Source organism: Hemitrygon akajei, chromosome 30, assembly GCF_048418815.1.
Source record: "Hemitrygon akajei chromosome 30, sHemAka1.3, whole genome shotgun sequence".
In the NCBI taxonomy this organism is placed as follows: domain Eukaryota; kingdom Metazoa; phylum Chordata; class Chondrichthyes; order Myliobatiformes; family Dasyatidae; genus Hemitrygon; species Hemitrygon akajei.
The window spans coordinates 4,295,265-4,356,212 of NC_133153.1; the positions used below are offsets into that span (position 1 = coordinate 4,295,265).

The window sequence follows — 60,948 nt, forward strand, 5'->3', positions numbered from 1 at the left end:
CCTTACACATCAAGAAACTTGCCTTGTGAACAGAAACCTCAGCTGCCTCAAATTATTGCCATAATTTCACCGATCACATTCCCATCTTCTCATCCCTCTCACCATTAATTCTTTCCATTTAAGCGGATTAGATATCATCAGCCTTCAGCCACAAGAATTCCACTCTTTTATAAGCAATACCTTTGCCAGCAGGAGATATGCATACAAACTAACTTTAGGGCTATTACTACCTATTCCTCTCCAAAGTTCTTCAACACTTTCTCACAACCGATACCTGCCCACATCATTCCAGCAATTGTATTATTATAGTGTAATGATTAAGGGGCTGTGATGTAGAAGCCATGTACACAGCCTATAAAAAGTATTCACCACCCTTGGAGGTTTTATTATTTTACAACATTGAATCGCAGTGGATTTAATTTGGCTTCCTTGACACTGATCAACAGAAAAAGACTTTTTCCTGTCAAAGTGAAAACCAATCTCTGCAAAGTGATCTAAATTAATTACAAATATAATACACAAAATAATTGATTGCAAAAGTATTCACCCCCTTCAAGTCAGTATTTAGGAGATGCATCTCTGGCTGCAATTACAGCCTTGAGTCTGTGTGGATCGGTCTCTATCAGCTTTGCACATCGGGACATTGTAATTCTTCCCCATTCTCCTTTACAAAACTGCTCAAGCTCCATCAGATTGCATGGGGATTGTAAGTGAACAGCCCTTTTCAAGTCCAGATTCCCTCATTAGTGCCTTCTTGCACAGTCACTCAGGATTCGAGGATGGCTTGTCATATTCTTTCCATTTCAAAACATGAAAACTTCTGGGGGGGGTGAATACTTTTTGTAAGCTCTGTATCTTATGCCACATATCTAACTATGCATACTGCATATTTGTACATAAAACAATGATGCAGTTTCAAAGTCCTAAACAAAACCTCTTTTCATCTGTCTACTTCAATGAGTACCTATTACTTTCCTTAATATCCTCTCTTACATCCTGTTGTTTCACACAAAAACCATAAAAGAATAATAGCCATTCTAATAATACCAATATTGATACCATAATACAGAATAGTTGCCCAGCACCCCAAATGACCACCTCCTGCAGTGTAATAATTGTGATACTGATCTCCTAGTTTCTTAATCTCTTTGGGAGCTACTCATTTGTGTTTTGCCATATTAGGTATATTTTCTGATACATCACGTATGTACCAGGGCACAAAAGCCCCCTTTTTCTGACAGAATAAAATCCAAAGTCATTCTGCTCTGTAATGCTACTGTGTGAACAGCCATCAGTTCTGCTGACAACTTGGTTAATGCTTGTTGAATTTGAATAAAGGCACATGTGGTTTCATTCGCAATTTTCTCCTAAGCCGGTGCCATTCCTGGGACAATCTCGCTGTCTCTTTCTTTATCAATCTTTTTATTAGTTAAATAAAAGAGTACATATATATAAACAAGAGGAGAATTATCTCAAATATCTATATCAATAACAATTCATATAAAAGGTAAAATAAACATTGTCAAAATCATACATAGTATTAATCTAATAGTATATAATAAAGAAAAAGATAATTGATTCTCCTCTCATCCATAAAAAGAAGAAAAAAGATAAAGAAACTTTTATAATTAAATTGTACACAAAAAACTCCAAAACAAAAAAAAACAAAAAACAAAAAAAAAAGAACTGAGCAGCTCAAACTGAGAGTGAAAGCAAGAAAAAAGGAAAAACTTTATGATCAAACCCAACACTTCGAAAAGGTAACTGGAAGGGCCATAAGTCAGAACATATGAAAATATTGAATAAAAGGTCACCAGGTTTCCTCAAATTTAAAGGATGTGTCAAATGGCCAACTTCTTATTTTCTCTAAACTTAAACAGGGCATAATGGACGTAAGCCAATAAAGAGCTGTAGGTGGATTAGAATCCTTCCATTTAAGCAAAATGGCTCTCCTAGCCAGTAAAGTTATTATCCATTGAGCAGAAACAGGAATATCTCCTGCTTCCAATGGAATAATCCCAAAGATTGCTGTAAATAAGTTCAGTTGTAGATCCAAATTCAAGACTTTTGATAAAGTTTTAAAGACTTAGGAATTAGGAATTTTCTACGTAGTTTACTTCTAGATTTTCCCTTGGCTTATTCATCCAATGTTATTGATACTCTTTTTCAGGTTAAACCATTTCAAAAAGGACTGATAACTATAATTTATAAATGGTTATCTAATGATAAAATTAAAGCCGCGTGGGAATTGGAGTTTTGAAAGTCACTTTCAGGTAATCAATGGGAAAACATTTTTCATTTGGTAAATACCTCTTCTATTTGTGTCCATCATTCCTTGATACAGTTCAAGGTAGTGCATTGGGCGCATATGTCTAAGGACAAACTAGCCCGTCTCTTTTCCAATATTAATCCTATTTGCGATAAATGTAATATCGAGGTGGCTACTTTAACACATATGTTTTGGTCTTGTATTAAGTTAGATAATTTTTGGAAAGAAGTCAATCTCGCAGTCTCATATCCTGAAAAGGCAATCATACAGAATCTCTTGGCCTCTGGTGCCACTGGACCAGATAGTGGTGAGGTGGTGACTCCAAGTGTTACATTTGGGGCACTTTGCAGCCCTTCTAGTGCCATGAATCTCTCCACTTCCCCTCCTACTCAGGGGACATGCCCGGTAGCCAGGGGTAGGCCCAGTTACCACATCCATTCAGTGGAAGGGGAGGACTGAGTTTTGTCAGTTCCATACATGACCCTTTACTGCTCCTCAGATAGGAGTCCTTGCCCTTTCAGTTGCAGGGACATGTAACCTGATCTCTGCCGGAGAGCTTCATGTAGGAAATCAGGTCCCCAAACTTGCAGCTGCAACAGTTGTGCTTACAGGGGGAAGCATTCCATCCATTGAAGCACTCGTAGTGACAATTGGTGTCTGTCGTGTAACCAATCAGGCTTTTCAGTTCGGCCCCACTTTATTCTTGAGTATATACACTGAACCCCATTTGCTGAAATTAAAGGGAACTGCCCATAGTGGAATTCCTCCTTCACTGTGGAAGTTCCAGCATTGCCAGTACGAGCAGTACAATCCGTGCAGTATTGAGGGGGCTCATGTTTTCTAGCTCGGAAGTATTTTTACAGTGTGGGGCATATATCCACAATGGTTTCTCTCTTACCTTCATAGCTGTATTAGTCACCAGCAGTACATAAGAAATAGGAGCAGGAGTAGGCCACGTGGCTCGTTCAGCCTGATCTGCCATTCAATAAGATCATGGCTGATCTGACCATGGACTCATCTCCACCTTCCTGCCTTTTCCCCATTATCCTCAACACCCCTACTATGCAAAACTCTATCCAACTTTGTCTTAAATACAGTTTCACCATTCTCTGAGAAAAGCAGTTTTCATCCTAAATTTACTCCCCTAAATCTTGAGGCAAAGTCCCCATGTTCTAGTTTCACCTACCAATGGAAAGAACTTTCCTGCCTCCATCTTACCTATTCCTTTCATAATTTTATGTTTTTATAAGATCTCTCATTCTTCTGAATTCCAGCGAATACAGTCCAGGCAATTTAACTTCTCCTCGTAATCTAACGACCTCATCTCTGGAATCAACCTGGTGAACCTCCTCTTCACCACCTCCAATGGCAGTACATCCTTTCTTGAGTAAGGAGACCAGAACTGCACACCAGTACCCTGTACAGTTGCCGCATTACCTCCCCGCTCTTAAATTCAATCCCTCTTGCAATGGCCAACATTCCATTTGCCTTCTTGACAGCCTGCTGCACCTGCAAACCAACCCTTTGTGATTCACGCACAAGCACTCCCAAGTCCCCCTGCACAGTGCGGCTGTAATGAAACCCAGTTTCCCTCGGGATCAATAAAGTATGTCTGCCTGTCTGTTGCAATCTTTTAACATTTAAATAATAATCTGATCGTCCATTGTTCCTTCCAATCGCTACAGACTCCATCCAATCATTCCCAGGACCTTCTGTCATGACAATCCTCGCAGACCCTCAACCATTGGTCCAAGATCCTTTACCACCTTACAGACAGACATACTTTATTGATCCCGAGGGAAATTGGGTTTCGTTACAGTCACACCAACCAAGAATAGTGTAGAAATATAGCAATATCAACCCATAAATAATTAAATAATAATAAGTAAATTATGCCAAGTGGAAGTTAGTCCAGGACCAGCCTATTGCTTCAGGGTGTCTGACACTCTGAGGGAGGAGTTGTAAAGTTTGATGGCCACAGGCAGGAATGACTTCCTATGACGCTCAGTGTTACATCTCGGTGGAATGAGTCTCTGGCTGAATGTACTCCTGTGCCTAACCAATACATTATGGAGTGGATGGGAGACATTGTCCAAGATGGCATGCAACTTGGACAGCATCCTCTTTTCAGACACCACCGTCAGAGAGGCCAGTTCCACCCCCACAACATCACTGGCCTTACAAATGAGTTTGTTGATTCTGTTGGTGTCTGCTACCCTCAGCCTGCTGCCCCAGCACACAACAGCAAACATGATAGCACTGGCCACCACAGACTCGTAGAACATCCTCAGCATTGTCCGGCAGATGTTAAAGGACCTCAGTCTCCTCAGGAAATAGAGACGGCTCTGACCCTTCTTGTAGACAGCCTCAGTGTTCTTTGACCAGTCCAGTTTATTGTCAATTTGTATCCCCAGGTATTTGTAATCCTCCACCATGTCCACACTGACCCCTTGGAAGGAAACAGGGGTCACCAGTGCCTTAGCCCTCCTCAGGTCCACCACCAGCTCCTTAGCCTTTTTCACATTAAGCTGCAGATGATTCTGCTCACACCATGTGACAAAGTTTCCCACCGTAGCCCTGTACTCAGCCTCATCTCCCTTGCTGACGCATCCAACTATGGCAGAGTCATCAGAAAACTTCTGAAGATGGCAAGACTCTGTGCAGTAGTTGAAGTCCAAGGTGTAGATGGTAAAGAGAAAGGGAGACAGGACAGTCCCCTGTGGAGCCGCAGTGCTGTTGACCACTCTGTCTGACAGAGTGTGTTGCAAGCACATGTACTGTAGTCTGCCAGTCAGGTAATCTGCCAGGCTTACCTCTGGACACGGCTAGAGTTAGGTGGGGGTCCCTATCCTCCTGACCCTGTATCATCCACTGAACCTCATGGGGGAGGCACAATGCCAATGCAATACCGTACTCACCCACATATATTTCAGAGTGTACAGAACAGTTGCCCTACTGATATAGGGGCCCAATTTCTGATACATACAATGGTCATTTCCAGCCAAGACAAAATAAGCCAAACAGTGAAGGTAACAGAGCCACTAACTGATTTGTGGCTCTAAACAGAATCCAGAGGCTTCCAAGGCAAGCCCTGTTCCAAACTCCTTGATAAATAGGGTGACTACTACTGAAATAGTCTCACAAACACGAGGAAACCTCTCCGGAATGACTACTACTGAAATAGTCTCGTCCACAATGGCTCACCAATATGGCGACTACTGAAATAGTCTCGTCCACAATGGCTCTCCGGTATGACGACTACTGAAATAGTCTCGTCCACAATGGCTCTCCCGTATGACGACTACTGAAATAGTCTCGTCCACAATGGCTCTCCCGTATGACGACTACTGAAATAGTCTCGTCCACAATGGCTCTCCGGTATGACGACGACTGAAATAGTCATGTCCACAATGGCTCTCCAGTATGACTACTACTGAAATAGTCTCGTCCACAATGGCTCTCCAGTATGACTACTACTGAAATAGTCTCGTCCACAATGGCTCTCCAGTATGACTACTACTGAAATAGTCTCGTCCACAATGGCTCACCAATATGGCGACTACTGAAATAGTCTCGTCCACAATGGCTCTCCGGTATGATGACTACTGAAATAGTATCATCCACAATGGCTCACCAATATGACGACTACTGAAATAGTCTCGTCCACAATGGCTCTCCCGTATGACGACTACTGAAATAGTCTCGTCCACAATGGCTCTCCGGTATGACTACTACTGAAATAGTCTCGTCCACAATGGCTCTCCGGTATGACTACTACTGAAATAGTCTCGTCCACAATGGCTCTCCGGTATGACGACTACTGAAATAGTCATGTCCACAATGGCTCTCCGGTATGACGACTACTGAAATAGTCTCGTCCACAATGGCTCTCCGGTATGACGACTACTGAAATAGTCTCGTCCACAATGACTCTCCCGTATGACGACTACTGAAATAGTCATGTCCACAATGGCTCTCCGGTATGACTACTACTGAAATAGTCTCGTCCACAATGGCTCTCCCGTATGACTACTACTGAAATAGACTCGTCCACAATGACTCTCCCGTATGACGACTACTGAAATAGTCATGTCCACAATGGCTCTCCGGTATGACAAGTACTGAAATAGTCTCGTCCACAATGGCTCTCCGGTATGACGACTACTGAAATAGTCTCGTCCACAATGACTCTCCCGTATGACGACTACTGAAATAGTCATGTCCACAATGGCTCTCCGGTATGACTACTACTGAAATAGTCTCGTCCACAATGGCTCTCCCGTATGACTACTACTGAAATAGACTCGTCCACAATGACTCTCCCGTATGACGACTACTGAAATAGTCATGTCCACAATGGCTCTCTGGTATGACGACTACTGAAATAGTCTCGTCCACAATGGCTTTCCCATATGACTACTACTGAAATAGTCTCGTCCACAATGGCTCTCCGGTATGACGACTACTGAAATAGTTTCGTCCACAATGGCTCTCCCGTATGACGACTACTGAAATAGTTTCGTCCACAATGGCTCTCCGGTATGACGACTACTGAAATAGTCTCGTCCACAATGGCTCTCCGGTATCCACACATTAAGTTCCTCAGGAGTATAGGTAGCTTGCATTCTACGCATAAATCTCTTCCTCATAAGTTTACAGGCACATCCTGGGAAATTAGAAAGGTATAGTATAAATCCTAGTCTCCCATACCAACCTGCACCAGGTCTGGTCTCTGGATATTAATCAGCTGTTCTCTGTTTGGGAAAGACAAAATGCAATTCAGGCCAAGGACCATTTGCAATGTTACTAATTGTAGGTCCCAGAGCCTGAATATTGTTCCATTTTCTGTAATATTTTCTGCATTTATTCCTCTACCGACTCTCCTCTAACGTGTGTCTCCATAATCTTAGACCAATTAGCCTTTTTTTGGAAAGGCAGCATGTGACACACTGAAGATTTTAGAATGGTATCAGGTCCTGGCCTGGCACTGTTACAGTGTTCTTGATGTCCCTGAAATTTAACCTCAGTAAAATCAAATTTCAACCCTAACTATGCCCTCATTAAGGTTTCCAAATCCTTAGTACTAGGTTTGTGACACAAAACAATAGTTTAAGTTTCTGAAAAGCTTTTTCCAAACCTGTCTCCAGGTTGGGCAGTTCTTTTACTGCCTGTAATTCCCCTGCCATCCAACGTGGATCTACTCCCCTTGGTTCCACATCGTATGTCTTCCAATGATCCCTTCCCGTAATTATTAGATAGAACATAGAACATAGAATAGTACAGCACATTACAGGCCCTTCAGCCCAAAATGTTGTGCCAACCCTTAAACCCTGCCTCCCATATAACCCCCCACCTAAAATTCCTCCATATACCTGTCTAGTAGTCTCTTAAACTTCACTAGTGTATCTGCCTCCACCACTGACTCAGGCAGTGCATTCCATGCACCAACCACTCTCTGAGTGAAAAACCTTCCTCTAATATCCCCCTTTAACTTCCCTCCCCTTACCTTAAAGCCACATCCTCTTGTACTGAGCAGTGGTGCCCTGGGGAAGAGGTGCTGGCTGTCCACTCTATCTATTCCTCTTAATATCTTGAACACCTCTATCATGTCTCCTCTCATCCTCCTCTCCAAAGAGTAAAGCCCTAGCTCCCTTAATCTCTGATCATAATCCATACTCTCTAAACCAGGCAGCATCCTGGTAAATCTCCTCTGTACCCTTTCCAATGCTTCCACATCCTTCCTATAGTGAAGCAACCAGAACTGGACAAAGTACTCCAAGTGTGGCCTAACCAGAGTTTTATAGAGCTGCATCATTACCTCGCGACTCTTAAACTCTGTCATTCGACTTGTGAAAGCTAACACCCCATAAACTTTCTTAACTACTCTATCTATCTGTGAGGCAACTTTCAGGGATCTGTGGACATGTACCTCCAGATTCCTCTGCTCCTCCTCTCTACCAAGTATCCTGCCATTTACTTTGTACTCTGCCTTGGAGTTTGTCCTTCCAAAGTGTACCACCTCACACTTCTCTGGGTTGAACTCCATCTGCCACTTCTCAGCCCACTTCTGCATCCTATCAATGTCTCTCTGCAATCTTCCACAATCCTCTACACTACCTACAACACCACCAACCTTTGTGTCATCTGCAAACTTGCTAACCCACGCCTCTACCCCCACATCCAGGTCGTTAATAAAAATCACGAAAAGTAGAAGTCCCAGAACAGATCCTTGTGGGACACCACTAGTCACAACCCTCCAATCCAAATGTACTCCCTCCACCATGACCCTCTGCTTTCTGCAGGCAAGCCAATTCTGAATCCACCTGGTCAAACTTCCCTAGATCCCATGCCTTCTGACTTTCTGAATAAGCCTACCATGTGGAACCTTATCAAATGCCTTACTAAAATCCATGTAGATCACATTCACTGCACTACCCTCATCTATATGCCTGGTCACCTCCTCAAAGAACTCTATCAGGCTTGTTAGACATGATCTGCCCTTCACAAAGCCATGTTGACTGTCCCTGATCAGACCATGATTCTCTAAATGCCCATAGATCCTATCTCTAAGAATCTTTTCCAACAGCTTCCCACCACAGACGTAAGGCTCACTGGTCTATAACTACCCGAACTATCCCTACTACCTTTTTTGAACAAGGGGATAGCATTCGCCTCCCTCCAATCCTCTGGTACCATTCCCGTGGACAACGAGGACATAAAGATCCTAACCAGAGGCTCAGCAATCTCTTCCCTCACCTCGTGGAGCAGCCTGGGGAATGTTCTGTCAGGCCCCGGGGACTTATCTATCCTAATGTATTTTATTTTTTCATTTTAAAAATATTTTTATTAATTATTATTGAAGATTAACAAAAAAAGATACATTAAGTCAATATGTCATTATATACAATAAAGAATTAAATTAGCAAATAACTGATTAACAAAGCTAAGCAATATATCAATAATAATAAGAGAAAATAAAGTGTTACAAATATTTTTTGAAAGAAAAAGAAGGAAAAAAAAGAACCCCTACTAACTGAAAAACAAACAAAACAAACAGAAAAAAACCCATTGGGAGCACAACCCCGGAGCTATACATCATACAAGCTTCCACAGAAAAAAATATCAATCTGTCCTAATGTATTTTAACAACTCCAACACCTCCTCTCGCTTAATATCAACATGCTCCAGAACATCAACCTCACTCATATTGTCCTCACCGTCATCAGTCTCTCTCATTGGTAAATACCAAAGAGAAATATTCATTGAGGACCTTGCTCACTTCCACAGCCTCCAGACACATCTTCCCACCTTTATCTCTAATCGGTCGTACCTTCACTCCTGTCATCCTTTTGTTCTTCACATAATTGAAGAATGCCTTGGGGTTTTCCTTTACCCTACTCGCCAAGACCTTCTCATGCCCCCTTCTTGCTCTCCTCAGTCCCTTCTTAAGCTCCTTTCTTGCTACCCTATATTTCTCAATAGACCCATCTGATCCTTGCTTCCTAAACCTCATGTATGCTGCCTTCTTCCACATAACTAGATTTTCCACTTCACTTGTCACCCATGGTTCCTTCATCCTATCATTCTTTATCTTCCTCACCAGGACAAATTTATCCCTAACATCCTGCAAAAGATCCTTAAACATCGACCACACGTCCATAGTACATTTCCCTGCGAAAACATCATCCCAATTCACACCCACAAGTTCTAGCCTTATAGCCTCATAATTTGCCCTTCCCCAATTAAAAATGTTCCTGTCCTCTCTGATTCTATCCTTTTCCATGATAATGCTAAAGGCCAGGGAGCGGTGATCACTGTCCCCCAGATGCTCACCCACTGACCCGGTTCGTTACCTAATACTAGATCTAGTATGACATTCCCCCTAGTCAGCCTGTCAACACAGTGTGACAGGAATCCGTCCTGGACACACTTAACAAACTCTGCTGTTACCGGGGGGGCTATACTCCCAATAGAGTAACTGCTCCCTTCTTGTTCCTGACTTACACCCATACTGACTCAGAAGAAATTTCCCACCCTTTCTGTAGCTGTAATAGTATCCCTGACCAGTAATGTCACCCCCTCCTCCCCTCCCCCCCCCCCCATCCCTTTTAAAGCACTGAAATCCAGGAATATTGAGAATCCATTCCCGCCCTGGTGCCAGCCAAGTCTCTGTAATGGACACTGCATCATAATTCCATGTTTGTATCAAAGCTCTCAGTTCATCACCTTTGTTCTTGATGCTTCTTGCATTGAAGTACACACACTTTAGCCCTTCTACCTTTACACCCTTTATTCTGCTTCTCTTCCCTCAAAGCCTCTTTATATGTTAGATCTGGCTTTACTCCATGCACTATACTTGCAATTCCTGCATGACCTTTATCCTCCTCCACCTCACCATCTGCTCTAACACTCTGGTTCCCCTCCCCCTGTAAATCTAGTTTAAACCCCCCGGAACAACACTAGCAAACCTTCCCGCAAGGATGTTAGTCCCCCTCCAGTTCAGGTGCAACCCGTCCCCTCAGAACAGGTCCCACCTTCCCTGGAACAAGGCCCAATTGTCCAGAAACATGAAGCCCTCCCTCCTGCACCATCTCCTTAGCCACATATTTAGATGCATTATCTTCCTATTTCTAGCCTGACTAGCACGTGACACTGGTAGCAATCCTGAGATTGCAACCCTGGAGATCCTGTCCTTCAACTTTGCACCTAACTCCCTAAACTCTCTTTGCAGGACCTCCTCCTTCTTCCTATCCACGCCATTGGTCCCTACATGGACCATGACATCCAGCTGCTCACCCTCCCTCTTGAGAATACGGAGAACTCGATCCGAGATATCGTGGACCCTGGCACCAGGGAGGCAACAGACCATCCGGGATTCTCGATCTCTTCCACAGAACCTCTTATCTGTCCCCCTAACTATCGAATCCCCTATCACTACTGCTCTCCTCTTTTCCCTCCTTCCCTTCTGAGCTGAGGGTCCAGTCTCGGTGCCAGAGACGCAACCACTGCAACTTGTCCCTGGTAGGTCGTCCCCACCAACAGTATCCAAAATGGTATACTTACTATTGATGGGAACAGCCACAGGGTGCTCTGCTCATTCTGTCTAATCCCCTTCCCTCTCCTGACAGTCACCCAGCTACCTGTCTCCTGACTCCTAGGGGTGACTATTCCCAGTAACTCCTGTCTATTTCTGCCTCTGCCTCCTGAATGATCCGAAGTTCATCCAGCTCCAGTCCAGTTCCCTAACTCGGTTTGTCAGGAGCTGCAGCTGGATGCACCTTTTACAGGTGTAGTCATCAGGGACAATTCTGCTCACCCTGACTTCCCACATACTACAAACGGAGCACTCAACTGCCCTAACTGCTGCCTCCATTACCGACTCCTAAGTCAATTAGATTGATTAAAGGAGCTTACCCGGCCTTACCTCACCTGGAGTGAAGCTCGTACTCAGCCTCTACTCGCCGAAGCCTCTCGAGTCAAAGCCTTCCTACTCTGTATCCCACTACTCCGTCGCCCACCACTAAGTCGCCCACTCCGTTAATCTGCTCACTTTTTAAACTCTCCCGCTGTTCTCACAGGCTGACCTTCACGCGCTTGTGCAGTCGTACCCCGTTCAAACTGCCAAAGAAATAACCTACACTATATTAAACATATTAAAGTATATAAAACATATACTATGCTGGTGTCCCCTTATTTGGGACAAGGAAGGACTCATTATTGCCATTTTCTAGCTTCTCTTCCTCTCCCAACTTACTGTATTTTCTCTTTCTTTTGTTCACTACAGCAGCCTGAAGGGATTAAACTTATGAGCTCAGACCCAATTCTTACTCTTTTTACCAGTGCCAATGCAACACTGACGCTCTAACTGGTCAATCTAATCATTGATGCCGTATGTTTCTGGTGGCCGTGCCGAAAGTATCAGAGTCACGGGGAGAGGAATTGATCCACTCAGTAGGCAATAGCATAGATCACAGTTATAGAACGGGAACAGAAATTAGAGTAAAACCCAGTATTTGCTACTCACCTGGAAAGGTCACACAGAGCAAAAAATCTTAATCTTGGGGGATCACTCCTCCATTGGAGTTTCCCCAGGAGCAGGTGGTCACCAAAATCCCCCTTGGTCTGCTGCCACACCTAAACATGTGATCTCGATGGACCCTCCAAGTTCCGCAAGGGAAGTCTGGCACCACACAAGAGACAGTGATCGGCTGAGCATGGTGCGACTAGTGTATTGAGCTGCCTATATTTCAACACCAGAAGTATCATAGGAAGGGCAGAATATAGTGCTGAAGATGAGGTAGCTGGTGTACATACACAGGCAATGTGCACTGAGGAAGGGCTGGTGATAGGGCAAAATTGCAGCCAACAGGATGAGTTACAACATAAAAGGCCGACAAAATCGAAAAAGGTGAATACAGGACTGAAGGTGTTATTTTGATTGTGTGCAGTGTACAGAATAAGGTAGATGAACTTGTAGCACAGTTACAGATTGGCAGGTATGATGTTGTCAGCATCACTGAATCATGGCTGAAAGAAGATTATAGCTTGGAGCTTAATGTCCAAGGATGCACACTGCTTCGAAAGGACAGGCAGGAAGGCATTGCTCTGTTGGTAAAAAAATGAAATCAAAATATTAGAAAGAGGTGACATAGGATCGGAGGATGTTGTATCATTGTGGATAGAGCTAAGGAATTGCAAGAGTAAAAAGACCCTGATGGGAGTTATATACAGAAATAGTAGTAAGCATGTGGCCTGCAAATTACAACAGGAGATAGAAAAGGCATGCCAAAGGGGGAATGTTACAATAGTCATGGGGGACTTCAATATGCAGGTAGATTGGGAAAACAGGTTGGTGCTGGATTCCAGGAGGGGGTTTTCCAGAATGCCTACAAGATGGCTTTTTAGAGCAGCTCATGGTTGAGCCCACTAGGGATGAGCTATTCTCGATCGGGTGTTGTGCGATGAACCAGAATTGATCAGAGAGCTTAAAGTAAAAGAACCCTCAGAGGCAAGTGATCATAGTATGATTGAATTCTCCCTGAAATTTGAGAAGGAGAAGCTAAAGTCAGGTATGTCAGTATTACAGTGGAGTAAAAGGAATTATGGAGCATGGGAGAGGAACTGGCCAGAATTGATTGGAAAAGAACACTGGCAGGGATGACGGCAGAGCAGCAATGGCTGGAATTGCTGGAAGCAATTTGGAAGACACAGGATATATACATCCCAATGAGGAAAAATATTCCAAAGGAAAGATGACACAATAGAGCAAAAAAATTAGTGGGAAGTTAGAGGATTGGGAAGCTTTTAAAAATGAACAAAAGACAACTAAAAAAAGTCATTAAGAAGGCAAAGATGGCATACAATTGTAAACTAGCCAATAATATTAAAGAGGATACTAAACATTTCCTCAGATGTATTAAGTATCACTCTGTTTGCAAGCTCGAGGACTGGGTATCTTCTGTTCATCTGCCTAGCCATTGTGTAACACTCTGGATTCCTTGGCTGCGTAGGACAATATCCAACACCACCAAACGTGTGAGATTGGGGTGCGAGCCCACCCCAAAACCCCCTGTTTGTGTGGATGCTGTGTCAATTGCTACCCTGTTACAAATTAATGCTACAGAATAATGGACAGTACACTGCACATGATTCTTAACTAAAAGGTTAATAAAGAATAACAAAAAGAAAAGGACCCATTCTAATTAAACAGTCAAAAGTGCACAAGCTGGAGCTCATCTTGAACTTCTCTGTCACTCACATGCTGGGTCCTCGGTCAACGTGAAAGCACAAACCACATTCAGACCATCGCTCGCAATCCATCTCGATCCACTGGATCGAGAACTGGTACAATACGACCAGTTCTCCACAGCATCTTCTCTCTTCATCTCCTCTCGAACAAAAGCCCAAGACCAACCGTATTGTCCCTCACCAAGAAAAGCCTCCCGCTAATTGGATGGCACACATTCCACATCATCCCTTATCTTCAACAGTAACCCCAACAGGCTGAAAGCAGAACAGACTGCTCTTACAGAGCTGCTAAATGAAACACCTGCAGCTTAACAGTAAAGATGTGAACCAGGGCATTACACTTGTATTTGCATTCTTCTAGTAACACTTCTGTGGGTCTGCAGTTTCCATCGTAAAATGTTGCAAAAAAACTGTTAGCAAAGTACTCTTGTACAATACAGGTTCCATTTTGTTACAGAAATGCCATTTTGTTTCTACAAGTAAAGTACATTTCCACATTACAATCAGATCAGCTGAGATCTTATTGCATGAGGGGGCAGTCCTCTTGCACCCAATTCCATCTTTTCACAGGTAACTATGTATGAAGTAAAGTACAATCAGCCTTATCCAATCACAAATCCTGTACTCTGACCATTACATCCTTCCCTTCCCTTGGGACTGAGATGAACCACGTCATTTCCATCCTTCATGTCACATATCCACTCCTTCATGAAGGATACCCACAATAACCACCACACTCCACCACCTCTCATTTCCTCAGCTAATCAGCTACAGAAACTCTTATCTTCACTTGTGGAATTATCCAGTGTAGATCTAGTAGTGTCATCCTCATCTGACCCCTTGCTTCCATCCTCATAAACTTATGTCAAATCCTAACTCGCAGCACTCATTAGCATTAACCCCAGAAGCACCTCAATTATAAAGTATGATTCTCATCTAATTCTCACTTCCCCAGTCCACTCATCTCCATATCCTTCCCCATCCCCACAGCCCTCTCATCTCCATGACCCTCCCCATCCCCAGTCCTCTCATCCCCATAACCCTCCCCATCCCCACAGCCCTCTCATCTCCATAACCCTCCCAACCCCACAGTCCTCTCATCTCCATGACCCTCCCCATCCCCACAGCCCTCTCATCCCCATAACCCTCCCCACCCCCACAGCCCACTCATCCCCATAACCCTCCCCATCCCCACAGCCCTCTCATCCCCATAACCCTCCCCATCCCCAGTCCTCTCATCCCCATAACCCTCTCCATCCCCACAGTCCTCTCATCTCCATGACCCTCCCCATCCCCACAGCCCTCTCATCTTCATATCCCTCCCCATCCCCACAGCCCTCTCATCCCCATAACCCTCCCCATCCCCACAGCCCTCTCATCCCCATAACCCTCCCCATCCCCAGTCCTCTCATCCCCATAACCCTCCCCATCCCCACAGTCCTCTCATCTCCATGACCCTCCCCATCCCCATTGCCCTCTCATCTTCATATCCCTCCCCATCCCCACAGCCCTCTCATCTTCATAACCCTCCCCATCCCCACAGCCCTCTCATCCCCATAACCCTCCCCATCCCCAGTCCTCTCATCCCCATAACCCTCCCCATCCCCACAGTCCTCTCATCTCCATGACCCTCCCCATCCCCACAGCCCTCTCATCTTCATATCCCTCCCCATCCCCACAGCCCTCTCATCTTCATATCCCTCCCCATCCCCACAGTTCTCTCATTTTCATATCCTTCCCCATCCCCACAACCCTCTCATCTCCATGACCCTCCCCATCCCCACAGCCCTCTCATCTCCATAACCCTCCCCATTCCCCACAGTCCTCTCATCTCCATAACCTTCCCCATCCCCAGTCCTCTCATCCCCATAACCCTCCCCACCCCCACAGCTCTCTCATCTTCATATCCCTCCCCATCCTCACAGTCCTCTCATCCCCATAACCCTCCCCACCCCCACAGCCCTCTCATCTTCATATCCCTCCCCATCCCCACAGCCCTCTCATCTTCATATCCCTCCCCATCCCCACAGTTCTCTCATTTTCATATCCTTCCCCATCCCCACAGCCCTCTCATCTCCATGACCCTCCCCATCCCCAGTCCTCTCATCCCCATAACCCTCCCCACCCCCCACAGCCCTCTCACCTCCATAACCCTCCCCACCCCCACAGCCCTCTCATCGCCATAACCCTCCCCATCCCCAGTCCTCTCATCCCCATAACCCTCCCCACCCCCACAGCTCTCTCATCCCCATAACCCTCCCCACCCCCACAGCTCTCTCATCTCCATAACCCTCCCCATCCCCACAGACCTCTCATCTCCATAACCCTCCCCACCCCCACAGCCCTCTCATCTCCATAATGCTCCCCACCCCCACAGCCCTCTCATCTCCATAACCCTCCCCATCCCCACAGCCCTCTCATCTCCATGACCCTCCCCATCCCCACAGTCCTCTCATCTCCATAACCCTCCCCATACCCACAGCCCTCTCATCGCCATAACCCTCCCCATCCCCACAGATCTCTCATCGTCATATCCATCCCCATCCCCACAGCCCTCTCATCCCCATAACCCTCCCCATCCCTACAGCCCTCTCACCTTCATATCCCTCCCCATCCTCACAGCCCTCTCATCCCCATAACCCTCCCCATCACCACAGTCCTCTCATCCCCATAACCCTCCCCATCCCTACAGCCCTCTCATCTCATCTTCATATCCCTCCCCATCCCTACAGCCCTCTCATCTCCATGTCCCTCCCCATCCCCACAGCCCACTCATCTCCATAATGATCCCCATCCCCACAGCCCTCTCATCTTCATATCCCTCCCCACCCCCACAGCCCTCTCATCCCCATAACCCTCCCCACCCCCACAGCCCTCTCATCCCCATAACCCTCCCCATCCCCACAGCCCACTCATCTCCATGACCCTCCCCATCCCCACAGTCCTCTCATCCTCATAACCCTCCCCATCCCCACAGCACTCTCATCCCCATAACCCTCCCCATCCCCACAGTCCTCTCATCCCCATAATCCTCCCCATCCCTACAGCCCTCTCATCTTCATATCCCTCCCCATCCCCACAGCCCTCTCATCTCCATAACGCTCCCCATCCCCACAGTCCTCATCGCCATAACGCTCCCCATCCCCACAGTCCTCTCATCCCCATAACCCTCCCCATCCCCACAGCCCTCTCATCTCCATAACGCTCCCCACCCCCACAGCCCTCTCATCTCTATAACCCTCCCCATCCCCACAGCCCACTCATCCCCATAACCCTCCCCATCCCCACAGCCCTCTCATCCCCACAACTTCCGCATCCCCACAGTCCTCATCGCCATAACGCTCCCCACCCCCACAGCTCTCTCATCTTCATATCCCTCCCCATCCCCACAGCCCTCTCATCCCCATAACCCTCCCCATCCCAACAGTCCTCTCATCCCCATAACCCTCCCCATCCCCACAGCCCTCTCATCCCCATAATCCTCCCCATCCCCAGTTCTCTCATCCCCATCACCCTCCCCATCCCCACAGCCCTCTCATCCCCATAACCCTCCCCATCCCCACAGTCCTCTCATCCCCACAACTTCCCCATCCCCACAGCCCTCTCATCCCCATAATCCTCCCCATCCCCAGTCCTCTCATCCCCATAACCCTCCCCATCCCTACAGTCCTCTCATCCCCACAACTTCCCCATCCCCACAGCCCTCTCATCCCCATAACCCTCCCCATCCCCACAGTCCTCTCATCCCCATCACCCTCCCCATCCCCACAGCCCTCTCATCCCCATAACCCTCCCCATCCCCACAGTCCTCTCATCCCCATAACCCTCCCCATCCCCACAGTCCTCTCATCCCCATCACCCTCCCCATCCCCACAGTCCTCTCATCCCCATAACCCTCCCCATCCCCACAGTCCTCATCGCCATAACGCTCCCCACCCCCACAGCTCTCTCATCTTCATATCCCTCCCCATCCCCACAGCCCTCTCATCCCCATAATCCTCCCCATCCCCAGTCCTCTCATCCCCATAACCCTCCCCATCCCCACAGTCCTCTCATCCCCATAACCCTCCCCATCCCCACAAACCTCTCATCCCCATAACCCTCCCCATCCCCACAGTCCTCTCATCCCCATAACCCTCCCCATCCCCACAGTCCTCATCGCCATAACGCTCCCCACCCCCACAGCTCTCTCATCTTCATATCCCTCCCCATCCCCACAGCCCTCTCATCCCCATAATCCTCCCCATCCCCAGTCCTCTCATCCCCATAACCCTCCCCATCCCCACAGTCCTCTCATCCCCATAACCCTCCCCATCCCCACAAACCTCTCATCCCCATAACCCTCCCCATCCCCACAGTCCTCTCATCCCCATAACCCTCCCCATCCCCACAGTCCTCATCCCCATAACCCTCCCCATCCCCAGTCCTCTCATCCCCACAATCCTCCCCATCCCCAGTCCTCTCATCCCCATAACCCTCCCCATCCCTACAGCCCTCTCATCCCCATAACCCTCCCCATCCCTACAGTCCTCTCATCCCCATAACCCTCCCCATCCCCACAGTCCTCTCATCCCCATAACCCTCTCCATCCCCAGTCCTCTCATCCCCATAATCCTCCCCATCCCCAGTCCTCTCATCCCCATAACCCTCCCCATCCCTACAGCCCTCTCATCCCCATAACCCTCCCCATCCCTACAGTCCTCTCATCCCCATAACCCTCCCCATCCCTACAGCCCTCTCATCCCCATAACCCTCCCCATCCCCAGTCCTCTCATCCCCATAACCCTCCCCATCCCCACAGTCCTCTCATCCCCATAACCCTCCCCATCCCTACAGCCCTCTCATTTCCATGTCCCTCCCCATCCCCACAGTCCTCTCATCTTCATATCCCTCCCCATCCCCACAGTCCTCTCATCCCCATAACCCTCCCCATCCCCACAGCCCTCTCATCCCCATAATCCTCCCCATCCCCAGTCCTCTCATCCCCATAACCCTCCCCATCCCCACAGTCCTCTCATCCCCATAACCCTCCCCATCCTCACAGTCCTCTCATCCCCATAACCCTCCCCATCCCCACAGCCCTCTCATTTCCATGTCCCTCCCCATTCCCCACAGCCCATTCATCTCCATGACCCTCCCCATCCCCACAGTCCTCTCATCTCCATTACGCTCCCCACCCCCACAGCTCTCTCATCTCCATATCCCTCCCCATCCCCACAGCCCTCTCATCCCCATAACCCTCCCCATCCCCACAGCCCTCTCATCTCCATAACCCTCCCCATCCCCACAGACCTCTCATCCCCATAACCCTCCCCATCCTCACAGCTCTCTCATCTCCATAACCCTCCCCACCCCCACAGTCCTCTCATCCCCATAACCCTCCCCATCCCCACAGCCCTCTCATCTCCATAACCCTCCCCATCCCCACAGACCTCTCATCCCCATAACCCTCCCCATCCTCACAGCTCTCTCATCTCCATAACCCTCCCCACCCCCACAGTCCTCTCATCCCCATAACCCTCCCCACCCCCACAGCCCTCTCATCGCCATAACCCTCCCCATCCCCACAGCCCTCTCATTTCCATGTCCCTCCCCATTCCCCACAGCCCATTCATCTCCATGACCCTCCCCATCCCCACAGTCCTTTCATCCCCATAACCCTCCCCACCCCCACAGCCCTCTCATCGCCATAACGCTCTCCATCCCCACAGTCCTCTCATCCCCATAACCCTCCCCATCCCCACAGTCCTCTCATCCCCATAACCCTCCCCACCCCCACAGCCCTCTCATCGCCATAACGCTCTCCATCCCCACAGCCCTCTCATCTCCATGTCCCTCCCCATCCCCACAGCCCTCTCATCCCCATAACCCTCCCCATTCCCCAGTCCTCTCATCCCCATAACCCTCCCCATCCCTACAGCCCTTTCACCTCCCAAACTCTCTCTACCACTCCAGCGTTTGGACTTCCTAAAGCTATAACCCTGTGCACGTCAGTTGTAATTACAATATCACTGGAAACTGGTCCAAGCTCAGGCAAAACTACCCTTGGCTAGTGAATAAACGCCCTTAGCAACACCCACAAAAAGCTAGAGGAATTCAGAAGGCCAGACAGCATCTATGGAAAAGAGTAAACAGCCAATATTTTAAAAAAAAAATTTTAATTGAATTTTCAAATAGGTTACAGAAAGAAAAAAGAAAATTATCAACCCTTCCCCCCTCCCCTTAACCCCTCCCTCCTAACATATCCCTATAGAAAAAAAGAGAAGAGAAAAGAAAGAAAGAAAGAAAAAAGAAAGAAATAAAGAATGCCTGGATATCGGAAGATCCCCACATGCTCCATAGAGCTCATAATAGCTTTAATATGTATATTTATTTATTTCCCCAGATAACCAATAATTTTATCTTCAGAGCACCTATATATTTAATCCTATTTTTTGTAAATAAGGGCACCAAATTTTCAGAAATATTTCATATTTATCTCTTAAATTATAAGTAATTTTTTCAAGTGGAATGCAGCTAAAAATTTCATTCTTCCAACGATCTATACTTAAGTATGAATCCGATTTCCAAGTAACTGCAATAGCCTTTTTGGCTACTGCCAATGCAATTTTTATGAATTCTTTCTGATATTTATTCAATTTGGCTTTTGATTTTATCCCTTCAATATCGCCTAGTAAAAATAATATTGGATTGTGTGGAAGTTGTATTCCAATAATTTGTTCCAGTAAAACTCTTAAATTTGTCCAAAAATGTTGAATTTTAGAACAAGACCAAGTAGAGTGTAAAAAAATACCAATTTCTTGATTACATCGAAAACATTGATCAGATAAATTTGAGTTTAATCTATTTATTTTTTGTGGTGTAATATATATTTGATGTAAAAAGTTATATTGTACTAATCTTAGTCGAACATTTATTGTATTTGTCATACTGTCAAGACATAATCTTGACCAACTTGTTTCATCAATTTTAATATTCAAATCAGTTTCCCATTTTTGTCTTGACTTATGAATTCCTTGTTTAATTGCCTGTTTTTGAATCAAATTATACATATCAGAAATAATTTTTTTAATTTTTCCTTTATGAATTAAAGTTTCTATTTCATTAGGTTTTGGGAATAACATTGTTTGACCCAGTTTATATCTTAAATAAGCCCTTAATTGGAAATAACAGAAAAGAGTGTTATTTTATATTTTATATTTATTCTTTAATTGGTCAAATGACATTAATATACCTCCTTCAAAACAGTCTCCTATATATCTAATCCCTTTGTGAAACCAGTTATATAAAAGTTGATTATCCATTGTAAAAGGGATAAGTTTATTTTGAATTAAAGGTCTCTTTGCTAATAAAGATTTCTTTATCTCATCATCAACATTTATCTTATTCCATAAATCAATCAAATGTTTTAGTATAGGAGATTCTTTCTTTTCCCGTATCCATTTAGATTCCCATTTATATATAAACTCTTCTGGTATATTTTCTCCTATTTTATCTAATTTTATTCTAATCCATGCCGGTTTATCTTCATCAAAAAAAGATGCAATAAATCTAAGTTGATTTGCTTTGTAATAATTCTTAAAATTTGGTAATTGTAACTCTCCTAGGTCAAATTTCCATGTCAAATTTTCCAACCATATTCTTGACATCTTACCTTTCCAAAGGAATTTCCTCACACATTTATTTAACTCTTGAAAAAATTTCTGCGGTAACTGTATTGGTAATGTTTGGAATAAATATTGTAATCTAGGGAATATATTCATTTTTACAGCATTGACTCTACCTATTAATGTTATTGGTAACATCATCCATTTATCAAAATCCTCTTGAATTTTTTTCAATAATGGTAAATAATTTAGTTTATATAAATTCTTTATATCATTATCAACTCTTATACCTAAATACTTTATACCATTTATCGGCCATCTAAGTTGAGTTATTAATCAACATTGACTATAATCTCCTTTAGTAAGGGGTAGAATTTCACTTTTATCCCAATTTATTTTGTACCCTGATATTTTCCCATATTCTTCCAATCTAGAAGATAATTTACACAATGAATGTAATGGGTTAGTTAGATAAATCAGAACATCATCAGCAAATAAATTAATCTTATATTCCTCCAGATTAACTCTGAAACCCATAATATCTGAGTCAGTTCTAATTAATTCAGCTAATGGTTCTATCGTCAACACAAATAAAGCAGGTGATAATGGACAACCTTGTCTAGCTGACCTTGTTAACTGAAATGATGTTGAAAGTGGTGACAAATGGCCAAATTTCAACAGCCAATGTTTCAGGCCGATTCCTCCATTAGCACTGGAAAAAAAACATATGAAGGTGGGGGAAGTGGGGGAAGGGGGGAAGGGGAGGAAGAAGAACAAAGTGGTACGGATACCACCTCAGAATTCTCACTCTTCATAGGTGTCATGGACTAATTAGACATTCTAAATCCGACCACTCCTTCCCCTCACTCCTCAGAAACATTAGAACCCTGTCTTTGAAATCTCCGCCACCAGCTACTGCTATGTCAGTGCTGGTCTGCATTTAAACGACAGCCACTTAACAGGCGAATTGACAATTCATCCAGAGTACAAATATCTACCCCACTGGTTCAGTGCTCAGGGTAATCACAGCATCCAACGAAATCAATTGCGAATGTAGTCCTGCCAATTGTAGCTCTCACTTCCACTAGCAGCTTAATATGGTGGGTGATAGCCCCCAGCCCGGTAAAAGAAATCCCGTTTGGGTGGAGGCTGCGTGATGTGTTCTCTGTTACAAATCAGTACCACAAAATAACACACAATAGACAATATGCGATTAAATGATTGAGCTTTATAATTCTTAATTTGACTATATGGTTAGTAAAGAAAACAAAAGGAAAAGGGCCCATTCTCATGAAACAGTCTAATGCGCAATGTTGGAGCTCACTGATAAGGCCGTTCATCCACCATCGACCTCCTCCGATCATCGCTGACCTTCAGACCTTCGCTCCAAGTCCACTCTGTCCGAGGTCTGCAAACTCTCCATTCGCGTCTTCTCTCCTCATCTCTTCCTGGCAAAAGACCGGGAATGCCCAGCACCCAGTCACACAAGAAAGAACAACATCCTGATCATTGGCTAACATGCCCCGTTATCTTTAGTCACAACCCAAATGTTGCTGCTACAGAGAAACCATTACATTAGTCTTAGCAGTGAAACATTACAGAGAAGCCATTACATAAGCAGTGAAACCTTACAATATGTTACAGTTGTCTGAGGATACAAGGTGCCATCCAGTAAATCAACTGTGAAAGATGCATTTAGTTCAGATAAGTGATAGGTTATGTACTTTGGCAGTAAGGTTCTGAGAGGATGTACGGAGTAAGTGCTAGGAAGGTTAGGAGCATTAATGTACTGGTGTTACGTACCCCGTAACTGGGTTAACAGACCAGTAGAAATGGAATGATACGTTGGAGTCTGGTGGTACTATAACTAAAGGTGTTTATTAGTAAACTAAACAATACAGTATCAAAAATGCAAATATACATATAAAACAGGTTAACAATGATAAATGCAGAAGTGTAGGAATAAGAATCAAAACCAAGCTCTATCAAAGTCTAGGGGTAAATGAATTGTCATAAGAGAATGTAGAGTTCAGTTCAGTTCGTGCTGAGGTAGTTGTTGTTGTGTTGCAATGTTGGAGAGAGAGAGAGAGAGAGAGAGAGAGAGAGAGAGAGAGAGAGAGAGTGAGAGAGAGAGAGAGAGAGAGAGAGAGAGAGAGAGAGAGAGAGAGAGAGAGAGAGAGAGAGAGAGAGATGAGCAGCTGCAGCAGGCAAACCTTCCGTTGTCTTCTTGTTCCGTTGTACCGTTGGGGTCATCGGTTATGACCCCTCCGTTCCAAGCCAGACCGTTCTTCAGTGATGGACTCGTCACCCAGACAAGGGCGGACACACACACACAAGTCCCCACCGGTCTGCCTTCATCCACCGTACTCCGGACCGATTCCCCTGAACCGATCCTCCAGGCCCCCACCTTCCTGTGGATGCACAACACTCTTTCAGTGTCCACTGGTGTGTCTGAGGGTGTCTCCCCAGATGCATCTTTTATCCCCACTGATGAGGTATCAGCCATCCATCAACTCAACATGTCCATGTCCATCAAACTAGTCCACTCCCTGCTGTCTCAGCAAGAATGTTAACGAGCAAAGAAGTGTCCTTGTAGCAAAAGATTGTTTACCTTTCCATCAGTGAAGAAGCCATAATACTAAATCATCCGACTCTCTCTCTCCCTTATCTGTAGCAGATGCCTCTACCTCTGTTCTTCGTCTCTCTCTCTCATTAGCAGCATAGTCCCCGGGGGGGGGGGGGGGGGGGGTCAGCTCTGGACCCCATTTCCATCTGGTTTGTTCAGTACACATAACACTGGTATAAAGGCATCTTGGGATAGAAGTCCACAGCTCACTGAAAGTGGCAGAACTGTGGATAGGGTAAGGAAGGAAGAAGGCCATTGGTATGTTTGCATGCTGATTAAACAACAACCATTTAGGGCAAAAATAATCTGATTGTTTCTGTAAATGTTGTTAATTCCACATGGGATTCTGCAGGTCTTCACACTGAATCTGTTGAAACAGAGCACTTACTCCCTTCATGGAGCAGCATCAAGAGTTGACATCACATGTCCAGTGTTGTCTCTTACCCACCAAAAGGCTGACTCTCATATTCACCTTTGGAACACAGGGAAGTGCCAGCCCTGTGTGGCGTAGTCGGGGCATGGCCCGTACACATCCGTGTATGTCCATTGTTTAACACTTTGAACATGTGAAGGTTGCTATACGAACATTTGTTTTTCTTTAACTAATAGCAATGAACTGCATATGCATTTCCCATAATGGATGAAGTTTGCATACAAGTTGCACAGTATTTTGCTTTACACCTTAGATCTATTGACTAGAACATCCAATAACTTTGGATGTGGACAATCATATAGGAAAAGTACAAATTGACAGGATTTTTAAAAATGGAATAATATGATGATACTTGACAAGGTCCCCCCGTGGTAGGCTTTGGACCATTAAAAGACTGATAAATCCCCGGGACATGATGGGATGTATCCCTGTGAGGCAAGGGAAGAAATTGCTGGAGTCCTAATGCATATTTTTGCATCATCATTTGCCCAAGTGTCAGAAAACTGAAAATAGCTGGTGTTGATGCTTTATTCAGATGGCGACAAGGAAGCATACAGGAGCAGAATAGATTGTAACTGGTGTCACAACAACCTTGCACTCAACATCAGCAAGACCAAGAAACTGATTGTGGACTTAAGTCAGGAGAACACACCAATCCTCATTGACCAGTCAGCAGTGAAAAGGATGGCAAACTCATGGATGTCAATCTCTCGGTGAACCTACCCTGGGCCCACCATATTGATGCCATCATGATGAAGACATGCCAGCACCTACACTTTTTAGAAGTTTGAGGGGACATTAGCAAGTTTCTACAGATGTACCATGGAAAGCATTCTGCCTGGTCGCATCAGTCCGGCATCGAGATGCCAATGCACAGGACTGTAAGAAGCTTTAGATGGTTGTAGACTCAGCCAGTTCCATTACAGGCACAAGCTGCACTATCTCTGAAGACATCCTCAAAAAGGCTGTGCGTCAGGAACGTGGTATCCATCATTACGGACCATCACCACCTGGAGCACGCCCTCTTCTCATTACCATTGACGGGCGGGGTGCTGGGAGGGAGGGTTACAGGAGGCTGAAGACCCACTTGCAACATTTTAGGAGCATCTTCTTCCCTTTGGCCATCAGAAAGCTGAACCTATGCAATTCCTATTTTGTGTTATATACAGTATTTATTTGTTTGTGCATTGTTTATTTATAATTGTTTCACTGAGTAATTTGTTAGCCTGCAATGTATTGCTAACAGAACTATAGAACATTACAGCACAGAAACAAGCCTTTTGGCCCTTCTTGGCTGTGCCGAACCATTTTTCTGCCTAGTCCCACTGACCTGCACCTGGACTATATCCCTCCATCCACCTCTCATTCACGTACCTGTCCAAGTTTTTCTTAAATGTTAAAAGTGAGCCCGCATTCACCACTACATCTGGCAGCTCATTCCACACTCCCACCACTCTCTGTGTGAAGAAGCCCCCCCTAATGTTCCCTTTAAACTTTTCCCCCTTCACCCTTAACCCATGACCTCTGGTTTTTTTCTCCCCTAACCACAGTGGAGAAAACCTGCTTGCATTCACTCTATCTATACCCATCATAATTTTATATACCTCTATCAACTCTCCCCTCATTCTTCTATGCTCCAGGGAAAAAAGTCCTAACCTATTCAACCTTTCTCTGTAACTCAGTTTCTCGAGTCCCAGCAACATCCTTGTAAACCTTCTCTGCACTCTTTCAACCTTATTAATATCCTTCCTGTAATTAGGTGACCAAAACTGCACACAATTCTCCAAATTCGGTCTCACCAATGTCTTGTACAACCTCACCATTACATTCCAACTCTTATATTCAATACTTTGATTTATAAAGGCCAATGTACCAAAAGCTCTCTTTACAACCCTATTTACCTGTGATGCCACATTTCGGGAATTATGGATCTGTACTCCCAGATCCCTCTGTTCTACTGCACTCCTCAGTGTCCTACCATTTACCTTGTATGTTCTACCTTGGTTTGACCTTCCGAAGTGCAATACCTCACACTTGTCTGCATTAAACAACAGATTTAAGGAGTATCATGCACAAATTGCTGAAGGAACTCAGCAGGCCAGGCAGCATCTCTGGAAGAGTACAGGCGACATTTCGAGCCAAGACCCTCCAGCCGGACTAATGTCAAGGACAGGTGACTGCTTGCCAGTGAAAATTCCAAGGGACCGGATTTGTCTGTGCTTGGAAAGGTGAGGATTGATTAAGAATGTTCAACATGGGTTTGTGAGTGATAAATCCTATTTCAACAATTTTGATTTAAAAAATTTGTGAAGAAGTAACTAAACACATCGATGACAGCAATACAGTAGATATTCTCTGCATGGACTTCACTAAGATCTTTGACAAAGTCCCACATGATAGGCTGATCTAGAAGGCAGGAACCCATTGTATTCAAGGCAGGCTGGCTGGGAAAACAGATACAAAATCGAGTTGTTTTCTCTGGAGTGATGGAGACTGAAGGAAGATCTGATAAAGATTTATTAAATTATGAGAGGCATAAGTAGAGTAGACAGCCAGTGTCCTATTCCCCAAGGTTGAAGGGTCTTAATGTCAGAGGGCATACATTTAAGACGAGAGGGGGTAAATTTAAAAGAGGGAGATGGGGCAATCTATTTTTAGACAGAGAGTGGTGGGTGGCTGAATGTGCTGCAGTGGGTAGTGTGGAATTAATATGATGTGGCATTCAAGACCATAGCCAAGTGAGTGTGCAGAAAGGGGAAGGATATGGACACGTGTAAGCAAAAGAGATTAGTGTGGTTGGGCATTTAATTACTAATTTAATTAGTTCAGCCCAACATTAAGGGCTGAAGGGCCTGTGCTTGTGCTATGTTCTATGTTCTAAATTTGGTAACAGGAGGCAGAAGGTGGCTGTGAGTTGCTTTTTCTGATTAAAGGCCTGTGACCAGTGGTGTGCCACAAGAATTGATGCTGAGACCTTTAACATTTGTCATATATATTAAAAACCTGGATGTGAACGACAGCGGTATGATTAGCATGTATGGAGTAAAAATGGTGTTGTGGATAGCAGAGACCATAGCAGGACACGGTTCAGATAGACTTTCGGGCAGAGCAATGACAGGTGGCATTTAATCCAGGTGTGAGGTTGTACATTTTGGGAAGGCAAACATAGGTTATGGTGCTGAAGGTTGCAATGTTTTTAGATAGATAACGAAGACAGTATAGGGACTCTTACCTTCATCACACAGAACATAGAATATTAGGAGCAACAAGCAATCTGATACAGGGCTTTGACCCAAAGCGTTAACAATTCCTTCTCCTACCCACAGCTCGCACAGATGCTGCCCAGCCCACTGAATTCCTCCAGCAGTTTATGGGTGCTGCAGTTTCCATCATCTCCTGTGTTTCCATCAAATAGAAGTGTTGGGATGTCATTTACAACCTCATAGAATATTGGTTCAGTCACGGTGTAAGAAATTCTGTTTGGGAAGGATGTAATTGTGCTGGAGAGGATGCATCAGGATGGTGCTTGGATTGAAACGTTATTAGAGGAGTAGGCAGGGTAGCTAATAAGAACCTCTCCCATCATGGGGTGTCTGAGACACAAGGCATAGGGTTAATGTGAAAGGTAGGTTTAGAGGGGATCTTTTTCACTCAGAGAGTGGTTGGAATCCGGAACACAGCCAGAGGTGGTGAAGACAGAGCCCCTCACAATCTTTAAGCAGCACTATTTCTACAGTTCTGTGGACAGATGAACATGGAGAGCATTGTGGCTGGTTGTATCACAGTCTGGTATGGAGGCTCTGATGTACAGGATTGAAAGAGACTGCAGACTCAGCTACTTTCATTGAGGGTACAACCATCAAGGGGTGGTGCTCCAGAGGTGACATCTATCATTAAGGACTTTCACCATCTGGGACATAGCCTCTTTGATTACTATGATTGCGGAAGAGGTACAGGAGCCTGAAGACCTACAGTATACTCAACATTTTTGGAACAGCCCCATTCACTTCGCCATCAAACTTCCACTGACTGTTTTATGAATCTGGTTATTCATCCTTTGCATTCTTTTCTTATTTGTGCAACTTACAGTAGTTTTTATGTCTTTCTCTGTACTGCTGCTGCTAAATAACAAATCTCACGACATCTGTCAGTGATAACAAGTCAGAATCTGTTTCTGAGACAAGCGTTTGGCTTGCCATGGTAAGGATCTAACGTAGGCAAATGGGATTAACATGGATGAACATGGAGGACTGAAGTTCAGTGTGACTATGACTCAAAGTGTAGCTAGAGATCACGGCAGGGAGCGAACCAGGCAACACAAGAATTCAATTATTATTTCTAAGTCGCATATTAATTATAACACAGCTTGATTTTTTTTAAAACTGGAAGAACTTTGAAACAGACTAGTCCTGTTGGCTGCAGTGTAGCAGCACAAGAAAGACTTCCACTATGCGGGGACGTTATTTCAACGTCACTCGATATAATATACCATTTATTTCCACTAAACATGGAAACTCAGAAGTTCATGACAAAAATATAACCAAGCTGTGATTCAGATGGATGTTTCAAAAATAAGCATCTGTTGGAATTCAGAAATATGAGCAAATGTTGTAGGTTCTCAAATTGAGTTGCCAGCCAAGACAGAAACAGTTCATATTCTCCTCTACAATGAAGAAACCAAACTTGGGTGGGTTTCTTGCACCATTGTACATCTCCTTTCAAACTAAGGGTTCCAGTTGCCCATCGCTTCTCTTCTTCATCCCACTCAGAACTGCTTTTAGCATCTTATTCTGACTCAATGTGAACCAACACAAGCTTAAGGAACACCAACTCAGAAAAATTGAAAGCTCAAAATAAATTTATTATCAATGTACATATATGTCACCTTATACAACCCTAAGATTCATTTTGTTGTATGAATATTCAATAAATCCAATAACCATGATAGAATCAATGAAGAACTGCACTAACTGAGCGTATAACCAGTGTGCAAATACAAACACAAAAGAAGGATAGACAGACAGACAAGCAATAGATAAATATTGAGAACCTGAGGTGAAGTGCCTTGAAAGTGAGTACATAGGTCACGGGAACTTTCAGTGATGAAGCGAGTGAAGTTGTGTGAAGTTATCCCCTTTGATTCAAGAGTTTGATGATTGACAAGTAATAACTGTTCCTGAACTTGGTGGTGTGAGCCCTGAGGTTCCTGTACCTTCTTCCTGATGGCAACAGCAAGAAGAGAGTATGTCCTGGGTGGCAGGGGTTCCTGATGATGGGCGTTGCTCTCCTGTGACAACACACCGTGTAGATGTGTTCAATAGTAGGGAGGGCTTTACCTGTGATGGACTGGGCTCTAGGATTTTCCATTCAGGGGCATTGGTGTTTCCATACCAAGCTGTAATGCAGCCAGTCAAAATACTTCTCACCACATATCCATAGAAGTTTGTCAGAGCTTTAGATATCATGCCAAATCTTTGTGAATGCCTAAGGAAGGAGGGGTACTGACATGTTTTCTTCATAAATGCTCTTACAGGCTGGGCCCAGAACAGCTCCTCTGAAGCGAATACACTGAGGAATTTAAAGTTGCTGATTTCTGATCTCCCAATGAAGACTGGCTCATGAACCCACGGCTTTCTCCCTCTGTAGTCAAACATTAACTTCTTGGTCTTACTGACACTGAATGAGAGGTTGTTGTTGTGACTCCACTCGGCCATATTTTCAATCTCCCTCCTATATGCTGATTCATCCTATGATTCAGACCATGACAGCGGCATTGTCAACAAAATTGAATATGGCATTACAGCTGTGCTTAACCCACAGTCATATGTCTAAAGCGAGTAGAGCAGGGGGCTGAGCACACAGCCTTGTGGTGTACCTGTGCTGATGGAGATTGTGGAGGAGATGTTGTTGCCAATCCAAACTGACCTGGGATCTACAAGTGAGGAAATTGAGGATCCAATTGCACAAGTAGGCATTGAAGCCAAGGACTTGAAACATTGATTAGATTTGAGGGAATGATGAATGCCAAACTGAAGTCAATAAAGAGCATCCTAATATATGCATACTTGCTCCACGGTTGAATGAAGAGGCAATGAGATGGCTTCTGCTATGGACCTTTTGCATAGGTAGGCAAATTGGAGTGGATCCAAGTTGCTTCTCAGGCAGAAGTTGATATGCTTCATCAAAATATTTTCAAAACGCTTCACTTCAAGTGCTACTGGGCAATAGTCATTGATGCAAGTTACCATGTACTCTTATAACTGGTATAATTGAAGCCTGCTGGAAGCAGTACCCCAGACTGCTGAAGCAAGGGGTTAAAGATCTCAGTGAACACCCAGCCAGTTGATCAGCACACATCTGGCCAGGTACCCCATCTGGACCAGATGTTTTCCATGGGCTCACCCTCCTGAAGGCTGCTCACACATCAGCCTCAGAGACTGAAATCACAGGAACATCAGGGTTGTGGGAGTTTGTGATGGTTCCTTCACGTTTTGATGAGCATGGAAGGCATTGAGCTCATCTGGAAACGAAGCCCTGTTGTCGCCTAGGTCACTTCATTTTACTTTATAAAAGCCCTATTATTATTTACTATTCAAGCCCTGCCACAACTATCGAGCATCCTTCATTGATTCCAGTTTAGTCTGAACTTGCCATTTGCCTGTGAGAAGGCTTTTTCAGGGATCATACCAAGAAAGTTAAAAGAGGTCTGACAATTCCAGACTAAACTTGAATCAATGAAGGATGCTCAAAAGTTGTGGCAGGGCTTGAATACAGTCACCTTTTATAAAATAAAATCAGGTAACACAGGCAAAAACCAGGGCTCCATTCTGTTCCAGATGAGATCTCAAACCCCAGTCTGCCGTATTCAGAACTCACAATTTGTTATCGTTTGACATAACCAGTTTGTCTGATCTTTGGCACTAATAGAAAGTCAAGAATCTGTAAATTACCGCTTTTTTCTCTCTTCTCAGATGCTGACTGGCCTGTTGAGTACATCCAGCAGAATCTGCAGTATTTCAGATTTCCAGCACCTGCACTATTACACGTCTCAGCTCTAGGATTGTTTTGCATTTTTTTCTCCTTTCTAAGTTTTCATTTACCTCCTCAACGTAGGCTGTGTTTAATATCCTTTCCCTGCCCACTCTCATCCAGCACCACTGCCAGTCATTCAGTTTATTAAGCTCCATCTTGTCATATCCACCCCCTTTGATTCCGCCCTATTTCACCCCCACTTTTCCAAATTGAAAACATGTTAGACTTTCAATTTTTATCTATTCTAAAACATTAACTATCTTCTGCCCACAAACACTGATCTGCTGCTCATGCTGTTTTAAAAATAAGATGTGGGATCTTAGTTCCAAGAGGAATGATATCCAAATAACCATTACTGGAATGTATGGATCTATTTCTTTTAGAGCAATGACTACATATAGACTATTGATCTGCTGTATACATGTGCATATTGATCTACATATGCATAATGCTGCTCTCTCTCACTCCCTCCCTGTTACTGCAATGTAAATACACCATCTCACGTGTGTGTGCTTTTTATGATATTTCTAAGCTATCATTAGAGAAGACTGCGGTGATGCTAAAGACCTGTACAGGCAAAAAAGCATCTCCCAAAGGCAAACTGAGGCCAAACACAGCAGTTAGAGCTTTATGTATTGAAAAATGAAGGGCCAGCACTTTTTGGATGTGAATGGTTGAGAAAAGTCCAACTAGACTGGCACTCAGTCTAAGCTCTCACTGTGTCAGCAGCAGGCCAAATGGTAGTAATAATCAGAGACAGTCATGGCTGCTTAATGCTAATGAGGTGGTTGAGAAGGGGATTGGTAAGCTCAAAGGCATGAAGGCCAGAATTAAATTGAATTAAACAGATTCCATAAAGCACATCCAGTGCCTTACGCACTATGTCTTAAAGTGATGCTGAATTTCAGAGCTTCGAGGTGCCTGGAATTCTCTCCAAGGTGGACTGGAGAAATTGGGCCACACCATTATCCCAGTGATCAAGAAAGGGAAGGCCGGAGCCATTCACATGTATGGAGACTTCAAAGAGAGCTTTCACCCAATGCTGCATACTGTGCAGTATCTACCGCCATGAATAGAGGACATTTTTGCATTGTTGGTAGGTGGGGAGAGGTTTTCAAAGATTGACTTGTCACAAGCCTATCTGCAAATGGAGATTGAGGAGTCATATATATATATATAAAACATATAACAATTACAGCATGGAAGCAGGCCATCTCGGCCCTTCTAGTCCATGCCGAACACTTACTCTCACCTAGTCCCACTGGCCCGCACTCAGCCCATAATCCCCCATTCCTTTCCTGTCCATATACCTATCCAATTTTACTTTAAATGACAATACTGAACCTGCCTCTACCACTTCTACTGGAAGCTCATTCCACACAGTTACCACTCTCTGAGTAAAGAAATTCCCCCTCATGTTACCCTTAAACTTTTGCCCCCTAACTCTCAAATCATGTCCTCTTGTTTGAATCTCCCCTACTCTCAATGGAAAAAGCCTATCCTCGTCAACTCGATCTATCCCCCTCATTATTTTAAATACCTCTATCAAGTCCCCCCTCAACCTTCTACGCTCCAAAGAATAAAGACCTAACTTGTTCAACCTTTCTCTGTAACTCAGATGCTGAAACCCAGGTAACATTCTCGTAAATCTCCTCTGTACTCTCTCGATTTTGTTGACATCTTTCTTATAAATCGGTGACCTGAACTGTACACAATTTCTCACCAATGCCTTGTACAATTTTAACATTACATCCCAACTCCTATACTCAATGCTCTGATTTATAAAGGCCAGCATACCAAAACCTTTCTTCACCACCCTATCCACATGAGATTCCACCTTCAGGGAACTATGCACCATTATTCCTAGATCACTCTGTTCTACTGCATTCTTCAATGCCCTACCATTTACCATTTATGTCCTATTTGGATTATTCCTACCAAAATGTAGCACCTCACACTTATCAGCATTAAACTCCATCTGCCATCATTCAGCCCACTCTTCTAACTGGCCTAAATCTCTCTGCAAGCTTTGAAAACCTACTTCATTATCCACAACGCCACCAATTTAGTATCATCTGCATACTTACTAATCCAATTTACCACCCCATCATCCAGATCATTAATGTATATGACTAACAACATTGGACCTAATACAGATCCCTGAGGCACACCACTAGTCACTGGCCTCCAACCTGACAAACAGTTATCCACCACTACTCTCTGGCATCTCCCATCTAGCCACTGTTGAATCCATTTTACTACTTCAATATTAATACCTAACAATTGAACCTTCCTAACTAACCTTCCATGCGGAACCTTGTCAAAGGCCTTACTGAAGTCCACTTAGACAACATCCACTGCTTTACCCTTGTCAACTTTCCTCGTAACCTCTTCAAAAAATTCAATAAGATTTGTCAAACATGACCTTCCACGCACAAATCCATGCTGACTATTCCTCATCAGACCCTGTCTATCCAGATAATTATATATACCATCTCTAAGAATACTTTCCATTAATTTACCCACCACTGATGTCAAACTGACAGGCTTATAATTGCTAGGTTTACTCTTAGAATCCTTTTTAAACAATGGAACCACATGAGCAATATGCCAATCCTCCAGCACCATCCCCATTTCTAATGATATTTGAAATATTTCTGTCAGAGCCCCTGCTATTTCTACACTAACTTCCCTCAAGGTCCTAGGGAATATCCTGTCAGGAACCGGAGATTTATCCACTTTTATATTCCTTAAAAGCGCCAGTACTTCCTCCTCTTTAATTGTCATAGTTTCCATAACTTCCCTGCTTGTTTTCCTTACACAATTCAATATCCTTCTCCTTACTGAATACCAAAGAAAAGAAATTGTTCAAGATCTCCCCCACCTCTTTCAGCTCCACACATAGCTGTCCACTCTGATTCTCTAAGGGACCAATTTTACCCCTCACTATCCTTTTGCTATTAATATAACTGTAGAAACCCTTTGGATTTATTTTCACCTTACTTGCCAAAGCAACATCTTATCTTCTTTTAGCTTTTCTGATTTATTTCTTAAGATTCTTTTTACATTCTTTATATTTCTTGAGCACCTCATTTACTCCATGCTGACTATATTTATTGTAGATCTCCCTCTTTTTCCGAACCAAGTTTCCAATATCCCTTGAAAACCATGGCACTCTCAAGCTTTTAACCATTCCTTTCAACCTAACAGGAACATAAAGATTCTGTACCCTCAAAATTTCACCTTTAAATGACCTCCATTTCTCTATTACATCCTTCCCATAAAACAAATTGTCCCAATCCACTCCTCCTAAATCCTTTCACATCTCCTCAAAGTTAGCCTTTCTCCAATCAAAAATCTCAACCCCGGGTGCAGTCCTATCCTTCTCCATAATTATATTGAAACTAATGGTATTGTGATCAGCTGACCTATCTCATTCCCTAACAGGAGATCTAACACTGCCCCTTCTCTAGTCGGTACCTCTATGTATTGCTGCAAAAAACTATCCTGCACACATTTTACAAACTCCAAATCATCCATCCCTTTTACAGAATGGGCTTACCAGTCTATGTGTGGAAAATTAAAATCTCCCACAATCACAACCTTGTGGTTACTACAAATATCTGCTATCGCCTTACAAATTTGCTCCTCCAATTCTCACTCCCCATTAGGTGGTCTATAATACACCCCTGTAGGTGTTAATACACCTTTCCCATTCCTCAATTCCACCCAAATAAGCTCCCTAGATGAGCCCTCTAATCTATCCTGCCAAAGCACCACTGTAATATTTTCTCGGACAAGCAATGCAACACCTCCTCCTCTTGCCCCTCCGTTTCTATCACACCTGAAGCAACAAAATCCTGGAATATTTAGTTGCCAATCACACCCCTCCAGCAACCATATTTCACTAATAGCTACATCATCATATTTCCAGGTATCAATCCATGCTCTAAGCTCATCCACCTTTCTTACAATGCTCCTAGCATTAAAATAGATGCATTTAAGAAACTCTCCACCTCCTCCTCTCTATTTTTCCCTAACAATATGTTCAACTTTATTATCTTTTTCTTCTTTCACTCCTACATCTTCGGTCTGAGCGCTCCCCTCTCTACCACCTGCCTATCCTCCCTCACACACTGTCTACTAGCTTTCTCTATTTGTGAACTAACCTCCTTTCTCCTAGTCTCTTCAAATTGAATCCCACCCCCCAACCACTCTAGTTTAAATTCTCCCCAGCAGCCTTAGCAAATCTCCCCTCCAGGATATTGGTCCCCCTGGGATTCAAGTGTAACCCGTCCTTTTTGTACAGGTCACACCTGCCCCAAAAGAGGTCCCAATGATCCAGAAACTTGGATCCCTGCCCCCTGCTCCAATCCCTCAGCCATGCATTTATCCTCCACCTCATTCCATTCCTACTCTCACTGTCACGTGGCACAGGCAGTAATCCTGAGATTACTACCTTTGCCGTCCTTCATCGCAACTCCCTTCTTAACTCCCTATATTCTCCTTTCAGGACCTCTTCCCTTTTCCTACCTATGTCATTGGTACCTATATGTACCACAACCTCTGGTTCCTCACCCTCCCACTTCAGGATATCTTGGACGCAATCAAAAACACCCCGAACCCTGGCACCAGGGAGGCAAACTACCATCTGGGTCTCCTGATCGTGTCCACAGAATCGCCTATCTGAACCCCTAGCCATCGAGTCCCCTATTATTACTGCCTTCCTCTTCCTTTCCCTACCCTTCTGAGCTACAGGACTGGACTCTGTGCTGGAGGCATGGCCACTGTTGCTTTCCCAGGGTAGGCTGTCCCCCACAACAGTACTCAAACAGGAGTACTTATTGTTAAGGGGTACAGCCACTGGGGTACTCTCTAGTACCTGACTCTTCCCCTTCCCCCTCCTAACCGTGACCCACCTGTCTGCCTCCCATGGCCCCGGTGTGACCACCTGCCTGTAACTCCTCTCTATCAACACCTCACTCTCCCTGACAAGTCAAGCAGGAAGTTTCTCACAATCAACACTCACAAGGGACTGTTCCAGTATTACTAACTCATCTTTGGCGTCACGTCAGCTCCAGCAATTTGGCAAAGAACAATGGACCAAATGCTCCAAGATATCCCAGGAAAACCTTGCTGACATCATCGTGACTGGCAAGAATATTGAAGAACCCCTCCAGAACCTTGGTAAAGTACTTACCAGTCTGAGTGAGTATGGTCTGCATGCAAAGAGATACAAATGTGAGTTTTTCAAGAATGAAATCTCATATTGTGGACGTCATTGATAAACATGGCTTACGTCAGTCACAAGAGAAGACTGAAGCAGTGCTGCAGGAACCCAAACCGGAAAATATGTCACAACTCAGGTTATACTTGAGCCTTGTAAACTACTACCACTAGTTTCTCCCAAACATTGCTACAGTGCTGCACCCACTGAATGCACTGTTGTAGGCAGGAGCAAAGTGGGAATGGTCAGAAAGATGTGAAAGAGTATTCAAGGCAAAAAAGCGACTAATAACATCAGATGAACTCCTCACCCATTATGACTCATCAGACTGATGTGTGGTGCGATGCAGCCAATTTATCACAGATTATTAAGGATGGATCTGACATCCAACTGCGTTTACTTCAAAATCACTGATGAGTGCAGAACACAACTATGCACAAATACACAGAGGCGCTTCATCTAGTATGTGGAATAAAGAAGTTCCACTACCAACTCTATGGACAAAAGTTTATTCTAGTGATAGATCACCAGCCCCTTGTGTCCATTTTCGATCCCAGGAAGGGAATTCCAGTGACATCTGCTACCTGGTTACAACATTGGTCATTGTTCCTAGGAGCCCATTTTTATAATATAGAGTTCAAGAGTAGCAAACAACACAGCAATGCTGACAGCTTGTCACTGTTGGCAACTGAAGAAGGCAAGCCTTCATATTGTGACCCAGTTGAGTGTTCCACACAGCATTGGTGAACTAGTTGCCAGTAACAAATTCTGAAATACAAAAGGAAACAAGGAATAACTTGACATTGTCAAAAGTCACCATGGCCATCTATGCTTCCAGAGTTCAGTGAGACGAGATCAACTGTCATTATGTCAAAGGATCACGTGTTGTGCCCTCTAAACTGCAAACCAGAGTGTTAGAGAATCTGCATGAAGGGTATCTGGTTACAGTCAAGATGAAGAGTCTGGCCCAGAACTAAGTGTGATGGCCGGGAATACATAAACAGATTGAAGACATGGTTAAAAGCTGTTCGGGAAGCCAGAAAGTTCAAAATGCAGCCCCATAGGCACCGTTACACCCATGGGAGTGGCCATTGTCACCATGGCAAAGAGCGCATCTTGACTTTGCTGGACGATTCATGGACTCCATGTTGCTGATTGCTGTGGATGCTCATTCGAGGTGGCCTGAGGTTCTACCAATGAAACCAACCACCTCAGCAGAGACCGTCTCCACTCTGAGGACGACCTTTGCCAGAAATGGCTTACCAGAACAAGTTAGGAGTGACAACAGACCACAATACATATCAGAAGAATTCTAACTGTTCATGAAGAAAAATGGCTTCAGACATTTCAAGTTAGCTTCTCACCACCTAGGAACAAATGTGTTAGCTGAAAGGTTTATCCAAACTTTCAAGAGGTGCATTAAAGTGATGGACAAGGAGGATATTTCTCTACAGCACACAGTGGACAACTTTTTTATGTATCAGAACTCTGTTCATGTAACCACAAATCAAGCACCTGCAATGCTGCTCATGAGCAGGAATCTGAGGTCTCCCATAGACCTCCTGAAACCAGATCTACGGAGGGAAGTGCTGAATAAACAGTTCGACCAGTTGCCAAGTAAATTAGCAAGGAAATGCAAGGTTGGACAGGAAGTCCTAGCTTGTGATTACTGAGAAGACAAGTGGACACCCAGTAGGATAACTACAAGAACTAGACCACTGATGTACCCACTGGATGTTGGAGATCATACTAGATGTCATGTGGACCAGATACTGGATGCACAACTAAAGAACACACCTGAGTTGATGGCATCCAACAAGACGGACACATTACAGCCACTGGACTTACCTGTCAGTGATTATCATGTCACTGACAGCAATGTGACATCGGCAACCGGGAACGTTATCTTTGACAAGACACGCACCAAACCTGATGCCACTCCACAGTTCCAAAGGCACGACGAGAATGTTATCAGTGACAAGACACTGCCAAACTTGATGCTACTCTACAGGTCCAGGTGCGCTATCCTGAAAGAAAGAGCACCACCCAAAAGACTGAATCTTTAGAACAGTGATGTTAGTTATGGACTGTTTTTGTGAATGCATGAATACGGTTTGTGAAAGGGAAATCGAATGTTTTGTTAATCTAAAGGGGGAGGAAGTGTAATATATGAATCTATTTGTTTTAGAGAAATGACTCTCCTTAGCACTTCATATGGACTGTTGTCTATGCACATGCATCGTCATGCTCTCTCTTGCCCTCTCACTGCTATGTTCCGGTGTGTATGCTTTTATTTAATTGATTTATTTAATTGCAAAGACACAACAGTTACCATATTTGCCAGGAGACCAAATGTATCCGAGCAGTTGAAATATTTGATATTAGAAATAGCTAAAGCAATTTAGCAAAGCCAAGATTTTCCCAAATCCCTGGAACCATAGAAATGGGCAATGCCATTTCTTCATTCTACCTTGTTAGCAACCATTCCTGCTTTAAAAATAGCATGCTTCACATGTTAAACAATTGACCATGTTTGTCAAACCATGCACTTTATGGGCTGCTTCAAGGAAAAACTCTCACTTGATATCTCAAGAGTACACTGGTACTCAGCATGTATATTTCAAACCTGCAAATGAATCAATTCTACCACAAGAGTACTCAGTGTTGAACAGAGATAATATAATTATTGAACAACTTCACAATTTGTTAGTCTTTTCCCAAGTCAATCTTTAATACTTCACTTAAGTATCTCCTCATACTACTGGAAGTGAAGTAATGTTGAAATGAGGTTAAATACCCGTAAGTCAGCCAATATCCTTGAAGAGAACAGAGCAACATTTTAGTTTAATGACCTTTCAACAGAACTAACAAAAATCAAGGGAAACCTGAGCTTTACATTGCAAAAGGTAAAGTGGTGTAAAGAATACAGGTGACAAGGTGACGCTTCATACGTACACCTTTTCCTACAATCATTTAGTCTGTTTCTCCTGTGTAATTATTTACATATTCTGCCAACAACGTTCTGTACCAGTGCCTCTCAGCCTTCCTTTTTCCTTACCTATCCCTTTCCTCTACTGTTACTGACAGGGTCTCGGTCGTCTGCTTAATTTCCTGCACTGAATCTCTAGCTTGTTCTCTTCCTAGCCAAGGAAGAGTGGATCAGCTTCCACTCCACCAGCCTCCCACTTATTATTTTTAAATCTGTCCTCTCTAACAAGATTGTACTAGCATAGACATCTTCCCTCCTTTCCTGTCAGCATTGAGACTTCCAGGGCTTGCTCTTTCTTCAATAATAACCACTCTATCCTCACAGTATCTTCTCATATAACTGCAAAAGGTGAATCCTCCTCTCTCACTATCAAGGCCTTTCGTCTGAAGTGTATTACATGCAGTACTTACAACATGGGTCTGCACTAGACTTAAATCCAGCCAGACTGATTGTTTTATAGAACACCTCTTCAGTCTGCAACTAGTTTCTAGTTACCCTACTTTCCATACCACTCTGACCTGTCTGCACTGTTCTAATCCAGGCTAACATCCCATCTTCCCTCTGGGCACATTCTTGCCTTTGGACTCACAATGCATTCAACATTTTCAGATAACCCAGTCTGTATCAGAACAGGAAGTTGGAGTCCATCCAAGTCCAGAAGATGGTGCCCAAAAGTCATGTCAAAATCCAAAGCCTGACAAGTCTGAAGATAGAAGCCTGAAGATTGAAGATCAAAGTCCAAAAGTAGAGTCCCGAAGGAGTCACCAGGATCAGAGATCCATGCAAATCGAGGCTCGAAGTGCAAAGTTGGAGGTCTAATATCTACAAGTCAAAGAATCCAGGGCCAAGGATTGGAAGCCCAGGAGCCACCTGTCCTGGAGGCATGTCTCTGTGTGCAAATGGGAGGGATGGGAAAGGAGCTTGTGTTGTTATGTGAAACATCGTGGACAATCATTAACTTTGGAATGTATGACCAGTTACAGGCTGTGCCCAGCAGAATCGGAGTTATACAGCATAAAACAAGGCCTTCGACCCAATTTATCCATGTCCACCAGGGTGCCTTCTAAACTAGTTTAATTTGTCTATAATTGGCCCAAGTTCTTTTAAGCCCCATCTATCCAATTGTCTTAAAGATTGTAATTGTATCTACAATGTTTACAATCTGACAACTCATCCATGCACCCACCACCTGAGATGTTTCATTGGAGACGGCTGATCTTATAAATGTGTATTTATAAGATCAGCATAGATTTATTGACCCAGTCTTTTACCCCGGGGGAGGGGGGTGAGAAGAGAGAGATAAGAGGAACCAAAGGACATGAGGGGGAAAAATGTAGCAGGAATCTGAGGGACATTTTCACGCAGAAGGTAGTGCATATTTGGAATGAGTTTCCATAAGTTGCTGAGGCAGGACAACAGCAACATTTATAAAACACATTGAACAGGGACCTGGTTAGGAGAGGTTTAGATTAAGGATTCCCACCCTGGGGTCCACGGACCCCTTACTTAATGGTATTTGTCCATGGCATAAAAAAAGTTGGGAACCCTGGTTTAGAGGGACATGGCTGAAATGCGGGCAAATGGCATGGATGAGCTGGGCTGTGGGGCCTATTTCCTGGGGTGTAGGACTGAGCATTTGAAATAAAATCTTAAAAATGCACCTGAAATCAGAAAAAAGGTATGTACCTCTTGTTCATGAGAGTTGAAATCATAATGTGCAAGTTTATATTTAAGTGGCATTACATTTAAGTGATAAGAAGGTACTGCAAGAGACCAGATATCTGATTACTGAGATTGGCTAAGATGCTGACTATTTACATAAGATATGGGGTTTAATAAATTGAATCAAGAAAATTTACCCCAAGGAAAACAAAAGGTACATGGGGTAAAACTAGGGAGAATTTGAATGAACTGTAACAGTGTGAATCAGAAATTCAGGAGATGATGTTCCATACAAACAACATCCAAGGTCGGAACAGAATTTGGCTGTCTGGAGCAGTGGGACAGAAACATTACCTCTGCCCCACTGTGCCAACCTGCAGTATAAAGCATTTTGGATATTCGCACTGTAAAATTTCAATTCACAGATCCAGGTCACGCGAACAACAATGCCCACTAAACAGACTAGGAAAGGGAACATCTAAACTTTCAGGATTAAACTAAGAGATAGCTACTGAATAATTGAATTTATTAATGACCAAGAAATTCTTCATTAAGAGAATAATAACATGAGACTAACTCAAGGGCAGTCAACCCATAGTGTGGCATTTAACAAAAGGACTAGCATGAAGCAGAAAATATAGTGATCTGTAAATAAGGTTGAATGAAGAGATCTAAAAGGCGTCATATACAACAAATGCTGCCATATTTTGCTCAGTAATAAGATAGAATATAGAGTTTATGGAATTTAACTAGAAAAGTGAGAAAGCAAAATAATTGCATAAATATTACAATTCCCTCAACTCAATAAATCAGTTTGTTTTTAATTTAATGACTGACTAGAATTTTCCATGTCTAACTTACATTTGAAGCTGGCAGATCAGTCACAAACATTTTAAAAATATACTTGTCATACTTATGGAACAGAACATTTATTATGGAACAGAAAAAAGGAAAGTATAATCACAGTTTTCGAAACCACAGAGACTGTTTCCAAATGTTCTTTTTATCCACCAGTCATCATTCTTCCTGCTGTCATGGAGGCAAAGAGCTTTCTTAATATTTAATTATCAATTTCATGGAGGTCAACTAGAGCCTGGAAGGACAAGACTAGGAAATCTGATGTGTGTCGGTCAAATTTGCAAAGGATTGTTACGTCACTCGAAGATAAATTAGCTATATTTATATCGGTAGCTCAACAGAGTGAAACTGATGGGATCTTGTATGTTCAGTCCTTTCTGGCCTTCAGCAGATACGGTTATGAATCTTCTGCCATTTCCATATCTTCCTGCAAAGTCTCCACTATCTTTTCCTCCAACTTCTTTGACTTTTCTGTTAAAAGAGAATGAGACTTGAACTATCAAAATAAAGTATGAAATATCATTTCCAAATGACTTACAAATCACAAGAAATGTTAATTATCTACATTATGTATCTTGTTTGCAAGATTCCTATGATTGTTTGAAACACCAAAGAACATTGTAAATTTCAGACCATTACCTGCGTGAGGAGCCTTGATGAGATGGATGTTCTGTTTGACCTCTTTGATGTCTGCCTTTGTTTGTAACTCTTTATTTTTCTTCAACCTTAGACAAATTTGAATATTCATTAGATCAGAAATTGTTTTTACTATACATCAGATATCAAAACAAGTGCTTCATTAATGAAGTTTCAGCTGTTTACTCCAGCTGATCATGAATAACCAGATACTCCAATCAAGCAGCACTGCAAGATTAAACACCAAAAATAAATGCAAACAGGACTAAATTACATAAATACAAATTATTCAGGAATAATTTTACTCTGTGTCCTATACTTAGCAAACTTTCCAATAGAAACAAGCACACATTTAACCTTGATTTTCATGTATTAGTCACATTGACTTATACCTTCCCTGATTGATATGAATTCATCACGTCTTAGAATATACTTGATACAAATTTCTGTAAATTCTCACTAGTTTTGCTCCTTTCCCAGCAAAACTTTCAAAATGAAAAGGTAACTTGAAATATGACCAAACTGGCACTGGCTATCAGTGATTTTCAACCTATTTATTCAACTGCATCTCAAGAATGCATTTAAACTGATGGGCTTCATTTCTTCAATTCGGATAACAGGTTCATACTCCAAAATTAAACATCAAATATGATCCTTTAACTGAATGAGCACTGTATTCAAATAAATTGCACTAAGGTTTCATCTTTTATTGTGTACAATAACACAATCAGTGAGTTCATCCAGGAACATGTTTAACATTCATCTCACAGAGGCTGAATGTTGTCCAGATTGCCAATCATCTCATCCATTGACCTGTATACAACCTAGATATTACAGTACTGTGTAAAAGTCTGTAAAAAAATTCTGTAAAGTGATGATTTGAAAAATAATGAAATTAAAAGCTTAAATATCAAATTACAATAAAGAGCAGTAAACAGTAATAAAATAAAATCAGTATTTGGTGTGATCATGCTTTGCCTTTAAAACTGTATCAATTCTAATTAAACAAAGTAGGGATGATGCAGGATCAGGTGATGTGCTGTAGCTGCATGGTATGGGAGCTGGTGGATCCCATTGTGGTTCCTGGTGACCACATCTGCAGCAAGTGTTGGTTGCTCGAGGAACTCAGGCTCAAAGCTGATGACCTGGAATCTGAGCTTCAAACACTGTGGCACATCAGGGAGGGGGAGTGTTACCCGGATTCTCTGTTTCAGGAGCCAGTCACACCCATTAGATTAGCTGCCTCAAATTCAATCTATGGTCAGGGACAAGGGGGTGTGACTGCGAGTGAGGTGGATGATAAGATCCAAGAGACAGTGCTGGAGGAGCCTCAGCCCTTGAGCTTGCCCCCTGTGTGGATGAGTGGGGGCTGTAGGAAGGATGAGTAACCTAACTGTGGCATCATAGTTCAGGGAGCCATTCAAAAGGGGGGAGAGAAGAGAAATGTAGTCGTAATTGAGGACAGTATAGGCAGGGGAATAGACAGAGTTCTCTGTCACGAGGATAGAACACCTCGAAGGCTGTGTTGCCTGCCTGGTGCCCAGATTTGGAACATCTTATCTGACCTGCAGAGGAATGTGCAGTGGGAAGTAAAACATCAATTTGTCGTGGTCTATGTGGGAACCTACAGCATAGGCAGAATGAGGAAAGAGGTTCTTCTGAGGGAATTTGGACAGCTAGGGACTAAATTATAAAGCAGAATTAAAAAGGTAATAATTTCTGTATGACTATCTGAACCACGTGCAAATTGGCATAAGGTCAGAAGATTAGAGAGTTAAATGCATGGCTCAAGGATTAGTGTGAAAAGTGGGTTTGAATTCTTGGGAAATTGGCCATCAGTTTTGGAGAAGGAGGAAGCTTTACCAATGGGAACAGCCTCCACTTGAACCAGGACGGGACCCGGATCCTAGTGAATTGCATAACTAGGGCTGTGGATAGGGCTTTAAACCAAATAGTAGTGGGGGGTGAATTCAAAAGATAGGAGAAGTATGGATAAAGTAAAAAGATTTTAAAAAGCAAGATAAAAAAAGAGAAAAGTAAAAGTGGAGTGAAGAAAATTCAAGTGCAAAAACACAATGAGTGTAAGGGCACTTTATTTGAATGCCTGCAGTATTCAAAATAAGGTCAGTGAACTTGTGGCACAAACCTGTACAATAGGGGCCATTACCGAGACGTGGTTGCAGGGTGGAGAGGGCTGAGAATTAAATATCCAAGGATATCAGGTAATACAAAAGGATAGGTAGGTAAGGGAGGTGGGATAGCGTTCTTAATTAAAGAGGATATCAGGGCAATAGGGAGAAATGATACAAGATCTAAGGAGCAGAATGTTGAATCCATCTAGGTAGAGATTAGGAATAGTAAAGGGGAAAAAAATCACTGGTGGGAGTTGTCTATCAACCACTGAATAATAACATTACCGTTGCACAGGCAATAAACAAGAGAAATATGTGAGGCGTGTAAGAAAGGAACAGCAGTTATCATGGAGAACTTTAACTTGTACGTAGATTGGGTGAATCAAGTTGGTCGAGGCAGTCTTGAGGAGGACTTCATAGAATGCATCCATGATGGCTTTCTTGAACAGCATGTTTCTGAACCTACAAGTGAACGTGCTATCTTAGATCTGGTCCTGTGCAATGAGACAGGCAAAATTAGTGATCTTGTAGTTAGGGATCCTCTTGGAAAGAGTAATCACTATGATTTTCTCATTCCAATGGAGGGTGCAATAGTTCAGTTGAAAACCAGGGTATTATGCCTAATCAATGGAGACTACAATTGGACGATTGGCTAGTGTAGACTGGGAACACGAGCTATATGATGGGACAGTTGAGGAACAGTGGAAGACTTTCAAAGAGATTTTTTATGGTGTTCAACAAAAGTATATTCTAGTTAAAAGCAATGACAGTAAGGGTGGGGAGAGCCAGCCTTGGATAACTAAGGAAATAAAGGAAGGCATCAAACTAAAAGCTTGTGCATACAAAGTCATCAAGAGTACTGTCGGTCCTCCTTATCCACGGATTCAACATGCGCGGATTCAACCAACCGCAGATCGGGAAAACCCGGAACTTCTCTCTCCAGCACTCGTTGTTTGAGCATGTACAGACTATTTTTTCTTGTTATTATTCCCTAAACAATACAGTATAACAACTGTTTACATAGCATTTACATTGTATTAGGTATTATAAGTAATCTAGAAATGACTTAAAAGTACAGGCAGTCCCCGGGTTATGAATGAGTTCCGTTCCTGAGTCTGTCTTTAAGTCGGATTTGAAGTCGGAACAGGTACATCCGATATTATTTTGCGTCAGTTAGTCAAACGTCTTTCTTAGTATATAGAACATATTTTACCTTTCTATGCATATAAAACACTTAAGAAACATACGTATTTCAATAATTTAACCACTGCGTTGCTTAGTAATAATTGTAGCTTTCAGCGGGGCAGGACCTTTCACATTCTCCATTAAAATTGTTCCGATCATTGACCGACTGTAGCCTAACGCTTTTCCAATGACCGATGGCGTTTCACCTCTTTCCGATCGCGTTATTACTTCCAACTTATTTTCAATCGTGATCATGATTATTTTTGTGAACAGAAACACTGCAGATTCAGAGCTGCACCGCCAGGTCCTAATGTCCACCACATGGAGACATGTTAAATAAAGTCCGGGGTTCCGCAGAGTCCTAAAGACCACCGCACTGATATATGTTAAAAAAGGGACTTGAGCATCCGCAAATTTTGGTATCCGTGAGGGGTCCCAGAACCAATCCCCTGCGGATAAGGAGGGCTGACTGTAGTGGGAAACTGTATAAAAAGAGATTGTAGAAGTTTTTATAATTACATAAAAGCAGAAAGGGGTGGCTAAAGTGAACGTAGGTCCCTTGGAGGATGAGAAGGGGAAATTGATATTGGGTAATGAAGAAATAGAAGAGGTTTTGTATGACTATTTTGTGTCAGTCTTCACGGTAGAGGAGACGTCTAACATGCCAAAGAGAGATGCTTTGGATGCGGCAGGAGGTGAGGGACCTTGATAAAATAGCTATCACTAAAGAGGTAGTGCTGAGCAAACTTGTGGGCCTGAAGATAGACAAGTCCCCTGGTCCTGATGGAATGCATCCCAGGGTACTGAAAGAAAAGACAGAGGTTATAGTTGAGACTTTGTTGGCAATTTACCAAAATTCTCTGGACTCTGGACAGGTCCCAGGGGATTGGAAGACGGTGAATGTCATGCCACAGTTCAAAAAAGGATGTAGGCAAAAGGCAGGTAACTATAGGCCAGTTAGTTTAACATCTGTAGTTGGGAAAGTGTTTGAAGCTATCATTAAAGAAACAGCGAGGTATCTGTTAAGAAATGGATCCATCAGACAGACGCAGTATGGGTTCAGCAAAGGCAGGTCCTGTTTGACTAACTTACTGGAGTTCTTTGAGGATATAACAAGCGCAGTGGATAGAGGGGAACAGATAGACATTATTTACTTGGACTTCCAGAAGGCATTCGATAAGGTGTGACACAAGAGATTTATAGATAAGGATGCATAGATTTGGGGTATGTATTAGCATGGATAGAGGATTGGTTAACTAATAGAAAGCTGAAAGTTGGGATACATGGGTGTAACTCTAGTTGGCAATCAGTGGAGAACGGTGTGCTGCAGGTGCCAATGCTGGACTCACAACTGTTCTTGATATACAGTAACAATCTGGAAGACAGGACCAAGTATAGTGTAAGTTTGCTGATGATACTAAATTGAATGGAAAAGCAAATTGTGCAGAAGATAGAGAGAGATAAAGATAAGTTTTGTGAGTGGGCAAGGGTCTGGTAGATGGAGTACAATGTTGGTAAATGCGAGGTCATCCACTTTGGAAGGAAAAATGAAACAGCAGATTATTATTTAAATAGTAAAAAATTGCAGCACGCTGCTCTGCAGACGGACTTGTGTATGAATCATAAAAGGTTGGTTTGCAGATGCAGCAGGCTATCAAGAAGGTAAATGTAATGTTGGTCTTCAATGCTAGACGGATTGAATTTAAGATCAGGGAGGTTATGCTGCAACTGTACAGGGTACTGGTGAGGCAACACCAGGGTACTGTATGCAGTTCTGGTCTTATTTGAGGAAGGATGTACTGGCTTTGGAGGTGGTGCAGAGGAAGTTCACCAGGTTGATTCTAGAGATAAGGGGGCTAGACTTTAATGAGATTAAGTCACCTGGGACTGTACTCGCTGGAATTCGGAAGAATGAGAGACCTTATAAAAACATAAAATTATAAAAGGGATAGATAAGATAGAGGCAGGGAAGTTGTTTCCATTAGTAGAACTAGGGGACGTAGTCTCAAGATTCCAGGGGAGTAGATTTAGGATGGAGATAAGAAAGAAATGCTTCTCCCAGAGAGTGGTAAATCTGTGGAATTCTCTGCCCAATGAAGCTGTGGCGTCTACCTCAGTAAATAGATTTAAGACAAGGTTGGATAGTTTTTTTGCATAGTAGGGGAATTAAGGGTTATGGGGAAAATGCAAGTAACCATATAACAATCACAGCACGGAAACAGGCCATCTCGGCCCTCCTAGTCCGTGCCGAACTCTTAATCTCACCTAGTCCCACCTACCCGCACTCAGCCCATAACCCTCCACTCCTTTCCTGTCCATATGCCTATCCAATTTTACCTTAAATGACACAACTGAACTGGCCTCTACTACTTCTACAGGAAGCTCATTCCGCACAGCTATCACTCTCTGAGTAGGTGGAGATAAGTCCGTGACCAGATCAGTAATGATCTTATTGAATGATGGAGCAGGCTCGACGGGCCAAATGGCCCACTCCTATTTCTATGTTATGTTCTCTATAAAATCAGCTGGTAGGTTGCTGCAAGCAGCTTGAATAACATGGCACAGTTCTTCTGCAGAAGTTGACTGTTTCAGAAAAGCCTGGACAGCACATCTTGAAACTCCTGTCTGCTGCAAAACTTCTGTTTAGGAGAGACCTTGCTGATGCAGGATGATCACCTTGTGCCTTGTTGCGAAACTCACTCATACCGTTGTGGAAGATTAGATGATCTGAAGGTTGAACTATCACATCTGCCACAAACTCACCTTTCAGTTTGGTTTTCCTTCGTCTAGTCTGATTCTAGATTCACTTCTTTCTGTTTCAGTTAATCAGTCTAGTTTATTCAGCTCATTAATCATTAGCACCCGTTTGTTATCTTTGTTTCATCATGCTCTATACTTACAAAGTAATGAAGTTTTTATTTGAAAAGAGGTCTATGCTACTTTAACAAAATTTTAAAAATCTCAGAAACAATTTTTTTTTTGAAAATGGATGTTTGGAAATCTAAAATTTGCTCTTTTCTAATGACATGCTAATGTAGAAGACAAAATAAATATCTAAAACAAAATGTATATAAAAATCCAGGGGCCAAAGATTTTTGCACAGTACTGTACTTGCATTTTAGGACACATATGCCCACCACAGTTAAGAACAATGCAAAATCTCTCTGCACAGTGTCATTCTATGAAATGAAATATTAAAGCAATTTCTTACTTGAGAATCATGTGGAATATCCATGTGCACTTTTGGAATAGAAAATAATAAACAGCTAATTACACTGTAAATAATTATACACACCAATCTTACTCTCACCTGTTCATAATAAATCTTGCTTGGCGCTTCTGTTTGATTTCCTCAACTCTCTTCATTGCTTTAACTGTTAAACAGAGTTATCATTAATTAAACTAAAACCATTTTTCTACAATGACCCAAAATGAGGGAAACAAAAATCTGCAAGCAAAATTCGAAAAAGCAGAGCTCAAAAGCAACCAGCAAGAGGAGATAAGCAAGACTCCAAAAGACTATCCAATGTTTACTGAAAGACAGAGACTAATTCTTAAATACATTAAAATTTGGGCTAATACACAGCAGTCACTTGTCAAATGGCCACAAAAATGTAACCCAATAACTTCAAACCCAAACTAAAATTTTATTTAAGAACACTTATGAATTATATCAGGATTTTCATTTCACTCCACAAATCCAAACTTTTGGTATTGTCTCAGGGCATGTGTTGGTTTGAGAGCCTTGGGCAAATCATCCAAACAAAATCAAGTATTACACGATGATGCCTCTCTGAACCAAATCCAATATGGAACAGAGACAGACATGTAATCTCCATTTTAACTATTTACACCAGAACCTTAAGACTTAAAATAATAATCTTAGTACTCCAGATAATCAGTTCATGCTTCTTTGCTGCCTCAATATGCTCTGTTGCTACCACTGACAAGACATAAGGCATACCATGAATGCTAAACCTAGCAGCAATTTTCCCCGAGATTTTAGATCATTTTAACAAGTCATCTTAAAAATCTTAGTATTAAAATAAACAGCTAACTGATGTGCTCAGCCCAACAGCAAATGTACTGCAAACACTATTCTCAGCCTGCAAAGACTAATTTCTCCTTAAAATGCAAAGCAAATTCATGCCAGTTCCTTTGCTTGCACATGATTTACAATTCAAACAGAACCCAAAGCATGCTTCCTCAGCTATTTACATTCCTCTAAAATACATGAAAGCAGAAAAGTATCTATGCCACATATGACAGTGACATTTCAGCCAGCACTTTAGAGTTTGTTAAAGGTCTGTAGGAATGCAAATCTTCAGCACAAATCCGAAGTGATCCTACTCTTCACATCAGGCATACAGAATCCTACCAAACGTTGCTGCACTCATTCTTCACATTAAGATCATCACTAATTTAAATGGATCTGAAACATTAGAAAGCATTCCCACTAGTCAATTATTTACCAGTTAAGAAGTATGCCTCACTTTCTCTTCAGACTCATTTCATTGCTTTTATATCAGAGAGCTTAAAAAATGGATTTTGTGCCAATGCAATCTAAATAGCCAGGGAAGCACTATATAGATGCTGAAAAATGGAATTAAATTCATCAAGATTGCATACATACATTTGTGGTGCATTACAAGAACAGCTTACCTGACATAGACCACAGTTCTCTCTGGTACTTGACTGGCACATTCCTACGTTTTTCAAATTCAAACGAATTATCCTATAAATAAAAGATCAGGTGTGAAGAACATCAAGTTATAATGAACACCCTGCAAGTGAAGACAAGAATAACTTCTACATACCACTGTCAATTCCTTGCCAGATGACTTGCGGAAGGCCTTTGTCCACCTGACCTTTCTTGGGTTACGCTTCTTCTTAAAATTCTTATGACATTTTGATCTGCAGAATCTGAAAATCTAGAAGATGCTTCAATGACTATTTGTGTACTCCATGTGACGCTGACCTAACAAAAATTACAAACAAATTTTCCACCTCCTCCCCCCCCCCAAGAAAATCTGCCTTCCCTCCAACACCCAAATACCAGCCATGTTCCTGATGAAAGGAGAGTTAAAGGGAAATACTGCATTTCCATACACTGAATAGGATGGTGCCATTGAAGTGAAGGAAGTATTGACTGTGCTCTCCCCCCCCCCCCCCCCCCCACCATTTTCCTAATTCAGGCTTCCCCCGGTGAACACTGTACTGTAGTGATAAAGGAACCATCTTGACCTGTAGCAGTTACTTCCACAGCCATGCTGAGTGGTAAGGATATAGACTCAAAGACTACGAAGAATTATGATTCCAGATGATATGCAGATTGAATGAGAAACTACAAGTGATGAAGATCACAGGATTGGGAGATACCATCAAAACGATCAAAGTGAGTAACTGGAGTGTAATTTGCAGAGAGCTTATTACTGTCATGAAATACCTACAAATAATTCACTGGTTTGCATGGCCATCCAGCTGAGACTTCCCACTTGGATAAAACCTGGAATTTCAGCTCTTCCCCTCTCTACAAACACTGCCTGCCACGAACTTTTGGCTTTATTTCAGAATTCCAGCATCAACTGTTTTATTTTTACTACCTAATTTGCAATGGCTAGGAAGTGAAGGAATATCAGGATTCGATGGTCATCACTGAAAAGAGCGTGACCAGAAGATGCGTAATGTCAGACCGGCAATGGATATTAGGAGGATATAAACTGGTAAAGAAAGAAAAGTCAACTCAAAGGAAAAACAAATCTACAGGGGAAGATAAAGCTAGAATATTGAGTCTCAGAGCAAACCTGATCTTGGCAGAAGATAGAATCTAGCTGAGAGGATACTACTAGGTTAATAAGGTAGAGAAGAACTCAGGAAAGACCCAAAATGTAGTTTTTAGTTTTTGAAGAGATACTGAATTAGAAAGGTTACCTTAATCTGAAAATTTAAAAATTAAGAACTTTAATACCCAAAGAAACAAAAGGAGTAGTATCACATTTCATCAGCTCTAGACTATATTTTGGGTTATCAAAGTTATACAGCATGGAAATAAACCCTTCAGCCCACCAAATCCATGCTGACCATCAAGTACCCATCTATACTAATCCCATTTCCCCGTACTGAGTCCATTGACTTCTATACCTTAGGATTCAAGTATTTGTTCAGATACTTTTCAAATGTTGTGCAAGTCTGCCTCCAACTGCCTTCAAGACAGTACATTTCAAATTGCAACCACTCTTGTGAAAAACTAAATTCATCAGATCACCTCTAACCCCTCACCTTAAACCTATGCCCTCTAGTTTTTGCTTGCCCTTACCTGAGATTAGGTACGTCAACCTATCTATTCTCATGATTTTACACACCTCTCTCTCTCCTACTTTCCAAGGAATAAAGCACTAGCCTATCCAACTTCTCTCTACAACTCAGATCCTCGAATCCTGGCAGCATCCTCACAAATGTTCTCTGCACTCTTTCCAATTTGATGACAACTCTCCTTTAACAGAGCAATTCAATCTCAAATATGGGCGCACTAATGTCCTATACAACTGCAACGTATACCAATACCCTCACCCATGACCTGAACCAAACAAGTGGCAAAAATGCCAGCAATTGGATCTTAAGATAACTATCATCTTTCCTCAGCCAGCTACAAGTCACCTGAAATCATTCCAACTGATGATCAATGGTGCACCATTCACCACTGTGCACCTGTTGCTGTCACAATTTATTTCACTGTAGTCTTATAGAAACTTTTGAGCTATTAACAAAACCTCAGATATCCCAGAGACAAAAGAAAAGAGATAAGCAAACAGTTAATTAAAGACCTTGCACCGAAAGCTTCAATTCCTGCAAATGGACGTTTAATTTCATTTGGACATCTCCTTCACAAGTTAAACAAGAGAAACAACCTGTTCACCACACATCCAATTGTAGTCCATTGCCTGCTTACAGAGCATGAGTTACGGCCACAACATCACTGCTGATGTCAATGGATTGCCACACTCAGCATTCAGTTACTTCGGCCAGAGAGACATAAGCCTTCACCACAGGCAGGGCAACATATTAAAATAGGAGCCCAACGACACTCTAAGTACATTGGGCTTCTTTCTTGATCTCAGTGGGGATTGCTAAAGAATTAAATTTAAAATCCTTCTGCCTGATACATTACAGACACGTCACCCCAGTATCGATAATATCCACAACAGACACCGTCTCAAGAGGGTAAAATCCAAAGACCCTATGCCATCTTCTCACATCTAATATTATGCAGGAGACACAGAAAGAAACCTTCAGTCCCACACTACAAGATTCAAGAATGGCTCCTACCCTTCATCTATCAGCTCCTCAGTCAGCTGGTGCCGCCCTAATTACTAGTTTAGCAACACTATTACAACCGATTACTTTGCGCTAAAATGTACTCGTTTTTGTTGTTCAAGCTACATTTCTTCTTGTAAAAATTGTGCATGGTTTATGTTTTTCTTGTGAATATGCTTGTGATAGCAGTTGCTTTGATATACCTCCGCACATCAGAAGGATGGGTTACCCAGAACTGCAGAACTCAACAAGCAGTGTCCTCCACAATATACAGTTGGCCCTCCTTATCCGCGGGGGACTGGTTCCAGCAATCGGAAAGAGGTGACACGCCATCGGTCATTGGAAAAGCGTTAGGCTACAGTCGGTCAACAATCGGAACAATTTTAATGGAGAATGTGAAAGGCCCTGCCCCGATGAAAGCTACAACTATTACTAAGCAACGCAGTGGTTAAATTATTGAAATATGTATGTTTCTTAAGTGTTTTATATGCATAGAAAGGTAAAATATGTTCTATATACTAAGAAAGACGTTTGACTAACTGACACTAAATAATACCGGATGTACCTGTTCCGACTTCAAATCCAACTTAAAGACGGACTCAGGAATGGAACTCATTCATAACCCGGGGACTGCCTGTACTTTTAAGTCATTTCTAGATTACTTATAATACCTAATACAATGTAAATGCTATGTAAATAGTTGTTATACTGTATTGTTTAGGGAATAATGACAAGAAAAAATAGTCTGCATATGCTCAAGCAATGAGTGCAGGAGAGAGAAGTTCCGGGTTTTCCCAATCTGCGGATAAGGAGGGCCGACTGTAGTCCTATTTAATCCTGAAACACAGTTGCTGCCTGACTCTCTCAGAATTTGATTTCAGAGATCTAAACCTAGTATTTTAACACATTAAGCTTAATTTGCTTCACAAAGTTCTTTTAAATTCTTTGACATATTTTTAACATTGCATTGGGTCACATTGCAATGGGTCAAGTGATAATTGTGCTACTAAACTGATTGAGTCCGGAAACTCCAGACTTAATCCTAACTGTCCTGGGCTAGCTTGGGTAGATGAACATGTTTCAATAAATTTCATCTTTCCCGACTGGAGTGGGACCAAAACTACGCAAGATCTCTTGCACAGATTGGATCATCGACAGCATCAGCAGTAGATCAGAGACTGGGCCTCGCGCGGGTCAGGGAGAAGAGTTTTACAAAGGAGTGTTCCGTGGGGCTCAGTGCATTACAATACTGGGTATGACTGCAAGGCCAGTTTTCCACTCCGGTCCTCAGATGTCCGGGAGACTTCCAGCCTCCCCAGTGGCCACATCTGCACCAGGTGCTCCTTAGAGGCCAAGTTAGGGAACTGGAAATGCAGCTCGATGACCTTTGGCTCATTAGGGAGAGTGAGGATGTGACAGACTGGAGCTACAGGCAGGTAGTCACCCCGGGACCACAGGAGACAGATAAGTAGGTGACCGTCAAGAGAAGGGAGGGTGTCAGGTAGTAGGGAGTACCCCTGTGGCTGTCCTCCTTAACAATAAGTACTACATTTTGAGTACTGGTGGGGGAATGACCTACCTGGGTGGCCTTGACTCCGGCATTGAGTCTGGCCCTGTGGCTCAGGAGGGTAGGGAACAGAAAAGGATGGCAGCAGTAATAGGAGACTCTATAGTTACAGGGACAGATAGGCCATTCTGATGGGTGCAAAAAAGAAACAAGGATGGTCATTTGCCTCCCAGGTGCCAAGGCTCGTGATGTTTCTGAACGCGTCCACAATATCCTGAACTGGGAGGCTGAACAGCCAGAGGTCATGGTACATATTGGTAACAATGACATAGGCAGAAAAAGGGAAGAGGTCCTGAAAACAGACTACAGGGAGCTAGGAAGGAAGCTAAGAAGCAGGACCACAAAGGTTGTAATCTCAGGATTGCTGCCTGTGCCACGCGACAGTCAGTATAGAAATAAAATGAGGTGGCTGAAGGATTGGAGCATGGGGCAGGGATTCCGATTTTTGGATCGTTACCTCTTCTGGGGCAGGTATGACCTGTACAAAAAGGACGGATTGCAATTGAATCTGATGGGGACTAATATCGGCAGGGTGGTTTGCTAATGCTATTGGGGAGGGGGTAAATTCAATCTGCAGGAGGTGGGAACTGAAGTGAAGAGGCAGAGGATGGAGAGGGTGGAGACAACTTGTAGGGAGTTTGTGAGGAAGGATAGGCAGATAGAGCAAAGATGCACTCAGACTGATGGTTTGAGAGGTGTCTATCTTAATGCAAGAAGTATCGTAAACAAGGCCAATGAACTTGGATCAATACGTGGAAATATGATATTGTGGCCATTACAGAGACTTGGATTTCTCAGGAGCAGGAATGGCTGCTGAGTGTGCCGGGCTTTAGATGTTTCAGAAGCAACAGAGGGAGAAGCGAAAGAGGTGGGGGCGTGCCACTGCTAATTAGGGATAGTGTCATGGCTGCAGAAAAGGAGGAAGTCATGGAGGGATTGTCTACTGAGTCAGTGTGGGAAGTCAAAAACAGGAAAGGGGCAATAACTTTTTCTGTTTTTTCATAGACCCCCCCCCCCCCCAATAGTAATAGGGATATCGAGCAGCAGATAAGGAGACAGATTCTGGAATAGAATAATAATAAGGGCTGTTGTGATGGGAGATTTTAACTTTCCTAATATTATTCATATATAATCATATATAACAATCACAGCATGAAAACAGGCCATCTCAGCCCTCCTAGTCCGTGACTGGCATCTCCTTAAAGAAAGGGATTTAGATGGGGTGGAATTTGTTAGGTGTGTTCAAGAAGGTTTCCTGACACAATATATAGATAAGCCATAGGAGCAGACAATTTGGGAAAACATTTAATTGGAGTAGGGGGAAATATGATGCTATTAGGCAGGATCATGGGAGCATGAAATGGGAGCAGATGTTCTCAAGGAAATGCACGTCAGAAATGTGGCAAATATTCAAAGAACATTTGTATGGAGTTCTGAATAGGTATGTTCCATTAAGTCAAGGAAAGAATGGTAGGGTTAAAGAACCATGGAGTACAAAGAATGTAGAAAATCTAGTTAAGAAAAGAAAAGCTTACAAAAGGTTCAAGAAACTAGGTACTGTTAGAACTCCAGAAAATTACACGGTTGCTAGGAAGGAGCTTAAGAATGGAATTAGGAGAGCCAGAAGGGGCCATGAGAAAACTTTGGTGGGAAGGATTAAGGAAAACTCCAAGGCATTCTAGAAGTATGTTAAGAGCAAGAGAATGAGCCGTGTGAGATTAGGACCAATCAGGTACGATAGTGGAAACGTGTGCATGAAATCAGAGGAGGTAGCGGAGCGGTAGCGGTAGTGAATACTTTGCTTCAGAATTCACCAGTGAAAAAGACCTTGGCAATTGTGGGGATGACTTACAGCGGACTGAAACATTTGAGCATATAGACATTAAGAAAGATGAATATGCTGGATTTTTTGAAAAGCATTAAGTTAGATAAGTCAACAGGACTGGACGAGATGTACCCCAGGCTACTGTGGAAAGCGAAGGAGGAAAGCCTCTTGCGATGATCTTTGTATCATCAATGGGGACGGGAGAAGTACTGGAGGATTGAAGGGTTGCAAATGTTGTTCCCTTCTTCAAGGATGTAGAGATAACCGAGGAAATTAAAGACCAGTGAGTCTGACTTCAGTGGCGGGCTAGTTGTTGGAGATCCTGAGAAGCATGATTTATGAGCATTTGGAGATAGTCTGATTAGGGATAGTCAGCATGGCTTTGTCAAGGGCAGGTTGTGCCTTACAAGCCTGATTGAGTTCTTTGAGGATACAACATATGATGAAGATAGAGCAGTGTATATGGATTTCAATAAGGCATTTGATAAGGTCCCCCATGCGAGGCTCCTTCAGAAGCTAAGAGGGCATGGAACCCAGGGAGACCTTGCTTTGTGGATCCAAAATTGACTTGCTCACAGAAGGCAAAGGGTGGCTGTAGATGGTTCGTATTCTACAAAGATCGGTGACCAGTGGTGTTCTGCAGGGATCTGTTCTGAGAACGTTCCTCTCTATGATTTTTATAAATGACCTGGATGAAGAAGTAGAAAGGTGGGTTAGCAAGTTTGCTGATGACACAAAGGCTGAGGGTGTTGTGGATAGTCTGGAGGTTTGTCAGAGGTTACAGCAGGACATCAATAGGGTGCAGAACTGGGCTGAGAAGTGTGAAGTGGTTCATTTTGGTAGGTCAAATTTAAAAACAGAATATTAATGCTAAGACTCTTGGCAGTGTGGAGGATTTGAGATATTTTGGGGTCTGTGTCCACAGGAGACTCAAAGCTGCTGTGCAGGTTGACAGTGTTGTTAAGAAGGCATATGGTGTGTTGGCATTCATTAACCGTGGGACTGAGTTCAAGAGCCAAGAGGTAATGTTACAGCTATATAAGACCCTGGTCAGACCCCATTTGAAGTACTGTTGTCATTTCTGGTCCCCTCACTACAGGAAGGATACTATGGAGAGTGCAGAGGAGATTTACAAGGATGTTACCTGGATTGGAGAGCATACTTTATGAGAACAGGTTGAGTGAACTTGACCTTTTCTCCTTGGAGCAACGGAAGATGAGAGGTGACCTGATAGAAGTGTACAAGGTGATGTGAGGCATTGATCATGTTGATATCCAAAGGCTTTTTCCCAGGGCTGAAATGGCTAACATGAGGGGCATAGTTTTAAGGTGCTTGGAAATAGATACAGAGGGGACATCAGGGTTAAGTGTTCAATACAGAGTGGTGACTGCATGGAATGCACTACTAGTGTCAGTGGTGGAAGCGGACACAAGAGGGTCTTTTAAGAGACTCTTAAGTACGTACATGGAGCTTAGAAAAATAGAGGGCTATGTGCTAGGGAAATTCTACGCAGTTTCTAGAGTAGGTTACATGGTCAGTACAACACTGTGGGCCGAAGAGCCTGTAATGTGCTGTAGATTTCTATGTTCTATTAACAATAAAGGAACTACATCATCATGGAATTGGAATATCACTATCACATGTACAGAGATAGTGAAATAATAGTTTTGCAAGCCAATCATACATATCACTTCAAAACACATTCAACAAGGCAGTACAAAGGGAAAACAGTAACAAAAAGCAGTGTATGAGTGTTGTAGTTACAGAAAAAGTGCAGTCAAAATTGACATTTAGGTGAAATGGTCACAACAAGGTGGACTGAGAGTCCTCAGGTTGAATTCCGAATCTCTGCACAATGGGTTTGCCAATGTAGTGAGGGAAAATCATTCTGAGTTCTCACATCCCTGCTGAGATTTCTACCCTGTAACTTCAACACAAAATAGATGTAGCCAGGATCAGTCTGATCACTGCCCAGGGTTAACTGAGCAAGATGTACGGGTAGTCCATTTCTATTAACTTTTACTCCACTGACCAATTTCTCACTTGAGTTTTATTGGACATTTGGACATTGCACAGTGACACCAAAGAGCCTACTCATTATGGAGTAGATGTACATGTGCAAAGTTATTCATGACCCACGTGATTGTCAGGGTGCTTTACAAGTGGCCTCCATCAAAGAGCAACAAACTAAAGAAAAATCTCTTTACACTCTGCATGTTTGTATAGGAGACTGCTGAAATATTTTACCACTGGATGGTCCTGAAACATTTTTCCTATCTACTTCCATTAACAATTTGGGATCACTTGTGTGTTCATCTCTTCTAGTAGCAAATACTGTAACACTCCTCAGTAAGAGGATCCCCAGGAGACATTCTCTGTGAAGGCTGCTTTTCGTCTCCGAATCCAATCTAAAGGGGCAACACACAATCTATACCCATTGCATAGAGTCTAAAGCGCTGTATTTTTACACGGGGGCAGACTATGGCGAGGTCCGGTCCACGCAGTGTTAAATATTCCCAATAGTCGCAAAGCCATACAAACTCTGGACACACAGAACGTGCCCCGGCCGTGTCCAGCCTCGGTGACCCGGCACCGGCCGCTGCCCAAACCCGGTGACCCTGCATCCCGACACTCCTAAACGCAGTGAACACGGCCTCCGGCCCAAAGCCGGGCCGAAGCCTGTCGGCTGAGGTAACGAATCGGGCTGTGTGGAAACCGGCCAGGGTCGCCGGCACGGTGCGGGCCCGCCTCACCTTGCTGTCGTTGCGGACGAACATGACGCCATGGCCCGGATACACGGGCGCCGAGCAGAAATAGCACTTCTCGATCCTCATTTTGCCACACGCCCGCAAGGTAGCGGCGTTACACTTCCGGTACCGATGTCACTTCCGACTTGGACACGCTCCTCCAGCGCCACCAACAGGCCAGAGACTTCCAGCGCTGCGACGCCCGGGCTCAGCTGTCCCTTGCCGCTCGGGAGGTAGCGCCCCCTGTCGTTCGGGAAGGCGCAGTTCCCCGGGTGTGTGCAGCCACACAAAGTTTTGGTTCCTCTTTCTTAAAAGCAGACCAAAAGCGATCCACCACATTTATTCCGGAGATGAGACTATCACCAATTGAGATTCTCCAGAAAAATTTCTATGCTGGAATTGAATTTCATGGATTGACCATCCATTCAGTCAAGAAAATAAACGCAGGTCAGGCAGCATCTGTGCACACATTTGGCATTTCAGGTGGATGACTCGCCCTGGTTCTGATGAAAAGGCTTTGCAGTGAAACAACAGTTCCCACTTGGTGCTTCAGCTTTCAAAATCAGATTATTATCACTGACTTGTGTGGAGTTTATTGTTTTGCAACAGCAATACAAAGCAAAAACATAAAATTCCTATAAATTGCTCAGTTTATAGAATTTGCAGGGATACACAGTGAAAGTTAAGATCCTTAGGAGAAGAATGGGGATGTTGCTACAAATGGAAGAATTAGACAAGGGGACACAATTGCAACATAAAGGGGATGATGGCACAAAGGACAGCTGGAATCCAGGCCAGCGACGTTCGATGGCTGATGAAGGACTTGCGGAGTCTAGGTCTCCACTCCATGCCGATGATGTGGACGTGTGGCAAAGGATAGCTGTGGTTGTCAGACTGTCCCAGTTAAGCAGTAGGCTTTCGTGCTGGTGAGGAGGCGAGCCCAGATTACAAGGCTCGGAGTCCGGGGCTTGATACTGAAGATCGAAGCCCGAAGGTTGATCAGAAGGCTGGATGGTTAAAGCCCGGAGACTGGAAGGCTGGTGGCATGTCCTAAGGCTGGAGGACTGTCTGTGTGTGCGGGTGGAAGGAAA

At 43.3% G+C, this 60,948-nt stretch overlaps 1 protein-coding gene across 1 annotated transcript; it reads right to left on the reverse strand.

Annotated features, from left to right (window-relative positions):
- Window positions 1-42,389: 42,389 nt before the first annotated feature.
- rsl24d1 (ribosomal L24 domain containing 1) lies at window positions 42,390-60,010 on the reverse strand. The gene is made up of 6 exons (XM_073032873.1): window positions 59,864-60,010; window positions 51,222-51,335; window positions 51,067-51,139; window positions 49,715-49,778; window positions 43,091-43,176; window positions 42,390-42,922 (listed from the first exon to the last, which is right to left on the reverse strand). The coding sequence occupies exons 1-6, from the start codon at window positions 59,942-59,944 to the stop codon at window positions 42,849-42,851; spliced, it is 492 nt and encodes a 163-aa protein (XP_072888974.1). The 5' UTR covers window positions 59,945-60,010; the 3' UTR covers window positions 42,390-42,848.
- Window positions 60,011-60,948: the final 938 nt, after the last annotated feature.

What these genes read in the sequence shown, in the direction of transcription:
- rsl24d1 (XM_073032873.1), bottom strand. Translation starts at nt 59,944, where the DNA reads ATGAGGATCGAGAAGTGCTATTTCTGCTCGGCGCCCGTGTATCCGGGC. An exon ending in GCAAGATTTATTATGAACAG is followed by an intron (nt 43,177 to 49,714) that starts GTGAGAGTAAGA and finishes AATTTGTCTAAG; the next exon opens with GTTGAAGAAAAATAAAGAGT. An exon ending in CATCAAGGCTCCTCACGCAG is followed by an intron (nt 42,923 to 43,090) that starts GTAATGGTCTGA and finishes CTCTTTTAACAG; the next exon opens with AAAAGTCAAAGAAGTTGGAG.